Source organism: Rhineura floridana, chromosome 1, assembly GCF_030035675.1.
Source record: "Rhineura floridana isolate rRhiFlo1 chromosome 1, rRhiFlo1.hap2, whole genome shotgun sequence".
Classification (NCBI taxonomy): domain Eukaryota; kingdom Metazoa; phylum Chordata; class Lepidosauria; order Squamata; family Rhineuridae; genus Rhineura; species Rhineura floridana.
This window is the reverse complement of record NC_084480.1, coordinates 202,981,021-203,053,109: the sequence shown is the minus strand read 5'-3', so window position 1 is coordinate 203,053,109 and position 72,089 is coordinate 202,981,021.

The window sequence follows — 72,089 nt, the reverse complement described above, 5'->3', positions numbered from 1 at the left end:
TTGACACCAAGATTTCTTGCACCCCACGATTTGGTGAAATGTCCCAAGGCAGCGATGTGATACATGAAGAATTTTGCAACATTTTATGGATTTCTATGGTCACTTGGGAGAGGGATCACCTTTGCACTTCCAGATTTTTATGGCAAGTGCCAAGAAAAGAAGAACCACCGATGAACTGGCTCTTGTCCTGATTTCATCAAAAGGGCAAGAATATCCCAGAACTATAACGCATTGGAAGAGGTTCAATGGCCTTATGGATGTGACCAAAATACATACTGTCAGTCCTCCAGACTGGATAATGCCAATCCAGGAAAAGTACTGCCATTATGGACAATTTCATATTCCTTTTAAGTCAATAGGTTATGTTTCTATTATTGAGAAATATAGCACCCCAGGGTTTTATATGTTGGAAGTAGGTTTGTCATTTAAGAAAATAATAACCCTAAATCCCCTTATTGAAAAAGTAAACGAATTAAGCCATTTTAGAAGCCCTCTTGTTGGATCTCATGTGATTAAATTGAACCACCCCCAGCAATTATTGATAAAACCAGGGACTGCCCCTTCCCTGGATACCTTCCGCCGAGCATTAAAAACTTGGCTGTTTGGTCAGGCCTTTGAGACTATCGGGATGGGCTAATTATATACTCAATCCCCGCTGCTATGTATTACAATTGCTGCTATTCTGTCACTGATTATTATTTGTATTTTATTGTATTTATTGTATTTACTGTATTTTGTATTTTATTGAATTTAATATGTACGCCGCCTAGAGTGGCTTCGGCCAGATAGGCGGCCTAAAAATTAAATTATTATTATTATTAGTCTCACTTGAGAAATTAAATATTGCAAAGGAATTCCCTGTTTGTGCATCCTATTTAGAGATGAGGAATAGGGGATGGGATAATTGGGTTGAATTATGGGAGGGAGAGAATGGGAAGAAAAATAAGCAGGATTTGTCAGGGTGACTGGGAGCTGGAGCTGCTTTTTTAGATGCTACCAATATTGAAATATTAGCCAACAAATGCATTATACCACTGAAGAAATAAGTAAAATGACAGAACCTATCAACAGGGTGCTGGATAATGCTACCGAAACTCCTAAAATTTTAGCAAGCTTACTCCCAATGTGGGAACAGGGAATGGAAAAAGATAATCATGACATGGTAAACACCATGCAGTCCTTACAACAGGATATTTCCTTGGCCATTACATGCACCCAAATGCAGAATTGGGCCCATACAGTGGCTTTGGAACTTATTCACATGAGAGATAGTGGGTTTATACCCAGGGAAATTAGGTCCTTAATTCGACATCAGGTGTCCAAGGGGGAAATAAAATTGGAAGATTGGTGGAGCCTTGTCAATGCCAGATATGATAGGCAAAATCATGCATTAAGATTGTTTATTGTAATGGTAGAAGCGTCTGAAATTATTATTGTTTATCCTGTAATTCCATTGGGAATCACTGTAGATCAAGATTTAGTTCTTTATGCCCAGGAAGTTCACCAGTGGGCTATGATTAAGCATGCAAGATGGGTAACAATGAATGTGAAAGGATGTCAACACCACATGAATCTAGGATTTGTTTGTGAAGATGATAGTTTGGAATCCCATCAAGATTGCTTTTCTATCAGAATGATTAATGTATCTTATTGCTCTTTCATGCTAAGAAATGAATCAAGTTCAACTATTGTATATTCTGGACATGGGTGTGCGTGCCTTAGAACATTTTGTGATTATGTTGTTATTGATAAGTATTATATACAACCTATGCTAAGATATATCAATAGATGTTTTTGTGGTATTGAGGAAATAGTAGGATGTGATTTTTCATTTAAAGTCCCTGTATGGACCATCCAGAGAATATTAGTTAATCCAGATTTGTTTCAACACCTCAAACCCATTGCATTAGGTGACAGCCTAGCCGATCTCCAGAAGCTACTTTCTCATCCTATGTTGCAGAGACAATTAGAAGCAGTTAAACAAATGGGAGAGCAAGTTACACTCAAGATAACACATGATTGTCATGCAATCACTAATATCGCAGCTAATATTAAAAAGATAGGGGCACATAGATAGTGGGATTCTCTCTTTGGTTGGGGAGAAGGTGCCAAAGGAGGTTTAACTCTTATAATGCACCCCATTGTGGTGATTTTAATGCTTCAAATAATTCTGGTCTTTGTCTTAATGGCCCTTGTGAGATGGATCCTGTCCCAAATGGCACAGTTACACCGAATGGAAGTCAGCATTAGAGCCAGGGGGCAAGACTGTGATGTCTGAGATGTGAAAGGACATCTGTATAAGTATATATAGATGTCTTTCAACGCGGGGAGTGTTACAATTGCTTGGCTAACCCCATTTTGGTTCAAGTGGAACCCAGGAGGTGCAAGGCCAGGAACTATACTTCCACCCCCACTCTCACACACCCCCACCTAATGGTATGGCTGGTGATGCGTTCCAGAGGTTTTGTGCAAAGGGTAACAAGGACAGCTGTTGAGACACAAAAAGTAACTAACTGCATAAATGTTCTGCATAAATGTTATCTTGTTCTTTGGCAAATTTCCCTCACCCATAGTGAATCCCATTGTTTGTTAGGAGCCTTAGTTTTCAGGGTCAGTTAGAGATACACACACACATACACAACATCACCAGACTTTCATACCCTCCTTGGCAGGAGGGGGAGAGAGGAAAAAGTCTTTTAAAACCGAGGCTTGAATCTAAAGAGAGAGAGGGAAGAAAGAGAAAGGGGTGCGAGGAACATCAGAGCTCCCACACACATGTACGACGCTCTCAAGGAACGCATCAAGGACTGCAGGGACAGAACCGGAGAGACTCGGGTCTCAGTGCAAAACCTTGAGACCAAGAGATTCCTTCCTGGTTTTGGATCAGAGCTCTTCCACATAGCTTCAGCTGTATTCAACTGCCCACTCCGGGCATAGGATAGGTAATCTCTCCTACCTTTCACCTCTTATAGTAATAGGGTCCTTTGATTTCTTTAGTTTAAAGTTATGAATGGGTTAGGATATTAATGATTAATGCTGCCATGCACCCAAGTAATTCTGTAATGCTTTTCTACTCTTTCTCTCAATAAAAGAAAGCTTTGCTTTATTTTGGTTTGGACCTGCATTTCTTGGGTTAAATAGATACACCATTTAGGCACATTTCAGGGCAAAGCGCTTGTTTTATCCCTAGCAAAAGATTCCTTCCTCTCAAGGAGGTGTGTTTCATGGGACATGAGGGTGGCAAATTCACACACTCAGGTTCCCAAGAGCACGTCGTAACACTAGTTACTTCCAAGCTCTGCTTATAATTCAGACCAATTTATACCAAGATTTAAAAAGTCAGCCCAAGCTGGCTTGGGGAAACAGAATGATGGTATGAACTGCCATTATGAGAGCTTTAATGTAACACTATGTCTTGAAAAGTGGCACAATAGGCCAGTTTATACAGTCCACTGAACTGAGTGATAAAAGCTTTCCTGGAATGTTTCACTTGAGATAGCAGGTGTGTGTGGGAGGGGAACTGCCCCCCAAACTGCCTGAGATTGGAGGGCAGAGTATCAGTTTCCTTCTCACAAACTTGCTAGGTTTCTACATGTAGGGAATTTCTTGTGTGGGACCATTAAAATATTCAACCCCTTGCCCACACTAGCTTCAAACTCTACAAATCAGACAAAGTTTTACCTGCTGATTCTACAGATGGCATTAATTAGCTCAATGAGCTGCAGCCTTATGTGCCAGAGGATTCACAAGATCACAAATTTTTTCCTTCCAAAGTGAACAATCTGTTGTAACCTTGCTGTGTAAAACTTTAACAGGTAACATCAGCTATAGCCAGGGGAGGAAGGGAAGGTCTGTTCTCCTTTACCCACCTTCTGGAAGTATTTTGTTCTAATATGTTTCAAAGTCTTTTGTTTTTAAGATGTTTTCAAGAGCTTTTACTGTTTTTGTTTGCCACTCTGGGCTTCTTTTGGAAGGAAGTACGGGATATATAATAATAATAAATAAAAATAGTACTGTGGTACTATGAATAAACCCTGGGTCTAGAAGGCATGATCAGCAATGCCTAGAACGTACTCTCAATATGTGACTAGAAGTGAATCAATGGGTGATAGTCAACAAAGATTAGAACCGCTGAAATGAATGAACCTAAGTTAGTCATGTCCATTAATTTCAGTGGGTCTACTCAGAGTAGGACTAGTTTTGAATACCACCCAATATATGTTTCTCTCTCTATCAGATATGAAATGACCTCCTTTTCTTCCCACTCTGTCATGGAAGTTGGCATTGTCAAAATCTGAAAGATGGGCTACAAGTTACTATTACTACAAGTTATAGCAATAAACTATGTTGATTTACATTGATAATTTTATCTGATATTTATAATTTGTTATTCTCAATATTTACATGAAAATCATGTCAAGTTCAAGTTGTTGTAAACCACTCTGAGAGCTTAGTGATAGGGTGGAAAAAATACTTTAAACAAACAAATTGTTGTAAAGGTCTTTACAAAATGTAGGGATAGTTCACACATGCATCCATATGCATCACTTAATAATGGAATAATAATAATAATAATACCCCGCCTTATGGCCAAAAGGCCCTCAAGGCAGCTTACAAGAAAAACACAAATATAGAAATACATCAATAAAACAAAACAATTTACAAAAATTAAATAACAAATAACATTATTAAAAAACAGTGATTAACACTTCCAGTGAAAATACAGGGTGGTGCAGGCACCTGGAGCGGCAGAAACATCTCAGGCTGCCCCCAACAAAGCTGTGTTATGTGTGAGTGAGTGTGTGAGAGAATGAGTTATCACAGATCAAAGCAACTTAGGTTGGACTTTCATATTATGCCTCAAGCACCATATTATTCAGTGGGCTCCATTCACACATTCAGCTGCCAACTAGCTCACACATTCTTGATTATCACAATTTCTTATAATTTGGTTACTCGCTGCATGATTAGACTCCATTGAAAAACATTGTGTTTGAAGTGATGTGAAATTATCCAAAAGTTCTATTATTATTATTGTTATTGTTATTATTACTACTAATACTATTATTATTATTAGTTGCTTGATACCTGAAGATCCCAAAGCAACTTACACAATGTTAAAATGAAAACAAATAAAACACACTATAATAACATAACAATAAACAATAATAAAACAATAGCAATAGCACCCCCACACAGCCACAGTAAGGTTTGGCAGCATATTAAAACAAAACATAATCTATCAAATGCCTGGGAGAAAAGGTAGGTCTTTACCTGGTGCTGAAAATATAACAATGAAGGTACCAGATGGACTCCATTGGGGAGCATATTCCACAGATGGGGAGACACAACTGAAAAGGCCCTCATCACCCCTCGAGCCTCCCTCAGAGGAGGGACCTGGAGGAAGATCTAAGGGTCCGGGTAGGTTAATATTGGGAGAGGCATTCCAGAAGATATTGGGGTCCTGAGCCATAAAGAGCTTTATAGGTCAAAACCAGCACTTGGAATTGGGCTTGGAAGTGTACACGCAGCTAGTGCAATTGGAACAGGATAGATGTTATATGCTATCTGTTATATGCTCTGTTCATCTTGAACCATCAACAATCAGGCAGCTGCATTCTGCACTATCTGAAGCTTCCAAACTGTTTTCAAAGGCAGCCCCACATAAAATGCATTACAATAATCCAACCTTGAGGTTACTAGAGCACAGATTACTGTAGCCAGGTTATCCTTGTCCAGATAGGGACTCCCTCAGCAATGCTTGATACCTTTGACCATGGTATCCTTATGGATAGGCTCTCTAGGTTGGGACTGGAGGCACTACATAGAGGGCAGATACCAGAAGGTAGCATTAGGAAGATGGTAATGTTCAAAAGATTAGGTGTTTTAGGAAGGCATTTATGTTGCTGGAATAGGTTGGATATCCTGTTTTTTATCTAGTGTGCATTGCCAAGTATGCATTAATTTTAACTGTGCTTATTTGTATGCAGATATTGTGTAAACCAGTGCCTGTGACCTGAATATGCTGTGGCTCAAATATATTTAGAAAATTAAATAAATGCTGTTCTCATATAAAAAATGAGATTAAAATGCAATAAAAGAAATAAAATTGAACAGGTTTTTCCTGGTTTCTCCTTCGTAAAACCCCTGCCCCCTCCAAAAATCTACTCCTGAAAGCAGGTGTAAGAGCGAAATGCATTTGGTTCACATTTTAATGCAGACCAACCTTATCCACACTTCCCAAACCAATATGTGAATTGAAATACAACTATCTATCAACATTTGCACTTCACTGAATTTTGCAGTGCAGTTCTCCAAACAAAAATGTATATGAAGAATTATATATTAGGGGGAAAGTGCACACAATAACACATTAGTGAAAATAATGTATACAAGTGCATTGTATTATTTATTTATTTGAAATATTTCTATCCTGCCCTTCTACCCTGCAATAGGGCACTCAGGGTGGCTTACAAAAATAAAATCAAACACATACATAATAAAATTGTAAACAATATCACAAAACATTAAAATACAATTAAAATACATAAAATACTATACACACACACACACATATAGGGCATGGTACTAAAGGGGACTGCAATGATGTATCAAGTCAAGTCAAGATTTATTGCCAGGCCATAAGCCAACGCAAAATTAAAACATGCATTTTACATATAAAACATTAGTTATTTAAAACCATATTAAAATTCTCAGAGTAATAACATATGTAACCAGAAACCTAGACAAAGTCTCTAAAATTCAGAAACGTTCAGGAATTTAGCCCTCAATTCTTGCGCAACAAAACCAAAATGGGCCACCATATTAGTAGTTTGAGGATCTTTATCAGAAAGGAGAACAATAATTTGAGAGACATCCGTAGTGCCCAAATTATTAATCACAGGGTCCAGATAAATAGCTCTTGGTTGTTTATATAAGGGGCAGGCAAGTAAGTAATGTGATAAATCTTCTACCTGCCCAGAGAGGCAGATACACAAACGCTGTTCCCATGGAGTTTGTAAGTAGCGACCTGATGTTATAGCAGAGGGCATGGTTTGGAATCTAAGAGCTGTAAATGCATGTCTTAGATGTACTGATTGAAGATTTAGCAAATAATCAGCCACTTTGAGAACTTAGAGTTAAGAATGGTTATTTTATCTATCCAGTTGGAATGCTGTGTTATCTGGGCACGAATTTTGGATTTATCAAGTAAAAGGGGAGACTGTACCGTAAAATGGTAATGCTTATAAATGCTAAGGGATCTCTGTTCCCAAAATCTGGACCCCATGGACTGATTGAAACAGGCCTTCGCTAGAATCTTAGTAGCTGTGTTGCTTAAATTAGACCAGTATGTTAATAAGTTCTTATGAATATGGGCGCTAATTGGTAAACGTCCACATTCAGAGCGTAGGAAGGCTGAAGGGGAGCCAGGTGGTAAACGTAGTAATTGTTTTAGAAAGTTGTTTTGGACTGTTTCAAGAGACGGGAATGCAATAGCATCCCATCCCCAGACTGCCGCTCCATATAAAATCTGGGATAGTACTTTGTGCTGGTATATTTTCAATGCAGCGGCCGCTTGGAAGCCCCCCACCGTCCTATAAAATCTAAGTAATGCTCCCACCGCCCTATTTGCTGATTGTTTAATAGTATTAAGATGTCTTTTCCAGGAGAGGTTGTCTTGGAACCATATCCCTAGATAATTAAAATAGCGACATTGTTCTATAGGGAGATTTCCCATAGACCATTTGTGCTGTTTATATCTGTTTCCAAAAACCATGATTTTGGTTTTCTGGCAGTTAACTTGCAAATATTCCTTTTTACAATACAGGTCCAAATTTGTCAATAATCTCAGTCCAACTGGAGTAAGAGATAATAAAATCATATCATCTGCATATAAAAGAATTGTAACTTTTTTGTTTCCTATTGAAGGGGCGAAAAAGGAAGAATCTTGAAGCTCTGATACAATATCATTTAAATAAAAATTAAACAAAAAAGGAGCTAGTAGGCAGCCCTGTTTAACACCTTTATTCACCTTTATAGGATCAGTGATGGTATTCCCTGATCTTATTCTTATAGTATTATTCCAGTATAAAACCCTAATTAAATGTAAAAGGCGTTTGTCGATGTTAGTACTCGCCAGTCTGGACCATAAACGCTCTCTATCAATCGAATCAAAGGCTGTCGCCAAATCGATAAAGGCGGCATAAAGATGTTTTGTAGGTCCATTTATCGATTGTCTGGCTAGAAAATATAGGGTAAAGCAATGATCTATTGTGCTTTGTCCTTTTCTAAACCCCGCTTGTTCCGGATGGATAATCATGTTCTCAGTTTCCCAATCCTGTAATTTAAGTAAAAGAAATTTACTATAAAGCTTCGCTCCTACATCTATAAGACTAATTGGGCGGTAATTCGCAGGATCTTGTCTCCGTCCCTTTTTAAAAATGGGAACAACTATGTTCTGCCTCCAGCCCTCTGGTATTATACCTGTATTATTTATCTGGGTAAAAAGTTTAGCTAAAATCGGAGCCCATCAGTCCGGAAAATCAATAAACAGTTCAGGCGGGCTCATATCTTCCCCGGGGGCCTTGCCCTTTCTCAGAGAAGAAATTAGCATTTGGATTTGTGCTACCGTAACCAGGGACCAGCAACAGAATTTTGCCTCATTAAATACCGGTAATGTATCATCCGATACAAACGGGGAAAAATAAAGTTTATTAAAATGGGCTCGCCACACTTGGGCGGAAATGTGGTCAGTTGTGGTTTGGCTACTAGATCTATATCCACCCATAACTATTTCCCAGAACAAGCGATCATTTCCATCCCGCTGGGCTTGGATGAGCTGTTGCCATTGTTTATTCGCGAATAGAGCCTTTTTTTGTCTTAATAGCATCTTATAGGAGGAGCGTAAAAAAACTAGGTGTTCCCGGGTGTAAATAGATGGTTCCCTTATAAACCTATGTGCAAAGTATGTTAAGTTACGTTTAGCCATTTTACAGTCCCTATCAAACCACCTCTTTTCCAAAGGACAAAAAGTTTTAGAGCGACCTTTTGTTATCATGAGAGGTTTAAGATGAATAATAATATTTTGATAGGAAGCAAATATGTCAACCTCTGAGTTCATAATTTCATCTCTAAGAAAAAGCATAGGATCACTATTCAAGGATTGAGCAATGGATAAGTTTAAAGCTGTGGACCAACGTAGTCTACGTTCGACTATTTGTACATCCTCCAGATTTGTGGGATTAGCAGATGGTGAATGGTTTCGTAAACTAAGTATCACCCGGATGGGGAAATGATCACTTTCTACTCTATCAAGAATTTGGAACGTATAAACCTCTGGAAGTAAAGATCTTGAAACAAAAATATAATCTATTACAGAGGCCCCAACCAAGGAGACATATGTATAGGCACCGTTAGTCAGATCTAATGGGGAGCCATGTAGACATTCCAGTTGGTATAATTGGGTAAGTTCTGCCAATTTCCCCCCTTGTTTGTTAACAAACTGATCTTTCGAATATCTGGGAATTATAGGGAAATCAAAATCTGGGCCCTGGTTCGTGGCCTTGTCAAGGATTATTAATACCTCGGCACAGTCGTTAACCAAAATGGAGACAACAGTCAAGAAATCAGAAGAAGGCTAGGACTGGGGAGCATAGCTATGAGAGAACTAGAAAAGGTCCTCAAATGCAAAGATGTGTCACTGAACACCAAAGTCAGGATAATTCAGTCCATGGTATTCCCGATCTCTATGTATGGATGTGAAAGTTGGACAGTGAAAAAGGCGGATAAGAGAAAAATCAACTCATTTGAAATGTGGTGCTGGAGGAGAGTTTTGCGCACGGACTGCAAAAAAGACAAATAATTGGGTGTTAGAACAAATTAAACCAGAACTGTCACTAGAAGCAAAAATGATGAAACTGAGGTTATCATACTTTGGACACATAATGAGAAGAAATGATTCACTAGAAAAGACAATAATGCTGGGAAAAACAGAAGGGAGTAGAAAAAGAGGAAGGCCAAACAAGAGATGGATTGATTCCATAAAGGAAGCCACAGACCTGAACTTACAAGATCTGAACAGGGTGGTTCATGACAGATGCTCTTGGAGGTCGCTGATTCATAGGGTCGCCATAAGTCGTAATCGACTTGAAGACACATAACAACAACAACAACAACAACTAAAGGGGACTACAAGGATAAAATTTAATGTAGAAGGCATAAAATCAGTGTGACGCTCTACCTTCAGTCACTCCCAAAGGCTCTCTGGAACAAGATCATTTTCAGAAGTCTCTGGAAAACCATCAGGGAGGGAGCAGAGCTTACGTCTTGGGGTAGGGTGTTCCAAAGGTTGGGGGCCACAGCTGAAAAATCTCTCTCCCGTGTGCCTGTCAGTCTAACGTTTTTCACTCCAGGCATGCAGAGGAAACCAGAGGCAGATGATCTTAAATCCTGGGCAGGTACATATGGGTGTAAGCGGTCCCTCAGGTACATTGGTCCAAGGCAGTTTAGGGCTTTAAAGGTCAGAACCAGCACTTTGAATTGGGCCCAAAAGCAAATTGGGCGCCAGTGGAGTCGATAAAGCACAGGGGTGATATGCTCCCTGTGCTGTGCTCCAGTTAACATTCTAGCTGCTGCATTTTGAACCAACTGTAATTTCTGAACCGTTTCCAAAGACAGCCCCACATAGAGTGTGTTACAGTAATCAAGCCTACATGTCACCAATGCATGTGTCACTGTGGCCAAGTCAACTGTCTCCAGGAACAGACGCAGCTGGTAGACCAGTTTGAGTTGGCCAAAAGCACTCCTGGCTACCGCAGTCACCTGATATTCCAGCAGTAGGGCAGGATCCAGGAGGACTCCCAAACTGCGGACCTGCTCCTTCACGGGGAGTGCAACCCCATCTAGAACAGGTTGCAACCCTATCCCTAGTGCAGTTTTCCCTTGACCAGCAGTACTTCTGACTTGTCTGGATTAAGTTTCAGCCCTTCACATCCAGCCCTTCACAGCCTCCAGGCACCGGTTTAGGACGAGCACTCCCACCCTGCAATCAGGTGGTAGGTAGAGATAAAGAACACTACTTGCAAAAATGCATATATTTATGCATACTGCATGCAAAAGTGCATACAAAAATGCATATATTTATGTAAAAATGTGTATATCCACTCAGGAGTGCCAACAGGATTTCCTGGTCCCAATATGTGGATTTGGCCCTCTGCATTCCCACCCACACCTGGCAATCTACTGGCAATCTATTGACATGATATAAATATATCATGTCAATTTCACAGATCATACAGGGAAATAGGGAGAACTAAACTTGAGAGGAAAAATGAGAAAAGGAGAGAAATAAGATTTGTCCATCCCTACCTGAGGTTGGGAGACCTTTGGAACAGCATAGGGGTTGAAGCAAGAAGGAAGGTTTGGCAAAAACTGGGGGCTCCTTTTCATGAGTGGGAGTGCCTTTCCACTTGCACAGGGCCATAGGATTTCAACTTTTGTATAAAATATTGAGTTATTGTGATACTGTGCTAGGGGAATTGCATATTGGGATTGGTAGTAAAAAAGACAAAGGTGCTGGGAGGAATAGAACAGGAAGGGGTGGAGTTTCATGGGGAGTGCTGGTGGTGTGGCTGAAATAAAGAGGATTAAGTCTCTGGCGTCTCTTTTCAATTGCCTACGATGCAACAATTTGGCGACGAAGGTGGGATGGTGCTTTTGTCTTTGTCTCCCCCACTACGTTTCCTTCAAACCCCGGGTGAGCCTGTGATTCCATTTACTTCTTGGATTAGAATGTTTGATACATATGTACTAGCCATTCATGATGAGGAACTTCCAGAGGCAAGAAAGTGTGTATTACTTATTCATTGTTTGGGAGCAGAAGCTCAAAGAATCTTTTATAATCTGCCTATTGTGGATGATAAATATGAGACAGCTTTGACTGCTTTAAGGAATTTTTTTGTGCCTAGAGTCAATATTGTGGCAGAATGCTATAAATTTCGCCAATGGGGACAGAACCATGGAGAAAAGATAGATCAATATATTGCTGCTTTAAGAGAATTAGCTGTTACTTGTAATTTTGGGAATATGGCAGAGGAAATGATTCGGGATCAGTTGATAGAGAAGACAGGGATGCCTCGCATCAGGGAACGCCTCTTGCTAGAACCTGACCTTACCCTACAGAAAGCCATGACAATTGCTAGCCAGATAGAACCTGCAGTGGCAGAAGCGAAGTTAATGGGTTAAAGCATGACAGAACCTGTACAGGCTGTGCAGCCTTTGCAACTGCAGAAAACAAGAAGATATTTGGGCAATGTTAAAGATGGTGCAAATAAAAGTTTGCAACCTGCAAAATGCATCCAATGCTACCGCTGTGGATCAATCCAACATGCAGCAAATTATGCTAACTGCCCTGCAAAGGAAGCCCAATGCAGACAGTGCAAAAAGAAAGGACATTTTGCACGGGTCTGCCAGAGTACCCAGTCTTTGCAACCTACAAATGAAGTTGCTGTACCAGAAGTTACTGTTTTGAGTGTGGATGATCTTGCTCAGGCCTCTATAGTGGATAGACTGACATGCATTGTAACTGTGTCTGCCCTTGCAGAAAATAATTCTCAGGATATTGAGTTGATGTTAGACACAGGCTCTGCAGTTTCCATGCTACCCAAGTCAGTTTACATGCAATACTTTTGTAGCTCACTACTTACAGCATCTAAACTGCGTCTCATAAGTTATTCAAGGAATCCAATTGCAGTTCTTGGTTGTCTAGCAGCAAAAGTAGCATTTGAGAAAAATTCTGTAGCAGCTGAATTCTATGTGGTACCAGAGGGAACTTCCATTCTGGGCAGAGACCTGTTTGTTGCATTGCATATGCAAGTACTTAATGGGACTATCACTTCAATACCTCCCAACAGTACTATGGAGCCAGCATCACTTGCAACTATAATCACCCACAGAGAGGAGGAACCTGTGGACTGTGCGAAGGGGTTAATTCACAGAGTTAAATTAGAGATAATGTGAAGCCAGTACAACAGAGGCTGTGCCGGTTGTCATTTGCTGTGAGAGAGGCAGTATGACAGGAACTTAAAAAATTAGTGCAGAATGATATCATTGAGGCAATTGATTCTTCTGAGTGGGTTTCTCCATTTGTGGTAATACAAAAAACAACAACAGGAAGTATTCGTCTCTGTGTGGACTTGAGGGAGCCAAACAAGGCAGTGGTAATTGATAGCCACCCACTCCCTCATATAGAGGAAGTCTTTACTGAACTGAGGGGGGTCACAGTATTCTCAACTCTTGACTTACAAAGTGCTTATCACCAAGTTTTATTACATGCAGATAGTAGGGACCTCACAGCATTCATCACCCATGATGGCTTATTTTGTTTTAAGCGTGTCCCATATGGTTTAGCATTGGCCCCCAGCGCCTTTCAAAAGATGATGTCTCTCATCCTTAAGAACCAATCAGGAGTACAGTGCTATTTGGATGACATCATTGTGGTGGGATAGAAGCCAGCAAAGCATGATGAACAACTACAAACCATCTTACAATGTATAGTGGATGCAGGATTAAAGTTGAACCTTTCTAAATGCATGTTCAGACAGACTGAGCTACCTTTTCTGGGACATATCATATCACAAGATGGGTTAAAACCTGATCCAGACCATGTTAGAGCAGTTACAGAGGCCCCACCACCTAAAGATGTACAAACACTACACTCCTTCTTGGGTCTTACATCTTGGTATGGAAAATTTGTGCCTGATTATGCATATATCGTGGAACCTCTACGTCGGCTGCTCTGTGGATCTACAGCCTGGGCTTGGACATCAGTTGCATAATCCAGTTTGAAGCAGTGAAGTCATTGATTGTACATAGCCTAGCAGTAGCCTTATTTGATCCAGCATTACCTACTATTGTGACTACCGATGCCTCTCATTATGGCCTCAGGGCTGTTCTTACTCAAGTTCATGGAGACAAACAAGAAAGGACAGTTGCATTTGTATCCAGAACATTACAAGGGGCAGAAAGATCATACTCTACAGTTGAGAAAGAGGCACTTGCATGTGTCTGGGCCACAGAGAAATGGCGGATATATCTGTGGGGTCGCACATTCACATTATGCGCTGACCACAACCCTTTGACAACCTTGCCGACATCTAAAGGTTTAGGGAGAGCTGGAATGAGAATTGCTAGGTGGTCGGCTAAGCTGTTGGCTTTCACATACAAGATGGAGTACAGGCCTGGGACTGAGAATGTAACAGCAGACTGTTTATCCCGCCTACCTCTGCCATCCACAGACAGTGAGCATGAAGATGATGCAAAAGTGGTTGCTCTCATTGCACCTGCTCTGACAGCCATTTCCAAAGAGCAGTTTATAGCTGCTTGGTTGTCCTGTCGAATACATGCCAAGTTGCTGGATTTCCTCAAAGGGAAATGGCCACACCACATGCGTAATGTGGATCAGACTCTGTTGCCTTTCTTTAAAATATACGATGAGTTATCTCTACATAATGGTCTTGTAATCCGTGGTACTCATCGTCTCATTGCCCTACCAGAGTTACAGGTGAAACTGATACAATTAGCCCATGAGACACACCAAGGGATTGTACAAATGAAGCAACAGCTGGGTGATTCATATTGGTGGCCTGGTATGGATAATAATAATAATAATAATAATAATAATAATTTAATTTTTAGGCCGCCTATCTGGCCGAAGCCACTCTAGGCGGCATACATATTAAATTCAATAAAATACAATAATACAGTAAATACAATAAATACAATAAATACAATAAATACAAATAATCAACAGTGACAAAATAGCAGCAAATGTAGTACATAGCAACGGGCATTAAGTATATAATTAGCCCATCCCGATAGTCCCAAAGGCCTGACCAAACAGCCAAGTTTTTAAGGCTCGGCGGAAGGTATCCAGGGAAGGGGCATGTCGAAGATCGAACGGGAGAGAATTCCAGAGAGTGGGGGCCGCCACCGAAAAAGCCCTCTCTCTAGTCCCCACCAACCTAGCTACTTTTGTTGATGGGATTGAGAGAAGGCCCTGCGTGGCTGATCTTGTTGGGCGGCATAGTTGGTGACGCTGGAGGTGCTCCTTCAGATAAACCGGGCCGAAACCGTATAGGGATTTAAAGGTTAACACCAACACCTTGAATTGGGCCCGGAAAACTACTGGAAGCCAGTGTAGATTAAATAATACTGGTGTAATATGATCACGGCGACGGCTGTTTGTGAGTAAACGAGCCGCCGCATTCTGTACCAGTTGAAGATACTATTTAATGTTGTGTGACTTGCCAGCTTCATGACAAGACTGCAATCACACATGTGCCACCATTGCAGCCTGTCCCACTTCCTGATTCAGCTTGGGAGAAGTTGGCCATTGACATTGTGGGACCATTTGAGAGGGGACCTGCTGATTGTCGTTATGCCATTACCCTTATAGACTATCTTAGTAAGTGGCCTGAAGTGGCTTTTACTTCCCACGGTACTTCTGCTACTGTTATCACATTCCTTTCTGCAGTTTTCAGTTGAGAAGTAGATCCAAAGGAACTGATTTCTGACAATGGCACCCAGTTTACCTTGGTAGAATTTGAGACTTTCCTGTCAGAAAGAAATATCTGACACAGGCACTCATCAATTTACTATCTGCAGGCAAATGGTGAGATAGAACGTTTTAATAGGAGCTTGAAACAAAGTCTCTAAATGGCTGAACTAGAAGGTAAAGCATGGAAACCCTTTGTCACAGATTTCTTACAAGTTTATAGATCTACTCGGCATGCCACAACACAAAAGTCCCCAGCCGAATTGTTGCATGGATGGGAGATGTGCACAAAGCTGAATGTTGCTGGACTAACGATTAATGCTCCCCTTCAAGGTACTTGACAGAGTAGCGAAATACACCTATAAATTGTCAGATGGCCGCACATGGAATGCCCCCCATCTGGCCCCTATTCAGCATGACCCAACTTCATATGACCAGATCGGGCAGGCTACACATCTGGCCCCTGATTGTGGTGATCCAGCGAATAATATTACTGATAACCTAGTTCATAGTGATTACTCTAATGGATTGCCTCTTGCACAAAATTGTCAACCAGAACTCCTGCCTGATCAACAGTTGCCATGCAGCAGGAGACCACCTGTGTGGGTTAATGACTATGTTATGTAATTTCTGAAGCAAAGGTGGTTTCTAGATTGGTTATTGTTTGCTGTGTTAGATATATGTTTGGTAGGGTGGCAGGAAGTAGTTTTCTTAGATAAAGGGGATATGTGATATTGTGCTAGGGGAATTGCATATTGGGATTGGTAGTAAAAAAGACATAAAGGTGCTGGGAGGAATAGAACAGAAAGGGGTGGAGTTTCATGGGGAGTGCTGGTGGTGTGGCTGAAATAAAGAGGATTAAGTATTGGTCTCTGGCGTGTCTCTTCAATTGCCTATGATACAACACTTATCTAATTTGATTCCTACACAGCCCTCTAACATAACAAAGCAGCAAGACTTTGTGCCAGCCACTGACTTATTTGCCTCAAATCCCTCCATGTGAAATGTGAAAGAAACTGGGAAATACACACAGGTTATGTGAAAGAATGGAGAAAGTAGTTCCAATTAATTCATATATTTAAATTTCAGAACTGAAAGCGATCATAACACAAGAATTTCATTTCAGAAATCCAGGTAATCTTTAGATGAAAAAGAAGATTAACTCACATTTATCGTTTCAAACTGTAACAGAAACTGTTAGCAATATTGGTTTATAGGAAATGTACAGCTAAGTTTGCTAAGATTTTTGTATAATCTATTAAAGTTTTATAGTTCTGAATGTTTAACACCATGAAGCAGAGTATGTTTGACTGTCTTTTGTATTTTGAATATTATTTCTGCATCCAAAGCATATTACCATGTGATAATAGAAATATTTTCAGTTTTATTTGACTATTTCATCTCCAAATTTGTATTTTTCTAGGGGATTGGGGGAAGAGAAGTTAACAAAACTCTTTTTGAAAAGTTCCAGAAATGGTACAGCTCTGTTCCTAAAGCTTTTGGAACAATTAAGGCTGCACCTGTTGGCATGAGGCCTAGTAGTTTTCCATCAAGTCTGCAAAACTGTAACTAGGGGGGAGTTTTGTCTTAGCCCAGTCTGGGAACGGACTGCCAAGGCCGTTGCTATGGTAACCATCTGATAGACTGGGAAAGTTCTAACAGAGTCTGTAAGTTGTGTCTTCTGATTTATGCCTCTGATCTGTGAGGCTGGTCTTCTGATTTATGCCTCTGAACTGAGAGGTTCTCTTCTGTGTTTACCTCTGGAGAGAGAGGGGGGATGACTGAAGAAACTCTACATGTATTTACTCTTAAGCCTTAAGCCATAATGTCTTAATAAAAGACTCTTAACATGCTCTAATGCTCTGAAGAAGTTTCTTGCTCAACTTAACTCCAACGTAATGTATGCTGTTTCACGCAACAACACACACACGCCAACAGGGGTTATGGGCCCAGATCCACAGCGCATTACACGGGAGTAAGTTGCTGGTCTGAACGGCAGACGGAGTTCCAGAGAGGGCAGCTTGATTGATCGTACCAGACGGAGGTGAGCAACATGGCTGTAAACCTGTCTGGGGGAGGCTTGCCGATGGAATGGCTTAATGAAAAGAATTATGGCAGCTGGAAGCCGAGGATGCGGGCTTTGCTGATAACAGAGGATTTATGGGACATTATAGATGAACCACCCCCGGCGGTATTGACCGCGGCCTGGAAGCATCGAGACCAGAGGGCGCAGGCGTTTATAATCTTGGCTCTATCGGATTCTCAACTGATGTGTGTGAGAGATGAGCCATCGGCTAAACAGATGTGGGACGCGTTGCAGGATTTGTCCCAAGAATGGCAGCGGAGACAGGAGGCGAAAAGAGCCGAGTCGATGGAAGCTGTCAGGAGGCAAGAGGTGAAAAATGCCATGCCGAAGGATTATAAACAGGAGCAGCAACAGAGGCTGAAGGCTTGTTTTGTTTGCGGAGATCGACGGCATCTACAGCGGGAATGTCCAGTCAAGCGCAACTCCAGGGACGGAGGCTTGAAGCAAGGCAGTGTGAACTTTGTTTGTAAACAGAAGTCTCAAGATTTAGCACCTGTTAACTGGATTCTTGACAGCGGTGCAAGCCATATATTAATCAAAGACAGAAGTTTGTTTTACGTTTCAGAAGAAGTGCAGGACTTTGTGCACCTGGCAGATGGATCATGGAAATCTGTGGAAACTAAAGGTCTGGTGAAGTTTGACAAGCTTGGAATAATGTCAGAATGTTTGTTTGTTCCGGAATTGGCTCATAATATTTTATCAGTTAGAAAACTGGTGAGTTGTAATTATTCAATTTTGTTTCACAAAGACCAATGTTTTGTAATGAGGGGAGATCAAGTGTGCATGCAGGGAAGCCTGAATGATTCACAGTTTGTAATAAAGAGCAGTCAAGCAGGGTGTGCTGTGTTAAATGCTGAGGCACAGGTACATCAGGGCTGCGTCCATGAATGGCATCAAAGGCTGGGGCATGCAAACCTTGACACGATAAAGAAAACCCCTTTGCACAGTGAAAACATGCGTTTAAAGGATTGTGGACAGTTAATGGATTGTGATGCATGTAATAAAGCTAAAATGACTATTGCACCAATAAACCGGGAGGCTGAGAGAACCACAACAGCTCCCTACCAGCCAGTTCATGTTGATTTATCAGGGCCAATAAATGCTTCACGAGGAGGTGTGAAATTCTTCATGGTACTGGTAGATGATTTTTCAAGATTTTGTCATGTTTTTCTGTTAAAGCATAAAAGTGAAGCTGAGCAGAAGCTGAAACTATTCATTAAGAGAATCGAAACTCAACACGGCGTCACGGTGGGGGCTATACGCTCGGACCAAGGTGGGGAATTCACGAATAAGGCATTGAGTGACTTTCTGGAGAGTAAGGGAATAAACCAGAATTTCACTGCTCCATTTAGCCCGTTTTCCAATGGAACTACTGAGAGAAAAAATAGGGTGCTTGGGGAAGCAATGAGAGCCATGCTGATGGATTGCAGTTTAGGGAATTCTTTCTGGGCAGAAGCAATTCTTTATGCGAATTACATTCACAACAGGGTGTTACACAGTGCTATTGGAATGTCTCCTTATGAGAAACTTACTGGCAGAAAGCCTAAAATACAACACATTCAAAAATTTGGGGCAAGGTGCTGGATCCACATTCCACAGGGAAAAAGGAGGGGCAAGCTTGCGCCCAGAGCACAGCAAGGTTTTGTTTTGGGATTTCAGAATGCATATTTCAGAGTTTGGTGTCCAGAAACACAGCAGTTAATTCTGAGCAGAAGCATTAAAGTCTCAGAAAAGCCTTGGGATCAAAGGCAGACAGTTATTCTTACAGGAACAGATGACACACAAACACGAACACAATCACAGACATTTAAGCCAAACCTTGACATTAAAGTGGAAGGTACACAAATTCCTCTCAGAGATGCATTAAATGAGCTCATTTGTGGGAAACGCAGATCAAAGAAACGAAAAGCTGAGGAAATGGAAGATCCTGGGCACGCGGTGCCAAGCACAAGCACAAGTACAAGCACAAATGGGGGGGGGGCAGAGAGAGCCGAAGCCCTGGTTCCTTTAAGACGCTCTACAAGAGCAAATTTAGGCAAACCGCCTGAAAGATTTACTGTGGGATTAATAACAAGTCCTGGAATGAATAAAGTTGTAGAAATGGATCCTGAGACACTTTATTTGACATGTGTTCAACCAAAGTTTGAGTGAATAAAGTTTTGAACTGTACTGAGATGTAATTTTGAACTGTACTGAACTGAAAATGTATGATGCAATGTACTGAAATGTATTGCAAGAGGTATTGTAGAAATGTATTACTGTATGACTATGTATTGTGCAGATGTATTGTTGAGATTTTTTTTTGTAATTGACAGACATGATGGGAAAAAGGGAGGCTTGTTGGCATGAGGCCTAGTAGTTTTCCATCAAGTCTGCAAAACTGTAACTAGGGGGGAGTTTTGTCTTAGCCCAGTCTGGGAACGGACTGCCAAGGCCGTTGCTATGGTAACCATCTGATAGACTGGGAAAGTTCTAACAGAGTCTGTAAGTTGTGTCTTCTGATTTATGCCTCTGATCTGTGAGGCTGGTCTTCTGATTTATGCCTCTGAACTGAGAGGTTCTCTTCTGTGTTTACCTCTGGAGAGAGAGGGGGGATGACTGAAGAAACTCTACATGTATTTACTCTTAAGCCTTAAGCCTTAATGTCTTAATAAAAGACTCTTAACATGCTCTAATGCTCTGAAGAAGTTTCTTGCTCAACTTAACTCCAACGTAATGTATGCTGTTTCACGCAACAACGCACACATGCCAACAGCACCCTTACTTGGGCATAAGCATGATCATGGGACTTTCATCTGAACAAACTTGTAGAGACTCAGCTTTCAATTTAATGCACTTTTTTTTTAAAGCAAACTCCCTCTGCAGCTTTTTTTGAATTTTATATCCAAAGTAATTTATTTCTGGACGGCTGACAGAATTTCAGCAAATTGTTTTCCAGGGGCAAAAGGGATTCAGAACATGTTATGCCATACAAAAATAGCTTTTTGCCATACCTTTCTTTTTCTTATGTCACTATGTTGGCCTTTCCTCTAAGCTCCTGTCACTTACTGCTGCAGCTGGGTTATAGGTAGATACTTCACTCAACAACTTCCCTGGCAGAAGCCTCAGCAACCTTCTCCTTTTATCATCACACTATAGCTTTAACCCAAAAAGAAATAAATAAAATAAAATAAAATGTTTCATTTGCAAGTTAAGAGTCCATTATCTCTCAGACAGGAAGCATCATCTTAAACCTACAAGAGAATTTTTAATCTGCTGTTTTTGCCTCTTTTTCTATGAAGCATTAGACACAATGAGTATAGCAGGCCATGAGGCAAAGTATACAGAAGCCATTTATGAGGAAGATGCTGCTGATGGTACACAAGCCACTTAGATGGACAGTGAGAACAATAGGACACCATTTTATGCCAAGATGGTCAGAAATGAATAATGCATGCATGGGGATAACAGCTACCCTGATTGACTTGAAAAAGATGGAAATGGGCCGCCCCAAGAATTCTTTATGCAAGTCTGCAATCCAAGATGAAAATAACTTGTGCCACTCTGTATTAAGACTGTGATGAGAAAGCAACAGCAAACTATTGAAGTGAAAATTAAGTAGTAGTACCCAGTCAGTAAAACAGAAAATAGCTCATGCAGGCACTATAGGAGATTATGGGCCCCTCCAGAATGGTGTTTTATTGGGGGTGCATTCTGCAACATGTTCTTAACACAATAATAGTGCGTTAGTGGTAGATTTATTCTCCTTTAGTTTGCTACCACATTATTGTTGTCCAGAGGGGCTATAGCATAACAAAAATGGGACAAAAATAAACCAGAACATTTGTGGTATAAAGAGTTAAGGGATTTCACCAGGAAGTTATGGGATATAAGTTATGGAAGTGAAGCAATGTGACCACCCCAAAACGTTTGCAGGCAGAAACAGTATTGAAAGTAGGATCATGTGTGACTGCCCCAATAGCATCAAGAACACAAATCATCATCAATGTGCAATAAAAAGGATGTATGGAGCCTCCCCCCATGCAACAGAGACAGGTTGTCTTTACCACCAATAATTGTGTTGATAAGGGAAAATCAGCAGATACAATTTATCTACCCCCTTCCTGAGATGCTGCACAGTTAAGAATTCATGATAACAATGTACCTACCTGCACAGAGTAACACAACTTGAATCTGAAACAAATATGTACTTCTTTCTGTTGCTACAATTTCTTTTAAGTTCCATTATCGTCCAGCTACCCTACTTCACTAAATGTAGCATTTCAGTTGAACAGCTGTACAAAATATTGTTAATTAAGCAATGCTGTCTCAGAAATCTCTCCTTAACAGCAACAGGGATGGAACTAAATTTATTATGTTCTCTTCAGGCACTGAAAGCTAAAACAAACCAAAAACAGAATCAAACTTTATTTCAGCTAGGCTTCCTCTTGCATTTTTGCAACTGGCACACGATCATGTAAAGCACTGTACACAGTTTTAAAATATGCAACCTCTCATCCCACTCCCCCAAATGTATTAGGTTGTAATCCTTATAATTCTAAACAAGACGTCTGATTGAAGTTTGCTTGTCACTTCCACTAGGTCACCTAGTGAGGTAGATTCTGTTACTTTGCATTTCACAGCACTGCTTTCCCTTTGAAATGTATGTTATTAGCACACTGGGGGCCTGTTATTTGTATGTCACGAACCTAACTTTGACATCTCTTCCTAACAACTGCTTTTGGGATGTCATGTGGCTAGAACAATTGTCAAACTTGTTGAATGGGGGAAAATAAGGAAAATTCAGAAACAGAACAAACTAAGAATTTAAAGTGATTTCATTTGCAAAAGCTTTCTCCCTTCTTTTTACTCAGGAGCTGAGAAGAAGAAGAGGAGGAAGAAGAAAGCTTTAAAGGAAAAAGCTACCCTTGTCATCACACTTTTTAATAGCGCTTGTATGCCAATCTAAAAAGAATTGCAGCCTCAGCAATTTCTTAAATAACCTGTTCCTTTCTTCATAATCATCCAATATGTTTTCTTCCCCTTTTGACTATTTAAGGCTTTTAAATAAAGTAAAATACTTGAATTTTGCCAGAATTATATTTTAGAAAGTTTCTCAGAAATATATTATCCTTACTTTAAAAAAAAATTGAATTAATGTGGATTTCTCATTTGTTGGGGGGGGGGGAAAGGAGGGAAGAAGTCAACCTGTACCCTACCTTCCAGACACACTTTTCTTCTATTCACATTTTCAAATTAATCTTATAGTAACCTTTATCAGTAACAGCAGAATAATTCAGATAGTTATAAATCACATATAAAAGCATTGCAGTAATCTATGGAGTTAAAAACACGAAAAAGATTCTACCCTCTTCTCACCAGTTCACAGTTTGTGCTCATCTCTCCAGTTTTGGCTTTCACCTGATAGCTTTTATTCTTTTCTTTTTAAGGTTCTCCTCTCTCTCTCTCTCTCCCCCATTATTTGAACTGGCTGGTTCTTTAGCCAATATGTCGATACATGCCTGACTACACTTGTAGAAAGGCAGCTTCTCCTTTTGTTTGGGTCCTGTATGGGTGAGCGTCCTTCCACACCAATAGGCAATGGCTTTCCTCACAGTGGGAATTTTCCAATAATTGCCAGAACAAATTAAACTGGAGCTTAACTGTTCCCTTCCCCTTTCAGCTGAAAAATGGAGGACACTGCAGAACAAGCCCAATTTTAACTGGTAACAATATAGTGTAGAAATAGATTGGATACAGCTAGTGCAGAATCATTTTGTGGACAAGCTGTTTTTCATGGATGAAATGGTATCGCATCATGAATACTTTGAAACAATCTTTCCAGTCTACAGTCTCTCCAATCTAATGAAGAATGTCTTTTTTTTTTTTTCAATAATTTTTATTCAGATTTTCATAAAACATACAAGACAAAATCATAAAACATTCAAAGACAAAAAACAAAATCAAAAATAGTTAAACAAAAAGAAAAAAAGAAAAGAAGAAAAAAAAAAAACAAAAATAAAAAATAAAGAGTAAAATATTGACTTCCCATTTGTCAAAGATCAAATCAGTTATAAGTCTATAATATATAGCAATCCTGTCTCTTAAGTCATATTATAAAATCACTTTCCTCCAGTAGTTATCTTACTTAATCATCAAATCTCATAAACATTACTTTATTCTTTCCACAAAAAGTCAAAGAGAGGTTTCAATTCTTTAAGAAATATATCTATCAATTTTTTTTTTCCAGATAAGCATATCGATTAATCCATCTCATTACTAATTATGATAATCTTATTGTCATAACCATAGTCAAAATAAACATTTCAATTAATCCATCACATCAGAATCTGTTAGGTTCAGTAATTTCAGTAGCCATTGTTCTATTATCTCTATTAGTTCCATTTTCCATCTTCCATCTTCAGTAGTCTTGTTAAGTCCAGTAATTTCAATATCCAATCTTCCATTATCAGTATTCCATAATAATCTTGCTGTCAAAGCCATAGTCATATAATAAGAGTCTGATGGGAATTACCTCTATCCCAAATATTTTCTTGCCATCCATTCTGAATAAGTTGCTGAAATACTGCTGTAAAATCATATCTCTGTTCTTTTTTTCAAAATACACTGGGTCATCTCTTAAAAGTTTTTCCATTGTCACATGGCTGCAGTTAATTCCATAGATTTTCTCTATATTGGGCTCCATCACATCATTCCAGTCCAGAAGATAATCCATGCCATTGATAACTTTATCTCTAGAATCTTCATTAATTTCTTCAGAGATAACATTGAGTTCCAAACAATAGATTTTATTTCTAAAGTCCATAGACTCCAAATCTTGTTCCTGTTCCACGTTTGTTCCAATCTCCGGGATCTCCTCTCTCACAGGGACCCCTATTCCAGTCTCCAGGGTCTCCTCTCTCACAGGGACCCCTATTCCAATCTCCGGGGTCTCCTCTCTCACAGGGACCCCTTCCAGGGTCACCTCTCTCACAGGGACCCTTATATCTTTAATCTCCTGCTTCATTTTACTCAATTCAATTTTCGTTATCTCAATCTCATTCATTATTCTCTGAAACATAGTTATTTCCAGATTCTCAGCCACTTTCTTAATTGCCATTTTAAAAGAAAAATATAGGAAAACCACTTCTTATTTCAGCAACAATTGGGTTAATACTCCAAACTTGGTGACATCACAGTATAAACAGAGCAGACAGCCTTATCTCTCCAATAGTTAAGTAAACAAAATGCAGTTCCCAGGATCGAAGCAATTAATGGCAATCGTCAAGAAACAGATTCGTCAAAATAAAATAGACCAAAAAGAGAGTAGTCTCAAAACAGTATAATATTTTTCAAAATAAAAATCTGGAATAGAAATCCCTCTTCTGTGTGTATCTTTAGAATGCAAATCCAGGACAGCTTTTTGCAACAAAAACAGAGATAAGCTATTAATTAGTGCGTAGCAGAGAGAAGTTACGGCTCCCCAGTGAGATGTCAAAAACCGATCAATCTGGCAAATCTCTTTTAAACAGCAACAATTTAAGTCAAGTAAAAGAAAAATATAGAAAGAAGGGTGCTTGCCTGTTAGTGCGTTCTCTCTTAGAAGATAAGATGAACGTTCGCTTTAACAGATAGAGCTTGCTGTTGAAAATCCGTCCCACCTTCGTCGGCTGGACCTCGTCCCATAAATTAATGAGATCTGGTCGTCCCAACAAAAATAGGCTTTGAGGTTAATCTCTTCGTTTCTCCCTACCCGGGAGAAGTTTAATCAGTCAAAAAAAAAAGAAAAAACTGACTGATATATCTGAATAAGCTTCTTTTGAGGCAGGAGCCCGTCTCAAAAGCAGGCACAGGCTAAGTCACCCTTCCCGGAAGTCTCAATCTAATGAAGAATGTCAAAGTGTTCTTGTAGGTTAACCAGGAATCCACCCATGCAAAATTGTCTGAGGCAGCCACAAAAGATTTATTCTGAATAACATGTGACAGCAATCAGCACACGTAAGGGCTTAGCATGTGCAATTTTTTTCTTTGGGAGAATTGCAGCTTGAAGACCACAAAGGGACAGATTCTAGCACTATAATTTATGCTAATATTAGAACATGGGCTACAGTCATGAGGAGCATTAAGGATTCGTATTGGCATTTCTGTGTGACATGGAAAAGCAACACTACTTGATTTTAAAGGAAGCAAAAGCTGAGAGTAACCATATGCGTACCCTGGATATCAGGAAAGCCGATTTTAATAAACTCAGAACAATGATAAGTAAGGTTTCATGGCAGGCAACCCTAATGAGAAAAGGAGCCCAAGATGGGTGACAGTTTCTAAAAAAGTAATGGTGCAATTAGAAACAATTCCAATGAGAAAAAAAGCCATGTGGCTTGAAAACAAAAGGACACATATAGGAAGTGGAAGGAAGGCCAGGCCACAAAGGAAGAGTACAGACAGGTAGCACACAACTGCAGGGATGGTGTCAGGAAGGCTAAAGCTGAGAATGAGCTCAGGCTAGCGAGGGATGCTAAAAGTAACAAAAAAGCTTTCTTCAGGTACATGCATAGTAAAAGACAGAGAAAAGAAATGGCGGTTCAGCTACTCAATGAGGATGGCAAAATAATAACAGATGACAAAGAAAAGGCAGAAGTGCTCAATTCCAACTTTGGCTCAGTCTTCTCCCAAAAGAGGGTTTACGACCCTCCTGGCAAATGGGAAGGACAAGTTGAAGGGGCAGGATTGCAGTTTGAGATTGACAGATAAATGGTCAAGGAATACCTAATCACTTTGAATGAGTTCAATCTTCAGGGCCCAGTGAACTGCACCCTAGAATATTGGAGGCAGCTGTACAGCCACCTGTTGGGTATGCTTTAAGTTGTATTCCTGCACTGAGTAGAGGGTTGGACCCGATGGCCTTATAGGCCCCTTCCAACTCTACCATTTTATGATTTGACTATATTTCTATGGGAAAAAAGCATTTGGTATTTCTGTAGGTGTTACTGATGAGTTCTTTATTTCTCTTTGCTGTTCACACTCACTTTAACAAACACACACACACACACACACACACAAACTATTTCTTCCCAAAGAGAACCAATAGCCTCATTTGCATGTCATAGGAAGCCATAGTTACAAATAAACTATGGCTTACTGTGAACGAATAGCATGCTAGTTTACCCTGCTTAAATTGCTCCTTCCCCACTCCTCCTGTTTGGCAAGAGGAGAGGAAACAAGCAGCAATGGTAGTTAACATTATGGAAGCCAAGGCTTCTTCCTGTGATTTGTTTGGAGAGAACAAACTATGAGTGTTGGTTCACACATAATGCTAAGCCAACACTGTAGTTAGTTTCCCCCCACTCAGCAAAGGGAGGAACAGGACGGATGCAATTTGAGCATCCTGCACTAAATATTCTGCTTGTTCATGGTAAGCCATGGTTTGTTTGTAACTACGGGTTATTGTTACATGCAAATAGAACTAATGACATCATATGGAAGTTATCTCAGAGTTCTCTCCTGGTGATTCCTATAATTTCCTGCCAGCCAGGAAGCAGCATTTACTTATTTCTTGATGATGGCACTTTTTGATCCCATGAGTTTAAGCACTCTATTGGCAGCACAATCAATGCCATGACTGAATATTTTCCTGCTCAACAACATTCAATTCTACATTACTACCCTCTCATAATGGCCCATATTGTTGCCTGCTTTTCCTTAGACACTGGAAGTGATGGTTATGAGATGAATAAAGGTACCTCAGGAAGCAAGGCCGGCTCCAGGCATGCGGGGGCCCTTGGGCTTCAGCTTGCCCTGGCCCCCAGTGGGTGGGTGTGCATGTGTGTGTTACCATTGCCCTTAATGAAGATGGCAGCCGTAGTTTCCCTAAGGGGAATGAAGCCTCTGCCACCATCTTTGTTGATGGCACACGTAGCGCGCACATCTCTGCCATCATCTAAGATGGCAGCAGCGGCTTCAGTACCTTAGGGAAGCTGCAGCTGTCATCTTCATTACGGGCAATGCTAAAAAGCCAGCTGATGGGTAAGTGGGGGGTGTGGGGGGACGGATTGCAGAAGGGGAGTGGAGGGCCCCTCAGGGGCTCCTATAGCTCTGGGGCGCTCAGGCCAGTGCCCAACCTGGCCGCCCTTTAGAACCGGCCCTGTCAGGAAGTCATGAACAGTTGCTTACACTGGTAATAATTGTGTAGTTTTGGACTTGGCAAATATATCCTTCTTTAAGGAGAAATACATGTTTTTTCTTGCAGTTTGTGCTATTATCATATCACCTGTCAAGTCAGTCCCCTTATTAAAGTAATAGCCCTGGTCAAGTCTGTTAAGCATCCTATCTGCATGACTTGAAGAGTTGGCCATGTTGTCATAGGAACACCTGGCAAGTGATGCTGTTTCAGGAGGAGGTAGGCCTCCTCCCTCTCACCTAGCTGGAGGTCATCTTGTAGATAGCAGGGGTTTAATCATCTAGGATCATGGAAGGGTCACAGAACCCTTACTTTTGGGGGTTCAGAGTCCCAGTCAGGTCCCTATACTGTATATGAGGCAAGCAACATGAAAAAGGAGCCACTGTGAACAGTCGTCACCTTTTTGTGCTGACTGGAGCCAATCAGAGTGAAAAAAGGTGAGTCAGCTACTGAGAAGACTCTTCTCAGTAGCTAACACATAGCCTCCTCTTTCATGCTGATTGACTCTTAGGGACATCTGTTGTAGTGTAATGTGGACTCAGCAAAATGACAGGGAGAGCAAAGGAGATAAGGGAAAGTGGAAATGGGGTGTAGCTGTGAAGGGCTTTGGTGTGATTATCATGAAGGCACCCTGCAATCCTGAATTTGCCACCCTACTAATGGCAGGTTTGGCTAGTCTGGTCTGGAGGTGGGAGCTTGAAAGACACAGAGGCTTGACTTTCCTTAGTGCTGAATCCAAAGCTATGGCTTTGTGAAGCCTCCCTGAAACCTATTGGGGGAAGCATAATCTTCTGGAGTGTGAATGCTGTGAGCCCTTCCATCTTATGCTCAGGTTGAATATATGTGTAAATAAAACCATAAGTTCTAAAGATGCCACAGTCTCCATTGACCTTCATTCCAAGGAAACTGAATCTTGGGTAAGCACTGTAATGCCTGAAGTCTCTCGCTGCTCAGAGACTGGGCTGCACGCAACAATATTTTTCCAAGAAATGCAGTGAGTTAGATGAGTTAGATGTAACTTTATATGAAATTGGAATTGGAAGTGGGATGGGTGGGGAACAAGTCCAGACATAACTCACGATTTGTTACATTTCTGCATACTGGAATTCCTATCAGCATTAATCTGCCTTTGATTTAAAAAAACAACACCACAAAGATTAGAAATGGAAGAAGTAATATTTTTATTGAGCCAAACATAATTAATTAAAACCTATTGAAGTGCTCTTGGAATCTTTTACAGAAAATAACAGAACACATGCTGTGCTGCGTTTCCCATGCTTTTCCAAGCAATATTTTTTGATCCAAGAAGTATAGAATACTAAGGCTTAGGTCCAGAGAAAGTTAATTGTACTTATGTTCCATTCACCTTCCTGTATGCCTTCTGTTGGGTACTGATCTATCATAAAAAGTAACTCATCATTACACTGAAATACATTCTAGTCAGAGATCTGGAAGTTGTGATGTTTCACTTTACATTTTTTGAACAGTTAAACAGGTAATGTTTGGGAATGAGTTTGTGTTAGAGTAAATATGGTATGGAGAGAGGGGGAGGGTTGTGAGTGAGTTAGAATGTTGAGGAGTGCTGTGTGCTGATTGGCTGAGCGAATGGTGAATGGTGTGTTTGTGTGTGAGTTGTCACTTAAATAGGGCAGAGATCATGAGGGAGAGAAGGTTGGATTTTGAGGGAGGTGGTAAGGATAGGTAGAATTGTATTGTTATTCGCTAAGGAGATTTTGACAAGTGTAACATAGATGGAACCAGTTAACATCATCTTATAACTGCACACTGTAATGTTCCTCCCCCTGGCACCACCTGTCAGGCTCCCACCCGTGACTACCACCAGGGAGAAACGTAGTTTTAATTTTTTTCTTTAGCTCACCCTAGCACAGATCTCACAGTATTCCACTGCTAGGCAGCACCACCAGTCACTCCCTGTAAACAATACTGCTAGAGACTTCGCCTTAGTCTCCCTATGGCTTGTTACTTTGTGTCTGGGTGCCCTTGCTGTCCACAACCCCCTTGTATTTTTGTCTATAAAGCATACATTCCTGGGCAAGGTCCTAGAACGAGTGGTTGCCAACCAGCTCCAGACACTCTTGGATGACACCGATTATCTGGATCCATTTCAGTCGGGTTTTAGACCTGGGTTCGGCACGGAGACAGCCTTGGTCACCCTGTATGATGACCTTTGTCGGGAGGCAGACAGGGGGAGTGCAACCCTGCTGATTCTCCTTGACCTCTCAGCGGCTTTTGATACCATCGACCATGGTATCCTTCTGGGACGACTCACTGATTTGGGAGTGGGCGGTACTGCGTGGCAGTGGTTCCGCTCCTATTTGGTGGGTCGTCTCCAGAGGGTAGTGCTTGGGGAGCATTGCTCGGCACCCTGGGACCTCCAATATGGAGTCCCACAGGGGTCATTTCTGTCCCCCATGCTTTTTAATATCTATATGAAGCCGTTGGGTGCGGTCATCAGGAGCTTTGGAGTGTGCTGCCATCAGTATGCTGATGACACGCAGCTCTACTTCTCCTTTTCATCTTCTTCAGGTGAGCCTGTCGGCATGCTGAACCGATGTCTAGCTGCGACAATGGACTGGATGAGAGCTAACAAACTGAGACTTAATCCAGATAAGACTGAGATGCTGCTGGTGGGTGGTTCTCCTGACAGGATGGGGGATGTTCGACCTGTTCTGGATGGGGTTGCACTCCCCCTGAAGGAACGGGTTCATAGCTTGGAAGTTCTTTTAGATCCATCCTTGTCACTTGAGGCTCAGATAGCCTCTGTGGCACGGGGTGCTTTCTACCAGCTTCGGCTGGTGGCCCAGCTGTGCCCCTATCTGGACAGAGAGAACCTCGCTTCAGTAGTTCATGCGCTGGTAACCTCAAAATTAGATTACTGCAATGCGCTCTACGTGGGGCTGCCTCTGAAGATGGTTCGGAAACTGCAGCTTGTGCAGAATGCAGCGGCCAGATTGTTAATGGGGACCAGACGGTCCGACCATATAACACCGACTCTGGCCCGCTTGCACTGGCTGCCTATTTGTTTCCGGGCCCGGTTCAAAGTGCTGGTTTTGACCTATAAAGCCTTACATGGCATAGGACCACAATACCTGTTGGAACGCCTCCCCCGTTATGAACCTGCCCGTACACTACGTTCATCATCAAAGACCCTCCTCCGAGTTCCTACTCATAGGGAAGCTCGGAGGATGGCAATGCGGAAAAGGGCCTTTTCTGTGGTGGCCCCCGAACTGTGGAATGATCTCCTGGAGGAAATACGCCTGGCGCCATCATTAATATCTTTTCGGCGCCAGGTCAAAACTTTTCTTTTCACCCAGGCTTTTTAATTAATTATGTTTAGTATACGCTGACATTGTTTTAATTTTTAATAATTTTTAACTTTTTATATGTTTTATATTGATACATGTCTTGTACTTTGCTATTTCTTGTCTTGTGAACCGCCCAGAGAGCTTCGGCTATGGGGCGGTCTATAAGTTTAATGAAATAAAATAAATAAATAAATAAATAAATACAATCCTGGGTTGCTCTGGATACTTGATGATGTTACAATATCTCCCTTCACCGCTGCCACCATTTATTTGATACAGTTTCCCTCCAGCCTTGGTAATTACCCTGCCCTCCCTTCTGGTCTGTGTATCCCCAGCCAAGGATCAGCCTTTTGGTAAACCAATAAAAGTATTTATTTGATAACACCAGGAAATAACAAGATTACTTTAGGAATGTTCAACAAGCGTATGGTTTCATATAGTGTCACTCTTTATGTTTCCAGTCATATATATATTCTGCTTAAATACCAGCCAAATATAATCCAACCCACAACCAACTCCAATCCACACTCCACAACCAACCGCCAACACCTCCCCCACAAAACAGAACCCTGAACCAACTGTCATCCTCTCATTTATACCTTCAGCCACTCAAATGCTCAGCCAATCATCATACAGCATTCTCCAGTATTCCAGGCCATGTACTCCCCCCTCTCACTCAGTCACTTACCATATATCACTTAATAAACCCGTACTTACCATATTTACAGTCATCAAAATACAGGGGCATCACACACACTTTCAGTACCTAAATATTGAGCAAACTTGTTTCTATTTATTAAATCTGTTAACTAAATAAAATCCATTTGTTCAACACATACCTGATTCTTGGCCTAGTTACCACATAGAACAAGTCTTATTGTAGTTGGTGACAAAGCTATCACAGTCAGTTGGCATAAGGTAAATAAGGGCAGATACAGTTATTCATGGCGGCAGCAAAATACCCAGTAGAGACAAACAGTTGCTGGTATCAAATGAACAACCCATAGCTGAGAAATTTAGAAGCTATAAAGTATCCAGAGGGGTTGAGCTTACTGTTGCCAGGGTGGTTTGTGAGCATAGGGTGGTGGAAAAAAACAAGGTCCCTAGAAACTGCTTCGCTTTACTCTTAGTGTATGATAAAAATATCTCTACCTCCACAAGACAGAGTGTGGATGGGGGAGATACGACAGAAGTCACCAATTCAAATCTCACCTCAGCCTTGAGCTCACTAGCTGGCCTTAGCCTTGGGTGAATTTTGCTCTCACCCTTATCTGCACAATGGGCATAAACAATATTGGTCCAAGTGTCTCATCAGGAAAAGCCAGAGAGGACTTCTGCTACCCCTCATCTTTAGCATCTACCATCCCTGAGGTGGACACCTCACTTTGCCTAATGCTAGGACCAGTTCTGCTTAGCCAACATTATACTTTCAGCTTCAACTTCCTACCACAATCTGCACTATGGGCACAAATACAATTGAACCAACAGCCTTAAATGGCTATTGGAAAGATGAATGAGATAGTATATATGAAGCATTTTGAACACTTGAAATATGCTATATAATATAATAATATAATTACAGCACAACCATGTGCATTGTGAGTAAATATTATTACAGCACAACTGTATGCAATATGAGTTATTGTAAATATTTATAGCCTGCCTTTCTATTACAACAATATCCAAAGTGGCTTATGAGCAATATGAACAACAATCTATAAAATAGCAGCAACAAGGGCAATCAGTACATAAAAAGTTGAACAGAAGAGAAGTAAAGCTCAGATAAAATCAAAAGTAAAACAACAATAGAAACTCTAAAACAGCAAGCAAGCAAGCAAATAAAAACAAACACAAAACACTAAATACCTCAGTGAACAGAAAGGCATTAAATATGTCTTCCTCCTGTAGAGGAAGGCCACTCCACATATGGAGTTCCACGCCAAGAAGGCTGTTCCCCCGTTGCTACCTACTCAACCTCAGCTTGCAGGAGTACTGGAAGGAAGGATTCTCAGTATCAGACAGGTTCAAATGGGAGAAGATGGTCCGTTAAGTATCCTGGTCCCAAGTCAATTAGGGATTTAAAGGTTTAAAGTAGCACCTTAAATTAGGGTTGCCAGGTCAGAAGCATCCCAAACCCTGAGATTTTGGGGGCGGGTCCAAGTGACATCATGGGGTGGGTCCAAGTGATGTCATTAAGCATGATACATTAAGCATCAACCACAGTTACTTGGCACATACAATTCATACAAAAGCATTAATCTGATTGGAAATTAAGATAGAAATCTTAGCTAAAAGATGGAGCCTGGGTAGGGAACATTTAATCTAGTGTCCTGCCCTGAGTGCAAGACACAAATCGGAGGTGAGACTGCGAGTAATTCTTGCTTTATTAAAGTAACGGTTACATCAAAAGCAGTGCGCTTCATAGACCTAACTATGCTGACTCACTGATGACCCTAACTAGGCTAACTAGACATTCTCTGGAGTGTATGGAGTAAGTTGACTCAGCACCCCAATTGGGGGTGCCGCCTTAAATAGGGAAGGTCTTAGCCCATAATCTCTGACTTCTGTGAAGGACCACCTTCTGACCGTCCCACTTCTTGTGTCATCTCGTGCGGGGCGAAAGGGGGCGAGCCTCTGTCAGCTCATCTGACAGCAAAGTCTCACTAGGTGCCGGCTCAAGCTCGGGGGGCAGGTTGGCGGGGAACCGTTTGAAGTGCCAGGCAGGGAATCCTGAGGGGATGGAGTTGGTGCACACCAGATTGCTTGCCAATGGCTCTGTTGGAGTGCTTGCAGTTGGAGCAGGAGCCGCGTTGACAGCAGGGCTGTCTGTGGGAACTTGCTGGCTGTCAGCATCTCCCCCTCCCTCAATGTCCTCGAAAACCTCTTTGTCCTCCTCCGATGCCTCCCTGATACACCTGGGGGAACTGGGGCTCAACATCTAGCCAATTTGCTTCTGGCACAAAGGGTTCAAGTGCCCGCAGGCAAGGCCAGGCCAGTCACCAGAAGAAAGGAGCCTAGTGTTGTGGAGATGTTAGATGGGAACACTCAGGAGTAAAGATGAATGCCCCCGAAGAGCTGCAATTCTAAACACACTTACGAAGCCCCATAGAACTCAATAGGACTTACTTCTCAGAAGATATGGTTTGGATTGTGTTGTTGGTAAAGCTTGACTAGGGATCCTCTGCAAAGATATCCATAACCAAGTAGGGTTGGCAACCCCCTGCCTGGAATGCCCTGCCCCTACCTTTTAACATCCAAATTTCTTTACAGATTTGACCTTTCACTTCAGAAAGAGGTCTGAATAATGAGTAAGAAGATTCTCTACCCTTTTCTGACTCCCCTGTGGGCTGCTATAAACTCACTTTATCAGCCAACCCAATTCCAGTGAATATAATTGACAGAGACAAAGCACACATGATTTGGCCTACCTTCATAGACAGCAGCTTGGGAACAACAACAATTGCAGCCATGCTGCCCAGTATGTGAATTCTCTTTTACCACTATTGGGCAAGAAACAAACAAGGTGCATCATCAGTGGGTTTAAGAAGGTTGAGCGGAGCGCATGGAATCACTGTTGTTGCTTCTATGGATGAAAGGGAGTAAGGATAAAGGTAAATGAAATGCAAATAGAAAAAGAAGAACAAAGGACAGTGATGATTTCTTAAATGCAATACCATACCAACCACAACAAGATCCCTATGAGTAAGGCAGAAAACTAAGCATCTCACAAGTCAGAATTCCTAACCAAAAACCAAAAATATGAAAAATGAAGAAATATTTGTATAAGCACAACTATCAAATATATTTAATATTTACACAACCTGTAAAGATATTTATAGCGCAATCCTATGTTTATAATATTCAAAAGCAAGTCCCAATGTATTCAGTGTACTCAAACAGGGACAGAACTGCAACCTCAAGTGATAAGCAACTTCATTCACGCAACCCAAAATTCAGAATCATGACAGTTTAAGCTGTTTTGCAACTGTTTATACTTATTTTTATGGTTATTGAATTTTAAAGGGATTTATTTCTTATTGTGAGCTGCCTTGGGTTCCAGACTGCAACCCTACGTCACAGGATTGTTGGGAAGACTCCATATATGCACACACACTGGAGATGTAAAAATACATAGACCCCATATAATAGTTTATTGTCAAAACCAGTTGGTCATTGCAGAACATTTTTTTTAAAAAAATCAGTATTAGTTTCCTACATAATAAAAACAGTGATACCTAAGTAAACCCTGCCTAATTGCTTTAAAAATAGGATTGGAGGGGGAGAGAAAGATATACAATACAAACACAATTCTTTCCTATGTTCACTCAAAAGTCCCATCATTTACAGCACAATCCTAACCATGTCTACTCAGAAGGAAGTTGTATTGAATTCAGTGGGGTTTACTCTGGGTATGTTTACTCTGGAAAGCAAGTACTGGATTAAAGCTTCAATTTGGGAAGTTTACAAAGCACTGTCCTCTTCAAAATTTAAACCTGTCTGACTCCTACACACAAGAGAGAAAAAGAGAAACAAAGTTGGGTGCCATCAATATACTGATGACACTTCATCCATAATTCTGGATACCTCCCTCACTTCTCATCTCATACAGATATTGAATAGCATAGGGGACAGTAGAGAATCTGTTGAACATGATAGTAAAAGCCAAACTAATGTCGGCAAGTCCACCTTCTGGAACCCGCCCATCAAGTAGAGATGGAGCTATCATAAAATAGTGCCATCTATCCCCTTTCTCAACAGGTGATGCAGAAGGATACCATGACCAAATGGTATTGAAAGCCATAGAGAAATCCAACACTACCAAAAGAACTGCACACCTCTCCCCTTCCCTATGCTCTCCCTTTTCAGGTCATTCACTGGGCAACCAAAATAATTTTAGTACCAAACTTAGGCTAGAAACTAAATCAAAATGGATCTAGATCTATTTCATCCAAAACTATATGGAGTTTTGTAGAGCTGGCACCAGATGTGACTGGGCCCTTGGGCACCAGCCTGGCCCGGGCCCCCTGCTCCCAGCCCCCCCAACAGACTGCATGGGCCCGCTCCACCTACTTCTTCTCTCTTTCTGTGAATGACCTGCACTCTGGGTGTGCAGGTCACTGCCCTCAACCAAGATGGCGGCAAAGGCTTCTGTAAGGGGCTGATACCTCTGCTGCCATCTTTGTTGATGGCACACATGCATGGTATACTGCATGCGCACACATGCCTGTCATCAATCAAGATGGCAGTAGGGGCATCAGCCCCTTAGAGAAGCCTCTGCCGCCATAGTGGTTGATGGGAGCTGTGTTCACAGCACGCAGAGCATTCACAGAAAGGGAGGAGAGGTAGGTGGAGTGGGCAGGTGCCACGGGCCCGCACAGTCTGTGTGTGGGGGCTGGGGACTCTGTGCAATCTGCAGCAGGGTCAGGAGTGAACCCTGCTGAGGATCGTGGAAGGACAGCACTACCCCTACATCCTAAGGAGGGCCCCTTCAGGGGCCCCTCTGGGCTGCAGAGGCCCTTGGCCAGGGCCTGACCTGGCCACCCTTTGGTGCTGGCCCTGTTGTTTTGTACCCTGCCCAATTTGAAATCAACTGCCATTGTAATCATCTGCATCAAAATCAGGCTTTAAAAGGAGTGCACACATTACAAACCTTAAGCATGTTGATATTTTTACTGTGAAATCACTTCATCATGTTTTATGAGGAGCAATTCATAAAAATATTTTTTTAAAAAAAGACTCCTTACAGTGAGGCATTAATAATCTTTGGAACTCAGCTAATTATCTCTTCTCAGTTACATGAAATCAACCAAAAATGGAAAGAGTAATGTGGACAAGTGGCAGGCTGCACTTCAGGGGTGGAACAGTAAATTCTGAGTTGCAGCCACTCTTCATGTCACCCCCCATATCACATTCCCATAGCCATGACCCTTCTAAGACTATACAACAAAAATGTATTTTGGCCAATGCAAACATTATGGCTTCAATACTAACTTTTTCTCTCCTCCGCCCCCCCATCCACTTAGCTTAACCAGCTTGATGAAGAATTCTGTTGGACTCAAATGCTTGATTACTATTGTGTAACATTTTGGTTGGTCATACTAAAGTGACTTTGGAATTTTTCAAAACCCTTAGCCATGCTAACAGAAACTCCCTGAGAATTTTCTAAAGACCAACTGGATCTGTAGGCATCGGCTAACTAAAAAGGAAATCACTGAGAAAAAAATAACATTTTTTAAAAAAATTCCAGTTATAACTTTTGTTTTGCCCACTTCAAGCAACTGAATATCAGATGAGACTGAATGAGATGGCAGAAATGTACTGTATTACTATAGATAGTATGGGGGGAGATAGCACTTCTGAATATTTCTCCTCACACAAAACTCCCTGCAAACAGGAAAATGGGGCAACAGAGAGAAAGGTTCTAGCCCAGCCTTTTACCTGCTGTGCTCTATTTGCAGATATCTTTTAATATAAAGGAAGATTCAAACATGGCAATCCTCAAAGAACTGTAGTCCATTCTAGTGTCTCAGCATACATATGGATATACCATGATCATGATGTGTAGAAAGTAGCACGGCTGGGACTTGCACTTCACCACTTCAAACTCACATGAGGAAAAGTTATCATCATGAAAAACAAATAAATAAGAATTCCTACACATAAAAGGCAGCATGTCAGGAAGAAGGCTAGGGTAGAATCCTCCCTGACGTCTAGTTTTCAATGTGTATGATTTGTATGTGTGTGTGTTTTAAATTCATAGACAGTGTTCATTCATGTGAACCCCCCCCCCCGGCAGTCTGAAATGGTACAGTTCAAGCACAGATTTATGACCTCATATGCTGTTTGTGAGAACAAGCCTTCAGTGAGTGTAATGAATCAAAGATTTTTGTCAGGACTCCAAGGGGAAGATCACTACCTCCTCAGCTTATCATACTGAGAAAGTTCTTGCAGATGGCAGAGTGTCTGAGGACTGCTTTTTAAGTGCCATTTTGTAGTTGATTGTTGATACCAAGTGTAACATACATGTATATCTGACATGTCAGATAAGAAAAGTATATGTATGTATAAATCATTGGCTTTCCATTTAAAATACATTTTTCCAGCTGCATGAAAAGGTCTCTTGCCTTAGGTGTTTATATCGTATTGCTTTTAAACCTATTTTCAGTTTTTGTTTTTGTACTGTTTTTAAAATATTTTTGCTGTTTTTATGGTATGACAGTAAATTGCCTTGAGACATATATATATAAAAGGTGATTCATAAATCAATGAATAATATTAGCAGACAGAGTAGTGAACAGGAGCATGTGCTTGAACAGAGTTAAAGGGAACATTTCCCATTTATACAAATCAGTGCCATCAAACCTGATGTGATATGCACTTTGGATGTATTTTGTACATTAGCTACCAAGTACAAGAAAAATATACAATAGTTATTCAAAAGCTGAGTACAAAAATGAAAAAAGCAGAAGTTAAATATAGAGATTTAAAATTTAAAAAGTAAGTGGGAAGGTGAACCCTATGAAGAAAAATGTTGCATCAAGCAGTGAAAAGAACAGACACTAGGAACAGTGATGACTTCTACTAACAACTAAAAATTGTACTTTGAAGATTTCAGACAGGAATGTTATATAAAGCTGCTTTGCACTGATCTGGATGTTTAGATGGAGCACTGCCTTCACTGACTGGCAGTAGCTCTTTAGGGTTTCAGATGGAGGTCTTTCCAGGTTTACTGGGAGATGCTGTAGATTGAATCCAGGGTCTTTTGCATACATCCGCTGAGGTATGTCCCTTTCCCTTAGTTAACAACACTCACTTTGATCCTCCAGATGTTGCTGAATTACAGCATTGGCTATGCTTGCTGGGGCTGATGGAAGTAGTAGTTCAGCAGTGTCCAGAGGACCAAAGGTCCTCACACCTACTCTATTTGCTTCCATATGTTGCAGTAATGGTCACCAACTCTGACAACTTTAAAAGGGGATTGGTTATGACTTCTTTTTTTCTACTTTTCTTGGCAGCAAATTCGAATATGAGATTACCAAAAGTAATTTCTATCAGAAGATCCCAGCATATAATGTCAACATTGTTTTAACATTTTGGGTGTTTGTTGCCCGGGGATCCTTTGGAAGACTGGAATAGAAATTTAATAATAATAATAAAAAAATCTACAGCAGGGATTGGGAACCTGTGGCCTCCAGATGTTATGTACTCCAACTGACATCAGCCCCAGCCAGCATGGCCAGTAGTCAGGGTTGATGGGATCTGAAGTCCATCAACATCCTGAGGGTCACAGGTTCCTCATTCCTACTATACAGAGCAGATAACCATGACAGTCTTTACTGCACCATTGTTGACTGCAATTTATTTTTAATAAAAGATAATTTGGAGACCATTTTGTCAATGCTGTGTCTTCTTCACAACTTGACATGCACAGAATTAGATAGACAGAAAACTATGGTAGTATTTGGAAAAGTTTCACTTATTTCTTTCAAAATACTACTGGAATAAGGTTGCCAGCTCAGAAGCATCCCAAACCCTGAGATTTCAGGGGAGGGTCCTAGTGATGTCACGGGGACTGGTTGTAGTGATGTCATGGGGATGGGCCCTAGTGATGTCATGGGGTGGGCCCAAGTGATGCCACAGGGGCGAGCCTTAGTGATGTCACAGGAGCAGGCCCTAGTGATGTCATTAAGCATGATACATTAAGCAAGAGCATACAATTCAAACAAAAACATTTCTCTGATTGGATAGAAATATTACCAAAAAGAGCCTGGGTAGGGAACATTTAATCTAGCCTACTTACTTCTGGCAAGAAGGGTTTAAGTGCCCTCAGGCCAGCCCAGTCACCAGAAGGCCATAGTAGGAAGAAATGAATCCAGTGTTGTGGAGATGTTAGATAGGAGCACTCAGGAGTAACGATGGATGCCTCTGAAGGCTGCAATTCTAAACACCCATAGAACTCAATAGGATTTACATCTGAGTAGATATTGTTTGGATTGTGTTGTTGGTAAAGCTTAACTAGGTATCCTATTATTATTATTATTATTATTATTATCCATATCCAAGCAGGGTTGGCAACCCCCTGCCTGGAATGCCCGACTCGTACCTTTTAACATGGCTGATTTACAGATTTGACTCTTCACTTCAGAAAGAGGTTTGAGAAATGAATAACAGTAAGAAAATCCTGTACCCTTTTCTGTCTACCTTGTGGGCTGCTGTAAACTCACTTTGATAGCCAACCCAATTCCAGTGAATAATAATTGGCAGAGAGAAAACACAAATGGTTTGATCTACCTTCACAGACATCAGCTTGGGAACAACCATTGCGGCCACACTTCCCAGTATGTGAATTCTCTTTTACTGCTATTGGGCAAGAAACAAATCATCATGCAAACAACAAAGTGCATCATCAGTGGGTTTAAGGGGGGTCGAGCTGAGCGCATGGAACCACTGTTGTTGCTTCTTTTTTTTAATAATTTTTATTCAAATTTTTCAAAAGACAAACAAAACAAAGTCAAAAAACATAACAATACAACAAAAAAAATAAAAATAAAATAGTTGACTTCCAATTTGTCACAGATCAGCTATAAGTATATAATATACATCAAACCTGTCCCTTAATATATACATACATGATCACTTTTCTCCATAGGCTATCTTAGTTAATCGTCAAATCCCAATATCATCATTTTATTTTGATCTTTCAACAAAAAGTCTAAGAGAGGCTTCCATTCCTTAAGAAATGTGTCTGTCGATTTTTCTCTAAGTAGACATGTCAATTTATCCATCTCTACTAAGTTCATTAATTTCAATAGCCATTCTTCCGTTGTTGGTGTTGATTCCATTTTCCACTTTTGTGCATATAATAATCTTGCTGCCGTAATCATATATAATATTATTCTTCCATATTTCTTTTCTATTTGTTTATCCATAAAACCCAATAAAAAAAATTCTGGTTTTGACTGAATATTTATCTTTAGAATTTTAGAAAAAAATTTCTAAGGAACCACTGTTATTGCTTCTATGGCTGTAAGGGAGTGAGGTTAAAGGTAAATGAAGTGCAAACAGAAAAAGAAAAAGAAAAGACAGTGATGATTTCCTAAATGCAATAGCATACCAACCACAAGAAGATTCCTGAGTAAGGCAGAAAACTCAGCATCCCACAACTAGTCAGGATTCCTAACCAAAAACCAAAACCAAAAAAATCCTGGCAGCCAGTCAGCCAAGGTCACAGAAATCCCCACGCAGCACCACCTGACCCGGGGGTTGCAGTTAGTGCAGAATGCTATGGAACAATTGCTGAAATGAGTGAGATCCTATCAGCACATAATACCTCTGCTCTGAAATCTGCACTGGTTACCCATTTGCTACCAGGCTAAGTTCAAGGTGTGCTTTCCATGCTACAGGTGCCATATAGTACTTGTTCTGCTCTTGTAAGGAATCAGTCCTTTAGTGTGGCAGCACCTATGCTTTGGAACTCCCTGCCTATTGACATTAGGCAGACACCTTCATTGTACTCTTTTCAGCACCTGCTAAAAACTTTTTTGTTTAGGCCAGCCTACCCAGGCATGTAGAAGCTATTGTGTTTTTTATCTGTTTTAACTCATTGGTTTTATTATTTTTAATGATTTTTAAAAAATACTGGTAACTGTTTTTGCCAATAATTTTATTGTTTTGATTCTTTCTGTAAACCCCTTTGAGGTTTTTTTTACAATAAAGTGATATATAAATGTTGTAAATAAAATATATAAATAATTTTTGAAGTCACTGGGGCCCTTGGGTCTCTTTCCACTTTTAGGAACAAAGGAATCTACTTTATTCTGACTTGGGCCATTTGATACCATCTAACTCAGTACTGATAACATGGACTAGCATTGGCTCTCCAGAATTCCAGGCAATAGTCTTTTCCAGAAATTGAATTTTGTACCTTTGCATGCAAAGCGTATGCCCTGCCACTGAGCTACAGCCCTTCCCCTGTTCAAAAAGGTATCTTTTAAATTTGTTATTTTTAATTCACTAATGAATGAACAGCATACCTAGGGCAGATCCACATCATTCATTTAAAGCACATTAAACACACATTTGAAGGACATGAATCCCACCACAGAATCATGGGAACTGTAGTTTGTTAAGGGTGGTGAGAACTGTAACTGTGAGGGGGAAAAACACTGACCAGGATTCTTTAGGGGAAGCCATGTACTTTAAATGTGAGTTGGATGTGCTTTAAATGTATTGTGTGGATCTACTTAATAAACTTTGCCTGCATGCAAATTGTTTTAATATTTTTTTAAAAAAGAAATGAGCTATAAAGTTTACTGGGTGACCATGGGCTACTCACCATCTCTCAGCCTAATCTGCCCCTCCGAGTGAAAACAACAGAGGGGAACCATGACCATGCTAAGGATGAAGGGCACACTTAAAATGTAGAGGAAGTAATAATATACAACCATAGTGTGAAATCAAATATTATAGGGACCTAGTATGAAAAAATATTTATATAAGCATTACTGTCAATTATGTTTATTATTTACACAACCTATTGACATTGATATTTGTAGTGCAATCCTATGAATGCTTACACAGAAGCAAGTCCCAATGTATTGAATGGGGTTTACTCAAACAGGGAAGTGTGCACAGAACTGCAGCCTCAAGTGATAAGGAACACTCACTCAACCCAAAATTGAGAATCATGCCACTTTAAGCTGTTTTGCAACTGTTTATACTTTTTATGGTTATTGGATTTTAAAGGGATTTATTTCTTCTTGTGAGCTGCCTTGGTTTCCATTCAGCATTCCTACCTCACAGGGTTGTTGGGAAGACTCCATATACACATACACACTGGAGATGTAAAAATACATAGACCCCATATAATAGTTTATTGTCAAAACCAGTTGGCCATTGCAGAACATTTTTAGAAAAATAAAAAATAAAACCAGTATTAGTTTCCTACATAATAAAAGCCTATGTAAGCCCTGCCTAATTGCTTTAAAAATAGGATAGGAGGGAAAGAGAAAGATTTAAAACACAAACACAATTCTTTGCTGTGTTCACTCAAAAGTCCCATTAGTTTACAGCACAATCCTAACCATGTCTACTCAAAAGTAAATCCTATTGAATTCAGTGGTGTTTACTCCAGGTATGTGGGATTAGCATTGCAGCTTTACTCCCAGAAAAGCGAGTATTTGATTAAAGCTTCATATTGGGAAGGGTTTTAAAACACTGCCCTCTTCAACAGCCCAGGAAATTTTAAACTTGTTTGACTCCTGCACACAAGAGAAAAAAACCCTTTTTGTACTGCTGAAAGCTATATACTTACTCAATTTATGAGATTTTTAGATAAACAGGTTTTCTACCTTTGCAATGGAGTCTAGGTACTGCCTGGAGGCCCAGAAATTCCTTGTCAATCACAACCCTGACTTCACTATTGGCTACAAACCTGAAAGGGAGGGGTTAGAGCAGCCATCTTAGAGATCATTTCACAGAAGTTGTGGGGGGAGCTAACTATTTGGTGTATATGTAGGGAACCAGACTATCTAGAAAATTGATTTTTGTTTTTAAATGAAAAGTGAGAGTCCGGTGATTAAGCTGAGTCACCTGGAGACCTGGAGAGGACCCTAAAACTCTGGAGTCTCCAGGCAAAAACCAGACACCTGGCAAACCTATACTGGAATAGTCTCAAATCCATAACATCCCAAGTAATCCAGGTGTCAAAGGGGATTAACCTGGAATTTTGGTTGCCAAACATGTTTTCTTTGTTTTTATATCTCTGTGTGCAGATGTTAAAACCAGATCATGCCACTCTGTAATGTTTGGGCAATTTGAGGTAGTTGGCTCCAATGGTTCAGTAACCAAGAAAGCCAAACATGCTTATATACAGTAGGGGGCAACTCATACAGCATGTTACCTTCCGGACCCCCGCTGTAAAGCGAAAACCACTGTAAAGCGGAACCCATTGATTAACGTTGACCAAAATGGCGCCTGATGGCAAAAAAACACAGTAAAAGTGGAAAAAGCGCTGTAAGAGTGGGGCCTTTCTGCAATTGACAACCGCTGCATTAGTGGAACTCTGTAAAACGAAGCGCTGTAAAGCGGGGCCCTACTGTATATGGAATACATAACAACTCTGCTACAATCTTTCTGGAAGCAGGTTACAGAATTTTTATTTGCCCAAGGATCATGTGGCCTTTGTTCTGTTTCAATAGTTTTGTATTTATTTATTTTTGCCTCTCATTTTTTTTGTTTGAAGGATATGCAGCATTTGGGGCTGTGTAAAATATGTGTAGCATGGAGAAAGAGGACAGAGAAAAGTTTTTCTTCCTCTCTCATAACACTAGAACACGTGGACATTCAATAAAGCTGAATGTTGGAAGATTCGGGACAGCCAAAAGGAAGCACTTCTTCACACAGCACACAGTTAAACTAAGAAGTTCGCTCCCACAAGAGGCAATGATGGCCACCAATTTGGATGGGTTTAAAAGAGGATTAGACAGATTCATGGAAGATAAGGCTATCAATGGCTACTAGCCATGATGGCTATGCTCTGTTTCTATAGTCAGAGGCGATATGCTTTCGAATGCCACTTGCTGGAGGCTACAGGAGGAGAAAGTGCTCTTGTGCTTAGGTCCTGGTTGTGGGCTTTCCATAGACATCTGGTTGGCCACTGTGAGAACAGGATGCTGGACTAGATGGGCCACTGGCCTGATCCAGGAGGCTCTTGTCTTATTTTATATAATAATAATAATAATAATAAAATTTTATTTGTGAGTCGCCTATCTGGCCGAGTTAACGGCCACTCTAGGTGACGTACAGTAACATAATAGGTACAACATATAAATCAAACAATAATTAATAATTAATCTAAAACCAATTTTCCAGTCCATAACATCCTAAAACTAGTCCACCCCAGAAATCTTATAGGCCTGCCTGAATAGCCAGGTCTTCAGGGCCTGGCGGATGACCATCAGGGAGGGGGCATGTCGAATGTCAAGAGGAAGGGAATTCCAGAGGGGGGGGCACAATCGAAAATGCCCTCTCTCTTGTCCGTACCAACCTAGCTGTTTTTATTGGAGGGACCAAGAGAAGGTCCTGTGTGGCTGATCTGGTCAGGCGGCATAATTGGTGATGCTGGAGGCGCTCCGTCAGATAAACTGGGCCAGAACCGTATAGGGCTTTATAGGTCAACACCAACACCTTGAATTGGGCTCAGTAAACAACTGGTAACCAGTGTAGATCTCTTAACACTGGGGTGATATGATCACGGTGACGGCTGTTCTTAATCAAGCACGCCACCACATTCTGTATCAGCTGTAATTTCCGGACCGTCTTCAAGGGTAACCCCACATAGAGCACATTACAGTAGTCTAAGCGAGAGGAGACCAGGGCATGTATTACCCGTGGGAGCAGATGGACAGGAAGGTAGGGTTGCAGCCTCCGTATCAGATGTAATTGATACCAAGCCAGCTGGCTCACTGCTGAAACCTGAGCCTCCATGGACAGCTAGGAGTCAAGAATGACCCCAAGGCTGCGGACCTGGTCTTTCAGGGGCAATTTTACTCCATCAAACACCAGGTCTGTATCTCCCAACCTTCTCTTATCCCCCATGAGCAGCACCTCGGTCTTGTCAGGATTTAGCTTCAGCCTATTCCTTCTCATCCATTCACTTACGGAATCCAGGCACTTGGACACGGTCTCCACAGCCAACTCTGGTGCGGACTTAAACGAGAGATAGAGCTGAGTGTCATCCGCATACTGGTGACACTGCAGCCCAAATCTCCTGATGATGGCTCCCAGCAGCTTTACATAGATGTTGAATAGCATGGGTGAGAGGATAGATCCCTGTGGCACTCCACAATTGAGAGGCCAAGGGTCTGAAACCTCATCCCCCAATGCCACCCGTTGATGTCTATCTGAGAGATAGGAATGGAGCCACTGTAAAATAGTGCCCCCTATTCCCAGTCCTCCCAGGCAATCTAAAAGGATACCGTGGTCAAGCCGCTGAGAGATCCAGGAGGACGAGGAAGGTATATTCCCCTCTATCCAACGCCCTCCTCAAATCATTCACCAGAGCGACCAAGGCTATTTCAGTTCCATGTCCAGTCCTGAAGCCCGATTGGAATGGATCTAGATAATCTGCTTCATCCAAGTATGACTGTAACTGTTTGGCCACCACACGTTCAATCACCTTGCTCAAGAATGGCAAATTGGAGACTTGTTTTCTTACATTTTATTTTTATGATTGGACACTGCACTGGAATCCACTGGATGAGGGGTGGTCTAGAGTATTTTTAAAGTAAACAAAAATAAATAAAACTAAATGGCTTAATCCATTGAAAGCTATAAAAAAACCAATATTAAGAGGCTCAATGCCCATTGCTGAACAAAGTTGCTAAGTAACAGTGACATGCCCTTATTGTGACACATGCTCCTGATGGATGACTTGCCAGAGGTCTTTGCTATGAGCTTGAGGAGACTTACAGATGGGGTGAGTGAGTTAGAGAGTTATTGTGTTAGGTACATTGTTAGTTACAGTGTCATTTTATTTTCTAGAGAGTTATAGTGTTAGTTAGAGAGTTGTAGCATTAGTAAGAGAAAGGGAAAAGCAATATAGAAAACCACTGAACCCAGGGCCAGCGCCAGAGGGTGGCCAGGTTGGGCCCTGCCAAGGGCCCCTGTGGCCCAGAGGGGCTCCTCCTCAGGGTGGAAGGGTAGCACTCCTATTCTGTGATCTGCAGCAGTTTTGACTCCTGACCCTGCCACAGATCGCAGAGAAGGAGCTCCCAGCTCCCTCATACAGAATGTGCAGGCCAGCAACGTCCGTCCGCATGCCCCACTTACCTCTCCTGTTGCTGTGAATGCTGTGCACACTTCTCTAGGGGGCTGATGCCCCTGCTGCCATCTTGGTTGATGGCAGGAATGTGCAAGCACGTAGCATAGCACACGTGTGCCATCAACCAAGATGGCGGTGGGGACATCAGCCGCTTAGGGAAGCCCCCCCCACCATCTTGATTGATGGCACACATACATGTGCAAAGCACAGGGCATCCTTCCTAAGGACCAACGAAAAGGTAGGTGGGTGTGCGGGTGCTATGGGCCCAGGCTGGTGCCCAAGGGCTCAGTCATGCCTGGTGCCAGCCCTGATTGAACCTTTTAAAATGTAAGTAGAATTTCTTAGTGGTTTTTGTATTTTGGTTTTATCACTATTCCGGAAGATTGAGAATCATAGGGGACCATCACTCCCCAGTCATGGCTGGATTATTTTCAAAATATTATCCTCAGAACCAATTTAAATGTTTCAAGTGAAACAGCTTTCCTTTTGCGGGGGGCATATTCAGAAGGAGGCCATACCCAAGTTTTTGACAAACTGTGCTACACTCTCTACAAGTTGCTCATGAGAGCAAAGTCATGTTAAGCCTGGAAGTGTCAGGTGCCTTAAATTCAGTGCAGTGATATACAGCCCCCCCTCTGCTGAAATTGAAAGAAACATTCTATTTCAGCCAAGAGAATAAGTTGCAGTGGTTGCTTGGCTGCAGTGTGGTGTACTGCCCACAGCAATTTCACCCATGTGCAAATGTGCCCATAGATCCAAAAAGGTTGGCAACCCCTGAGTTAGAGTGTTGGACTAGGACTGGGAGACCAGAGTTCAAAACACTAGTCATCCATGAAACAGTGGATGATCTTGGGCAGTTACTGTCTCTTAGCCTAATGCAGTCTTTCCCAACCAGTGTGCCTCCAGATGTTGTTGGACCACAACTCCATCAGCCTCAGCCAGCATTGCCAATGGTGAGGAAAGATGGGGATTGTGGTCCAACAACATCTGGAGGCACACTGGTTGGGAAAGGCTGGCCTAATGTATCTCACAGGATTGTCAAGAGGATAAAATGAGGAGTGGGAATAACTATGTATGCCACTTTGAACGTCTTGGAGGAAAGGTGGGAGATGTGTAATTATAAACACACAAATAATAAAAAAATATTAACTGTCACTTAATTATGCCATAGCTCAGTGGTACAGCATTTGTTTGTATGTAGAAGGTCTCAGGTTCAATCCCCAACATCTTTAGGTAGGTATGGCTGGGAGACACTTCTGCTTGAAATCCTGGAGAACCGCTGACAGTCACTGTAGGCAATACTGAGCTAGATGGACCAATGGTCAGTAAGGCAGCTTCTTGTATTCTTTTATCTTCAGTCCAGATGATCTTAAAATTGAGGATCTGTAGGAAGCAGAGAAACATCCCACTATAACATCAATGCAGGAGCGTGAAGAGACTGCCAGGGAGAGCAGTGCAAGAAGATGGCGATGAGCTTAAAATTCAGAGGATATCCTAAGCCTGACTTTGGCATCACCAAATCATGATGTCCACATAGTGGGAGATACTGGGGAAGAAAGATACATACCCCACTATAATGTTTGCTGTTACGGTATTGAACAAAAAGCCTACTAGAATGTGGGGCCACCTGCAAAGTGCTGCTATTGACCTGGGCTAGATGTTGTCATCTGCTGTGCTCCTGGATCTGATCTGAGACGTAAGGTGCTTCTGGGGAGGGTCATACAGCCAGAACCACCACCGGCATCGACAAGGGCGGAGGATAAGTCCATCAAGCCCTCTCCTGTAAGGATGTTCACCACCACTGAGTCTCACACTGTGTGGCAGAAGTTGCCCTGTCTCCCTGGTCTGAACATTTTCACCTGCTCTTCCACCTGATTGGGAAGGAAAAATTCTTCAGGTGGGGAGACACTCTTTTTCATGGGCAACTCACTTAGAACTGCCACTGACATGGGTGAGGAGTTGCTGCTTTTAATTTTGTTATAAGAACTGTAAGAATGTCCATTAATTTAAATGGGTCTAATCTAAATATAACCAGAGCTTGGAAGTAACTCGTTAGAAATAACGAGTTACTTGTAATTTGTTACTATTTTGCATAACGAGTGGGTAACTTCGTTACATTTTGTATGTAACAGAACGAGTGGTAATTTCATTACTTTTGAGCTGCAAATGTAACTTTTTTGTGTTACATTTGGATGTTACTGGGGGGTAAAGCAGGGGAAATCATCTGCTGCTGTGATTGGTGGAATGGTGGAGGAAAGATATGTGCCTCAAACTGGGTTTCTGCACTGTTTAGCTCTTCCCTCGTGCTCTATGGAGGCACGAGGGAGGAAGTGGAGAGTCAGACAGTGCTGGAGGGCAAGGAGGAGTAGAAGGCAGAAGCAGCAGAATGGAAGTGAAGAGCTGTGGAGATGAGTGTATGTGTTACCCTTTCCAGCCTACTCTCCCTGCCCCCCCGCTTGTCCTGCCTCCCTCAGCCTGCTCGCCCACCCCCTCTGCTCTTCCTGGCACCCCTGCTTGTCCTCGCATCTCCTCTGCTTGTCCTTGCACCCCTCCGCTTGTCCTTGCACCCTCTTTGCATCCCCTCCGCTTGTCCTTGCACCCTCTCTGCATCCCCTCCGCTTGTCCTTGCACCCTCTTTGCATCCCCTCTGCTTGTCCTTGCACCCTCTTTGCATCCCCTCAGCTTGTCCTTGCACCCTCTTTGTCCTTGCACCCCTCCAGAGAGGGTGAAAATTGGGAACTGGCAAGAGACTAGGAGGTAGGTGCAGTCTCATACTTCTGTTTGTGTGTTTTGCTTCAGTTATGTGCCTCTCATAGAGCAACTCTCACTAGGCAGCAAGAGATAACTACCACAAGCAACTAATTTGGGGCACCATGAAACAAATTATTAGCTATTTTAATTTTTGGTTGTTGTATATTTACTGTCAGGAAGAGGTACTTGTGAGATTTTCTGCCTCAAATGCCAACATAACTTTTCAAGCTGTGGTACTATGACCTTGACTTGGGGGCAGGGCACCATTTGCTCTTCTGCTTCAAGTAGCAAAATGTCTTGGGCTGCACCTGCTTGCAGTCATTTCACATACTGGACAACTAACATGGCTTTTTGGTGAAGGGCAAGAGAGAATAAGACTGTTATCTCAAAAACAGTTGTGCTTGAGGAAAAGATGGTAAACATATGTAGAACTGAACTTTTCTGCAATAATATAGACATTTGCATAGGGTATTTTTTTCTACTCATGGAATATTAAATCTTTAAGTCCTAAATCCTTTGTCATCCCCTCCCCCTTGTGCACACCCTTTACATTGTCTTTCTCCCTATGCATGTAGGTCAAAATGACAACTGGTATAGTTTGGGAATTAACAGAATGAGAGCTGAATTACAACTCAAAAAAGAACTTCCCTGCTGGTGTCTGCTACTGATGTGGGGGGGCATTTTGTTAGGGGGAAGTGATGAGAGGGGGTAATTTGCTGCTGAAACTTTTTATCTGCAACCCCTTCCCTGGCCACTTTCCCCTAGCTGATGGAGGTCAATAAGGAAAAATATGGGGCATTGCACTGATAAAGTGGCAGGCATGGAAAACAGCCCCTTCCATCTATCTCCTGCTTCACCTACCCAAATGCACCCCAGCAAATGCTTTGCACATTGACAGCACACATTTAGTTGGTTTTCTGGTATTTGCTGCTGAAAGTGTAGTTCCATGCTGGGTGCAGCTGGGATGTTCTGAGTTCATATCTTACCACAGCCATGAACTCGCTGGATGACCTTCTGGCCACACCCACACCAGACATTTATGCCACTTTAAACAGTCATGACTTCCCCCAAAGAATCCTGGCAAGTGTAGTTTGTGACGGGTGCTGAGTGTTATTAGGAGACTCCTATTCTCCCGACAGAGCTCCAATGTCCAGAGTGGTTTAACAGTCAGCCCCTCTTCTCAGACAATTCTGTGACTGGAGTTCTGTGGGGGGAATTGGGGTCTCCTAACAACTCTCAGGACCCTTCACAAATTACACTTCCCAGGATTCTGAGATCATGACTGTTTAAAGTGGAATAAATGTCTGGTGTGGATGTAGCCTTAGTGAGTCATTTTTCTTTCCAGCCTGCCCATCAATCATATGGACATTAAAAAAATCTGGACTATTATAAAAGTTAGAATTTTATTTGAAACACCTTTCAACACTCAAAAAAGGACTGTCAGTCATTAGAGCAGCATGACAATGGAACCAATTACCTAGGGAAGTGGTGGGCTCTCCAACATTGGAAGCATTCAAGAGGCAGCTGGACAGCCACCTGTCAGGTGTGCTTTAACTTGGATTCCTGCATTGAGCAGGGGTGTGGACTCGATCACCTTAAAGGTTCCTTCCAACTCTACTGTTCTATATTTTTTGTTAGCTAAGACATCTCTCTCTCTCTCTCTCTCTCTCTCTCTCTCTCTCTCTCTCTCTCTCTCTCTCTCTCACTCTCACTCTCTCTCACTCACTCCCTCCCTCCCTCACTCACACAGCCACTGAGCATTCCATAACAGAGCATGCTCAGTACTCATTTGGGCTGTTTTGGGAGTCATCCCCTTTCTGTTTTCTCTCTCACTTTTTTGTATTCTGCAACACTTGGGGTTCCCTCTTGCCCACTAATACTCATTATGTGTGGTATGGATGGTGATACCATGGCTACATAAGCAACAACACTTCCAGCCTGAGCTTCAGAAATAGAGGGAATGACACTCTGACCAGTTTAAGTGGTTAGTATTTAAATCTGATTGGAAACTGTTCAATTTGATACAAGGTGGCTATTAAGCATGACCTAAAAGCTGCAATTCCAAGCATACTTACTTGGAAGTAATTCCCATAGCAGTAAATAGGATTTACTTCTGGGAGTATAGAATCAATCCATAAGAGTCTCCCAGTAGACACCATACATGTAAGCACATGGCTTTTCCCCAAGAATCTTGGGGACTGTAGTTTACTCCTCACAGAGCTACAATTCCCAGCACCCGTAACAAACTACAGTTCCCAGGATTCTTTTTTGGGGTGGTGGTGGAAATGTGCTTTAAATCTGTCATGTGTATGCAACTTTGGTGAGATAATAGCTGAAGGTAATCAGCCCAAAATGATAACAAATAATCAGTAGGCATTTCCAAAAGACATTCAAACAGTGGGTAAAAAAAAGTGAGGATTACAGAGGCAAACACAGAACGCAGTTAAGCAATAAAGTAATCCAAGAGAGAGGAGACACCTTTGTCTCTGCTCTCTCCCTCCTGAGCCATGAGGGCAACTCCCAAACCTGAGTGTTGCGCCTCCAAGTTAGTTAGAACTAGGTATGCCTTTCCTATCTACTATGTATTTCTATAAATAAAATAGCTTTTCTTATTTTACTAAGTCTTAAGTCTCAGTGATCTCAGTGCAGGGTAAAAGCCTGCCACTTAGGTAAACGCACACATTGGCACACACACATCTCAGACTGTTGACAATCTCTGCTAATATCTATACAAATTTACATAACATGCATCACCTGAACTCACATGATCTAGAGTTACCTTAGATCTTGCAACATTTGCAAATGAGAAGCAATAGGGTTTTATATTAGTTCTGATTGTCTATTGGGCTATCATAGGGTATGTGTTTTTTGCCTTTTCTATGGCAAAAACTCCAACTTCAGTGGAATTTATGTGATGTGTTCTAATCATTTGAATTTGGCTAATGAATGCTTTATTCTTTCATCAGAACTTTAGCAATAGTACTAAAATACTAATAAAAAGGGAAAGAGAAAAATACTTTACATACATCATTCAGCTGTATTGTTAATTATAGATATAGATATAAAGGATAAACGGCATTTTGTCAAAAGTATTTTTGCCTACATTTTATACCTCCTCCTTGGTTTTCCAAGCTTGGCATGGAATGCTTGTTATACAGAATTAATTTGAAATGCTGCATTATCATAATCATCATCTTCAAAACAAAAAAATAAATGTACTGCCTTCAAGTTGATTCCGACTTATGGTGACCCTATGAATAGGGTTTTCATGAGAGGCAGTGACTGGCCCAAGGTCACCCAGTGAGCTTCATGGCTATGTGGGGATTCGAACCCTTCTACTACCCCCTGTGTGTGTGTGTTTAGTTTTAATATTGTTTTAGGCTACTTAGAAGTGAAGCAGCCAAGGCCAGCACCTTGTAGGCATTTTTTTAAAAAAGTAACTGAAATGTAATTGTAGTGATTACTTTTGAGAAAAAGTAAAGTAATCAGTTACTTTCAGAGCAATTGTAATTGTAACTGTAATTACTACTTTTTTTGGCCAAGTAATTGTAACTGTAATTTATTACTTTTTAAAAGTAATCTTCCAAGCTCTGAGTATAACTAATGCTGGATACACACTTGTCACAACATAAACCTTGTTCAGAAGAGGATGAAGAAGATGAGATTATTTAGTGAACTACTTTAATATGCATAAATTGAAATAAAAATGTTGATTTCCTTGTTGTCCTAGTCATTTACCATGAATTCTAACTATTTTTGCCTAATGAGGTTTTTTTTAGCAGGAACACTTGTACAAACATTTTCAGGTTTCTTGGTTTCTAAAACATTGGAGCCAAATATCTCAGTCTGTCCTAAGTTTATAGAGTGGCATTGTGAAGTTTGGCATCTGCACATAAAATGGAAATGGACTGCCTTCAAGTTGATTCTGACTTATGGCGACCCTGTGAATAGGGTTTTCATGGTAAGCGGTATTCAGAGGTGGTTTACCATTGCCTTCCTCTGAGGCCAAGAGGCAGTGACTGGCCCAAGGTCACCCAGTGAGCTTCATGGCTATGTGGGGATTCGAACCTTGGTCTCCCAGGTTGTAGTCCAACACTCTAACCACTATGCCATACTGGCTCTCTATCTGCACATAAAGAAGATATAAAAAAAATGTCTGTACACGTAAGTTCCAGGTTGACCCAAATTATAGCATTTAGCACGTGGACTAAAGTGCCAAGTTACTATTCTGCTGTGTGTCCCAGGCCCCCAAGCTGGATGCAGATTGATGAGTCATAGACTCAAGAGGCTGTGACTGCTGCCAACAAAGAATAACCCAAACATGATCAGAACCAGTCAGAAGCAATCAATGCCAGAGTTGATTTGGAACTATGTTTCTCGGACAGTCTATCAGCCTAGCTAATTGACTTCTCCTAGAAAGGGCAGAAAGAGATACCAGGACAATTGTTATTTTTCTTAATGAGGTGTGTGAGTAGCTGACTCCACTTCTAAAACATTAAGACTGCAGTATTGTATGCACTGACCTGAAAGTAAGTCCCAATGACCTCAATGAGGCTTACTTCTGAATAGACATACATAAGATTGCACTGTAAGTCTAATTGGTGATATGTTAGCTATATTTTGTGTAGTGCATAACAAAAAGATGTGACCCCCCCCCCACACAGTGGAGTTTGTTTTATGGTTCCCCTCCCCAATGAGGCTTATGGAGCATACTGTAAGTTAGTGGGATGTGGGGGTGGGGTAAGTTGGCAACAAAGCAGCAATGCCTATTGTCATAGGCTGTTCCCATTATTTTTCATGGCATTACCCCCACGAGCCCTCATATGTAAAGATAAATACTATTGAGTATTATGTATAATTATTAGAATGCTGTCTAGTGGTAAAACACTTGGGCATTTTCTTCCCTTTCGGTCTGAAGCTGAATTCTGGGCAGTCTGCCAGCCTGCTTGCTTTTAGGTAAATAAAGCAACATATGACTCCATACTGTCTGGGAGCCTCTGGGAGGAACATCCTTATATGGAGACTCAGGAAATGAAGTCTTTACCAACTGAGTTACTTGGTTAGTTGGTTGGTTCTCTCTTGCTGTCTCTCGCAGAAAGCAGATGAGATGCCATCTCCTGGAGAAGGCATTTGGGCTGATGACCCTGATAAGCAGGGTTGTGTCACTGATAATAAAGTCTATAAAAGGAGGGGAGATTGCACAGCAAGCTACCAGTGCTTATTAGACTGTTCAAAAATGCTGCAGCTGCTGTCAACAGTCTAAGGTTTGACTCTCACATTTGGTGAGATAATTGTTCATTTATTTTCTGGATAAGAATTATAGGTACTGATAAAGGTACCTAGAATAGAAGCCTTCGGATATATTGCAATGTAACTTGTTTGATTCTGACTAATTGGCTAAGGCCAACTCTATGCATTTATGTAAAATGTTAATTGTTAAGATCTTTAAGAAGTGTTCAAATGTTGAAGAAATAAATGCTACAAAGATGAACTCCCATTTATTTTTCTGATATCTCCCAAGTCCCAAGAATTTTTTTTTTGGGGGGGGGAGTCTCCTGTTGGTAAACATGCAAGCTCAGGTGAACATAATGTCTGACATGTAAAGCTTTTAAAAAAAATGTTTTTAGCGTTGTTTTGTTTTAATGTATTTTGAGGTATTTTTATTATGTTCTAAGTGTTTTTAGTGTTTCTGTTTGCCGCCCTGGGCTCCTGCTGGGAGGACGGGTGGGATATAAATCAAATAATAAATAAATAAATAAATGTAAGGAATCAATAGCCTCCAGGCAAAGGGGAGAACGTTAAGAACCCTCGATCCCGCGCATCCACATGACAGTCTGTCCTGCTGGTTTCACTATCATGGTTGATTACCATAGTTGATGTGACCTTTATCTGCAAGCAGGGCTGGCTCCAGAGGGTGGCGAGGTTGGGCCCTGGCTGAGGGCCTCTGGGTCACAAGGGACCCCTGAAGGGCCCCTCCTTAGGGTGGGTGGGTAGCACTGCCTTCCATGACCCGTGGCAGCATTGACTCTCGCCCCTGCCATGGATCATGGAGAGGGAGCTCCCAGACACACCCTACTGTCGCACAGGTCCCACCTACTTCTCCCTTGACGTAAATAGTGTGTGTGCTGCGGGCGCAAGCCTGCCATCAACAAAGATGGCGGTGGAGGCATAAGTCCCTTAGGGATGCCTCAGAACAGAAGGCATAACTGTCAATTAGCAAATGTGTGGATGCATTTTAATAAATAAATGGCCCTCCAATCCAGCTTAGCATTGCAATAAAGATAAAGGGTTAAATACCCCCTACTTCCACTACCACACAAGGGTCCCAATCCAGTACAGATCCCCCACAGTTACAACTTGCTTTAAAAAAACACTATTAATGCAATTGCTAATTGTGTGAATGGGTCTGTGGTTTCTTTGACCCTTTATCTGGATCTTCTACCAGACGGAAATAAACAGGCAAGAGTTGCCCACTCATAAGGAACACTGAAACCTTTGTCCAGGTTATCAACTCCCTTACATCTAGGAACACCAGGGTTATGGTCTGATCCGTTCCTTTGTTCTCCAATGCCTACATTTTAATGTTCTCTTCCGGGCACCGAACGTACCAGGTATTGACAATGGTGTTGCTGATGCTCTGTCATGGAATCAGATGGAGAGGTTTCGATAGCTGGTGCCACTGGCCGGGCTCAGCCGGATGCCTTGCCATCTGAGCTTTGGGAAATTGGAGAGCGGAGTCAGAGAGGGCCATAAGCCTATCCATTGCCCCCAGCACGCTCACCAGCTATCAGAGAGCAGACATAGAGCTCCATGAGTTCAGGGCCAGCAGGAGCTATGCATCAGTGTGGCCTATCCCTGTGGATCACCTGCTGGAATTCCTGGTGGAGGGCAGGACGAAGGGCCTATCTGTCAGGACACTGCGAGGTAAGCTGGCTGGGCTTTCCTTTATGGCCAAGGCAGGGGGCTTTCAGGACCATTTGGAGAACTTTAGAGTCCATTGTGTACTGGCCAGCTGGGCTAAGGAACATCCAGCTGCCCCGGATCCCTGCTGCCCTTTTTCGCCTGACCTGCTTATGGGACTGTTAAGTCAGTAGGTCACCATTTGCTCTTCCCCATATGAGGTTCAGCTGTTTCATGCAGCGGCCCTCACACCATTTTGGGGGGCCTTCTAGATTGGGGAGGTGGTTGCTGGGTCCAAGTTGGACTCGTCTCTATGCACCCTCCTTTAGTCCAATGTTAGTTTTGAGGGGGGCTGTGCCAATGTTAGGTTGCAATGGTCCAAGAGGGACCAGCAGCATTAGGGGTGCACCATTGTGCTATCGCCTTCCCCAGCACTGGACATATGTCCAGTGAGGGCTTTACAATGCTTCTTAGAGGCAAGGGGCTCAGAGCTGGGTTATTTATTTATTTATGAGGGGTTCTCCCCTCACAAAGTTTCAGTTTGGAGTGATTACCAAGCTAGTGCTTCAAAGCCTAGGAGTGGACCCTGCGGGGTTTGGGACCCACTCTTTCAGCACTGGAGCTGCCTCCACAGCAGTGGGTCTTGGATTTTCGCAGATGCACGTACAGGCCATCAGAAGGTGGAAATCTGGTGCATACAAGAGTTATATTAGTCCCTCTAGTGAGCCTGGAAGTCCGGGAGCCTAACTGTTTGTACTTATTTTTGTTTTTGGCAGGTTGCTGGATGGGGACTGAGCGGATGCTCATTCTACTTTGTGGCCATAGCATGATTTTCCGGGTGGGCCATAGGGGTGTGAAGTCATGTTTTGGTTTGCAGGTGGGCCTTAGTCAGTGGGCGATAGGCTCACGTTATTCCATGTTATTCCCATGTTATTCCAGCAAGGTTTGGTACAGACAGTTCTGCAGGTTGTGGTCATTCACCTAGGGGGGAATGATCTTGGATTACTTAAGGGCAAGGCCCTCAGTTTGCAGTCATGCCAGGACCTGCAGGTTCTGAGGCAACCTTGGCCTCTGGTTCGTCTGATACGGTCAGACATACTTCCTTGCAGAGTCTGGCGTTGTTTGTGGGACCCGAGGGGGATAGATAGGGCATGCAAGAAGGTCAACTAGCAGCTTTGGTTGGCTTTTCTGGCACATGGAGGGGTTGGTTTTACATCACCCTGATATATGGTACTCTTGGGCTGAACTTTACAGGGCTGAAGGAGTTCACCTGACAGATGCAGGGAACGACACCTTTCTAGCTGACCTGCAGAGGTGTCTGTGAGACGTGGTTCTCGACAGTGGGGTAAAGGGGGATTAAATAGAGATTTATCCCCCTTTTGTGGTGGCAAGGTGTGGGAAGGGAAGTAGGTAAGTACAGCTAAATGGCTCCCTTAGGCACCTTTGGAGGTGATTGGTGGCTACGGAGGCCTGCTAAGGGCTTTAGGGCTTGGGGGCAGGATATGGGTTGCTTTTGGGGCCAACTTACCTCATTTGCCTAGAATTGTAGGGCCCTGGGGGGTGACATGGGAAGGCCCCCCTGCTCATCTATAGGGTGTGGCGGGGGTAAGGGGTAAGTAGAATGGTTTGCCCTTGCCCCAGCAGGGGCTGGTCGCCCGATAGCTGTATTGCAACAGCTTGCTTACAGACAGTTCCCGCACCTATGTTTCCCCTCTGCAGGTTCAGTTTAAGGGGGTTGTTTGAAGTTTAATAAAGTGGCCCTTTGTTCAACCCAGCTTGCAGTGTCCGTGTATTATTTCAGCCCACGGCCGCAACACCACTTACCATTGGCCATGCTGGCTGGGGCTGATGGGAATCAACAATATATAGTGCTTCTGTATCCCTCGTATAAATGTATATCTTTACGCCTAGCTCTTTTTTCAGAATAGTATACTTGTTATCATTAAAGGTCTGGAGCAAAGCGCTTTTGCAGATTTTGCCAGACAACTATCTTTAAAGAATACTTTCAGCTTAACTACAGTAAATTCTTACTAGCTTTCCAATGGCATTTTTTTCTAATGATATTTCCTGCCACAAGTTACACATGTTTGTTTCCAGGTGAAGTTCAGCAATAATTCTTTTATTCAAAATGTGATTGGAGTTAAGTGGCAAGCAAGCTGATCCTCTTATATTTACCCTTGGGAATTCCTAAACATGAGCACTGCATCACTGGTAGATGCAAACTTACTATGAATCAGCACTGTTATTGCAACAATAAGTTTTTCTAGTTTGGTCTGTACAAATCTCACTAATACGCAAACTCATTTAAAAAAGTATTTCTCCATTTTACTTATAACAGCAAGGAGTGAACGTACAACCTGGTGTCAGTCTAGGAGGCTATTTTTAGTACAACATTCTTCACTGCTCTGTAATGATTTGGGAGATGAGAAATGAACTGACTTCTCACAAATCAGCTGCAGATCAGACCAATACGGCTTCTGGAGGTCTTTGCATGAGATTGACTGAAACTGTTAAAAGCCACCCGATATAGCACAGTCTAAGTGGAAGAAGGATTTTCACTGATTCTATACATCTTAATTGAAAATTCACAGTTACTACAAAGCCTGTTAGGGTTGATTAGCTAATTAGCAATAATTACATTATTGAATGGCTTATTTTTTATATATTTATAATATATATATATATTTATAATATTATATATTTTTAGTGATCTGAAGTGTCTGTTTACTCCAAATCCCAACATGTGAGCAGAACTACCCAGTGCTATCAAGTACTCACAAGAACATGTTATGAATCTATTAGAGGAAGCTGTGCATTTGCAAGTTCTTATATTTTTAAAAGTGCCTTGATATTCTTTAAAAAAACTAAATTGCTTAGAGTCATGGAACACATTGAAATTGGTAATCCATACCCTTGGTAAAGAAGTAGCAAATTGCTACAAATAAGCACCATTATTTTACACATTACTATCTGGAAAAATACTGTTACTAAATAATTTTAATTTTTAAAAAGACTGTTTGCTAGCATATTATTAAAAATAAATGAACTGAAATTCTGGAAATGAATTTTTGTTACTGGCCTTTTCTTAAGGTAAGTAAACACAGAGGATAGTTATGTCAACTATGGTCATTGAGGCATTAAAAGCCTCAAAGACGCCTATTAGAATGAGTGATGGGGAATTTTGTAGTTTGTTCGACTGGGGGTCCTTGAGGGAATTGAAGACACAGGCTTGCAGCAAAAAGGTTGCCCTTTATTGCATGATGAGTGTATGCTTGGTCAGTCTCCCTCTGAGTGGAGAACTGCCCCATGGCACTTGTTGCCTGGGTTTTTTTATACATTTCAGTACAAAGACTTTAGCATCTACCAGTCAGGAGATTACACATCAGTATGACATAGGCATTACAGTATTGCACAGGCATTGCATAGGTACTGTACTTTCTGCATCAAGTTCTGGGAAATTTGGCAGTGTTCAGTACTTCACATAAAAGTACATTTTCACCATGAGCTGAGTACTCCAGCTAAGGAGCTAAGCAATTTAGGTAAGCATTTTAGCTACTGCAATTTTTCCTACTTTTTGGAGAGTTTGGTTTCTATTCAGTGTTATCTTGTTTAGAGTACAAGCTGTTCCAAACAAACCAGCACAGTCAAGGAAGACAGCTCCAAGAAGAAAAAGGGTTCTGGCTGGCTACTAAACTTATTAAATGTTAAACTAAACTATTAAAATGTTATAAACCTTTATAAACCTTTACAGCTTTATAAAAGAATATATTTTGCTTATTGTTTGTGTATTTAAAATTTCCCCAACATGAGCAGGGTTACACTCACCTTTTTCTCCCAAAATAAGTCAATAATCTGAATGATCCAGTTAGTTTGTGTGTCAGAACCAGGCCTGATAATCAGTCTGCTGTCTCAGAGCTGGACAGCAACCATCTGCTTTTCAGCTTTACCCAAAAGGGAATGTTTGTGATCAGCTGTTATAATCCTCGGGGTCCAAAGAGGGTTTCCTTAAATGTAGTCCTCTTTGGCAATTGGTTACCTCCTAGAGTCAGTCCCTTCTGCTAAACATTATTAGCCAGGAGGTCAAGCAAGAACATAGCGAACCACATTCTTGCAAGAACCTTTTCCATGTCAGCAACCTTATCCTGTGGAAACCTTACCCTGAACTGCCAGCAGTTCTGAAGTTGTCAAGGGATGTGCAGGAGTATTAGCAAGGTTGGTGCTATGTGGTTGCACCAGCAAAGCCAATCTGCTGCTCCTGCTGGTGTGCCTGTGTAGCCCTGACCTCACCGCTGCTCTTCCCTCCTACCGTCCAGGAAAGCAGCAGTGATGCTGGTTTCGGCAGGGCAGCTCCACAGCATCACCCCACCATGCCTCCTCCCGCTACTGCTGCTGCACATCCCTTGAATAAACTGCAAAGCTGTTGCTAGCCCAGGATAAGGTTGCTGCTTTGCTTAAGAGCTGGATAAATCATTAAAGTGGAAACAGGATGGGCAGAGAGAAAGTGGATGGTATCATAGACTCTGGCAGGATCCTTAAATTCTAGCTTTTCCTTATTTACTCACCAATTTATATGAGGGGAGGCTGGAGTTCATCTAAGTGGGATTCATAGAGGAACTTTAAAACTTCCTGTGGAACATGTAGGCAACAAAAAGTCTAGTTTCATCTAAAAGAGGACAATTATATTTTCAAATTTTTAGTAAAGCCCGAATTTTATCCCTTTTGCTCTTAATCCACATCTGTAATCTTTCATAGCAAAATAGGCATATGGAGCCTGAAGAGGGCTTCTCTGTGTAGATGCAATAGGTGCATGCAAATAATACATAATAAGCAGCAGTTCTCATACAGAGGCATATGAGCTATGCTACCATTTCTCTTTATTTATAACTCCATCAAACCAGATATCCCTTTGTGGTTTCTGGTTATGACCTTTTAGTGGTGACAGCTCTAAAAGACATTTTGAATAATTATCCATGAGGAATAATCTTTTAATATAATTTTATAGGCATCCTACAGTGAGGTGATCTTTCACAGAATCTTCATTTCCGTTATAAAAATAATTAATGATTCTCTTAAGTTTGAGCTCAAAAATAATGTACAACTTTAAATGCATGCCAGCCATTTCTTATAGGTGTTGGGCCCTGTCTCAACACTCAAATTATTTCAGCGATATGAGTGCTGAAAATCCTTGAAGTATGTAAGCATAGAAGGATAACTTCCAAAGATGCTGGATAGGTCAGATTAAATAAGTTACAAGCAAACCAACTAAAGGACCCCTTATCACATTTTGTTACTTGTGGTAATAGCTCCACGTTGTTATCCTATGAATACCAAAGATTGAAAATGAATGTGATGCATTCACATGGACAGCTGATGTATCAGATCATGATGTGACTCATCATCATCATCAAAGTTTATTTGCCGGGCCATAGGCCATCACAAAGTCATGCAACATTTAAAATTTAAAATCAATACATTTAAAACATAACCATAAACTCTGACATATAAAAATCCTAAAACCTATGAGTTCGGACTTATTAAAATCCTAAAATCCTAAAATGAGACCATGGGGTTGAGGCACCTTCAGCCTCTATTGTTCCATGGACCCCAGATCTATTAAATACTTTGCTCTCAACTTTTGGGCTGCAAGGGCGAAAAGAGCCACTCTGGTGGTGACCCTAGAGTCATTATCTGCTAAAAGATAGGATACTATTTGCTCCTCCCGACTAGGATCCAAGTGCTTGATCAAAATGTCAAGAAATTTATTTCTTGGGTGGGCATAAAGAGGGCAATCAAGCAGATAATGGGGTAAATCTTCCACCTTTCCCGCTTGGCAAATACATAGGCGTTGGACCCATGGTATCTGAAGGAATCGGCCAGACATAATAGCACTAGGCATTGTCTGGAACCTAAGTGCCGTAAATGCATGTCTTAGGTGTACAGAAAAGGGGTAAGATAGATAATTTGCCCTAAGATGGTCATTTTTAATTAAACCGTACCACCGTGAAAACTTAGAATTGGCAATAGCCAATTTATCCAGGCAGAAATCAAATTAAGTAGTTGAGAAGAAATTATTACATAATCAATTACACTGCTTCCACGGGTGGAGATGTAAGTGTATTCCGCACTGTCATCTAGGTGTTCAAGTCCATTAAAAATAATCAGGTTATGATTGCCCACAAGACGTGAGAGACATATTCCCCCGTAATTGATTTTGCTGTCCTTCGGAAGTCTGTTGAGATTCAGGATAAGGTGGTCACAATTTTCTCCCCTCCATAACCTTGACGAGAAAAGGGCATTATTATTAGGTCCAATCCTTGTATTAAAGTCCCCCATGATAACCAAATATGCTCTAGGATATTTCATCTCCAAATCTAACAAATCATTATAAAACTCATCCCAGATCAAATCCATGTTGGTACGAGTATGATTGGAAGGCATATAAACATTGATACATAGGACAGATAAAACATTAAATTCCAGGAGCACTGCCATAGCCATAGATTTCAAAGGTTGAAGATCTCTGACTTGGATGACCAAATCAGTGGAGAATAATATTGCCAGACCCCCTTCTGCTCTACCTCTCCTGGGGCCCGCAAATGTGGCTGGCAAGTGTCTAGAGGAGAAGCCATTCAAAATAGGTTTACAAGTTGCCCAGGTCTCTTGGAGAAATATTACATCAAAGTTGTTAAAATAGGAGATCAGCTCTGGATCGCTTTGTTTGCTTTTCCAGCCAGCTATTTTCCAAGAAAGAAAATGCAGGGCAGCGGGAGGTACATGTCAGTTGGATTCTGAGATTCTATTTAAAACTCCCATGTCATCCTGAAAAACTCCGCCACTTTTGCAACAATTGGATTTAACAATACTAGGAATCATTTCTTCTGTTGGAGTCGGACTTTGCCTAATAGGGGTTCCTGTATTAGTGGTACAAAGGTTCCTCCAGCATCATTTAAAGGAGCGGGTGAAGCTATTGATGTCTCATTACAGTCTGCAGCTCTGAGTCGTTGAATCAGAAGATGCAACTTAGTGACAAGTGCCAATCTCTCTGACTCTGGAAGTTGGACATAAAGCTCCATAAGTTGTAGCTCCTCTGGTTCTAATTCCTGTAAAAGAGCAGGCATCAGTGATGTCATGACTGTAGAGGAGTATTGCAAATTCGACGGATCAGGGTCTGGCTGGTCGGGGTTCTTGTAATTATTAGTCCTTGAAGATGCTTCAGATACAACCGTGCTAATAGACAGATTTTGCGTGTGAAGACTGGCTAATGGCATTGGAGCTACAGTGTTGGTATAATATCTTTGTACGGATATCCCCCTTCTATTTAGACCATCCCTTGCTCTTAGAATTTGGTTAGCTACCTTACTGGAGTGACAGGTAATAATCAAACGCCAGTCACGTGGATTGTTAGAAATATTAATCATTGATCTGATATAATTTGTTCGCCACGGGGAGTGCATGGACTGACGAAAGCAGTTGTCCAAGAACGAAATGCTCAGAAATGAGGGGCACCACTCCCCGGCGTTGTGTTTATAGGAAATGACCAACTTATTCAATTGCAATGTTAAGTTCCATCTCATTGGATGCCTTTCAATTGTCACAGTCCTTTGTTCTAAGTAGTTCCTCAGAGTGCGCACACTCTCTGCCATGTCCTCATCAGGAACAGAACTCTGAGAGTCTGAAAAAGACTCCGTAAGCAGCGAGGAGGATCCTCCCTGCTCAACCTGACAGTAGACTCCTGGAGGGTTCTTCTTCATTGGAACCTCCAACTGTCTAAACAAAGGCTCAAAGTTCATCTTTTTTGGTTTGTTGAGCTTACTGTTCTTGATATTTTTTGATTTCTTGGGTTGGTTAATGTTTGGGGCTATTGAAGATTTTTTCTTCCTCCTTCTGTCTCTGTTCTTACCCATGGCTGTAGTCTCGATGCAAGGCAGTTCAGAGCTGTGTGTAGAATTTTCTACTCCTATTTTTTCAGCTCTTGGAGTCACTAGCTCTTCCACCAGCGTGGTAAGTAATTTGTTTGTTTCTGAGATGTATGCCTTGATCAGTTTCATTTCCTCGAACAGAAGGAGGTGCCAGTCTTGATCAGAATCTGATAAAGAGGGTTCTTCCTTCTCCTTTTTGCTCTCAAGTAAAGTCATTGATTGTCTTTTAAGAGGGCAGTAAGAGTCAATGGTAAGGATTTCTGAAGGCAACTCGTCATTTGTTACGCTCAAGGAAAAGTTTAAATTAATTTCTGAAGACAGCTCGTCGTTTGTTACTCTCGAGGGGGGACTTCTGGTTCAGCCTCCATCAGGGTAAGAAGTGCTCAAACTCTCTCTTGTCTTTACCTTCCCTTTTCGTCTTTCACGAACCTCTTGTTGAGTACTTACTATCTTTGGGACTTACGAAAGACTTACAGAAGACTGTCAGCTCATATTTCAACTCTCACTGCTTCTGAACCCCCACCCTTATCCCTGTTGGTCTCACGGATCGGATTACTGCAGAAGCCGGAACTGGCCTTCCTACTGATCTGTTACAAGGGTCAATGTCAGGATTTATGTCAGTTTGCCAAGCTTTCTGCTTCACAAAGCAAATCTTAGTTAATAAAACTCCCTGCCGGGCTGAGCCACTTGTGTGAGGCAGTGCTCGAAATGGTCATCACACGGCAGAAATGTAGAGAAATGGGCGTGTTAGAAGGGGCTGAGACGCCTCATCAACTCACAATCACCCATTTCCCCCCTCCAAATCCAACCTAAACTCCCAGCCAGAAAATCCGCCTGACTGGTCTTTAGATCGACAACTTTTCAGCCATTTGGAGAAAGACCACACACACCCTAAAAGTTTGGCTGAGGAGTTACAAGATGTAGGTTTCCATTATTCACCCGGGGGAGATCCTTCCACTGAGTTGATAACTATAGACTCTCTTCATGAATCCCAGGAATTCATTACTCCATCTTTAATGAGACAATCTCCCCCCGAAATACACTCCCTAATGACCCCTGCTGACTCATGCCCTCTACCTAGGGCCGGAGATGTTACAGTGTTGGAAGAACTAGCTTTGATTAAAGCGTATATCACGGAGACTAACAGTCTACTGACAACACTGGTACAGGCTACGGGACAATTATTAAGCAATAAATCCAGTGTTACTAACCAGCTCCCTACTCCGCCCTCCGGTAATCACTCAGCCCAAATGGCCCCCAAGAACGGCTCTAAGGCTAACAAGTCACGCAAGGCAGCCCCCCAAGGAACAAAAAAATCCAAGAACATCAAGAATGTAAAATTCAACCCAGGCAAGAAAATGAACTTCAAACCTCTATTCGATCTCCTGGGTTCCCCTTCCAGCTCCCTTTTGAAGACTACACATCACCATCCTGTCAGCTCCCATAAAAATCCCACCCAGCAGCGGTCTACACGCAAGTCCATCTGCTTACCTGACCGACAACGTACAAATCCCAGGGACAGTCGTGCTGAGAAGTGCTCATCATCATTACCTTCATTACCATTATTTCCCAGCCTCGTGAGACATCCCCCTGAACCCGAAGAGCCCAGAGGGAATCCCCTACAACCTATTAAGATCTCATCGTCTTCACTCTCAGTCAACAATGGAACGGAGAAATCTGTATCTACTTTTAGCACCAAAATGAAACTCTTCTCATCCATACCATCTTGCGCACCTCTGGACTCCCTTCCGTGGAATTTAGCGCTACAACCGCGTAAACTTGCTGCCACCGGCCTATACCAGGACTCTGATTCTCGGTATTTGCCCCCGAGTATTCCTTTTCTGGACTTATGTTTTAGCCAGGCCCGCTTGGACAGCCGACAAATGAGTTACATTAATTATACGACCAACTTATCTACTCATTCATGCTCATGGAGACTTGTTATAACTTTTCACTCGGTCCAACTAACAAACCGGATTTATGAAGTAAGAGACAAGCTTCAAGAGCAAGGCATCTCGCTCCACCGATATTTTTTAAATAACTCCCCCCCTGGTCCATTAATTTCTTCCCACTCCACTATTCCAGCTGCTCTCAGAGCTACCCCTCCTAGCCTTTTGCTTTCTCCTCTTCACCAGAGCCGACCTAAAGGAGCACTGAGGTTAGAACCCAGGACCACCAATAATCCTACTCCCCCAGACAAGTCACCGACTGCCCCTCATTTAGAATTAGAGATCTCTTCCTTCCCCCCAAGCCAACCGAGCTTACTAGATGACTAGATGACTCCCTAGCTAACTCTTCTTCTCTAAGTATGTTTGAAGGTTTCCTCAATAGGGATGAGGCTTCGGCCTCCCGCTCCTTTGCTACGCTCCCTCCTCAACACCAATTAGATATCTTGCTCAGATTAGAATGCTCTAAGGGCCATCTACTAAATATCTTTAAAGAGGGTGAGACTGACAAAGTCCGACAAACTTTAGAGTCAGACACTGCCCCTATCGAACTCTACGAGTCTAGAGAAACAAATCACCACCCCTCGCCTTCTCTATCTTCCCTATCTGATTTTCCTAATCTCAACATCCCAGAGCCCCTGCATTGACAACTTAACTCCTGCTTCCCTTTCCAACCTGATCCTCCTCTCTTCCCCCATCCCAGTTCTGACAGGTTCCTCCCCTTTCACAGACTCCTATCCTGGAACATAGCAGGCTGGGCATCTAAATCCAATACACCTGACCTTCTATCCTTTCTGTACAATTTTGATGTGATATCTTTACTGCGAGTCGAACCTCCTGACCATTAACTATTCTAAAACAAAGATCATGGTCTTCTCCCCTCGGCGCTCTACCCCAGTCTGGAGAATTAATGGCCAGAAAATTTCCCAGGTCAGGGAATACAAATACTTAGGAATAGTGTTTCACTCCTCACTTTCCTCGACCCCTCATATCCGTTCCTCTGTGGCCACGGCCAGGGCTACGGCCAAAGTGCTACTCCGCTACTTCTTTTCAAAAGGTGGTCAATTTATACCTGCTGCCATTAGAGTTTTCCTCGCTAAAATCATGTCACAGCTCCTCTATGGTAGCCCGTTATGGGTTAGCCACTTCTGCTCCACAGTGGAAGCAGTCCTTTCTAACTTTCTCCGCTCTATTTTCGGCATCCCCCGCTGCGTCTCCAGTGCAGCCCTAAGGCTAGAGGCAGGGCTAACGTCTCTGGAATGCCGGTCCTGGTCCCGTACTCTATGCTTTTGGTCCAAGCTGGCCTCTCCCAATTTCAAGCCAGACTACCTCACCTATATCCAACAGGACTTTTTTACTAGCTCTTGGGCCAAAGCAGTACAATACAAATTCTCTTCCATTGGCCTCTCACTGGTGTCCCTAATTGTCTCAGACCCAACTGTAATCAAGGCCTCTATCAACAGAAGACTCAAGGATATTGATCTCCAAATGGACACAGCCAAGGCCTCCACCACCTGCTCCCCCATTCATTTTGGTCTGAGGTTCTCATTTCCTTCTCCCTCCCCGTACCTGGCTTTTTTAGACCTTCCATGGTACAGACTAGCCTTCTCAAGGGCTAGGTTTAACTGCCTAAACTCAGCCCTTCTTGAAGGCCGCTTTAGAGGTATCCCATATGCCAAGCACTTTTGCCCCTGTTGCCCCAAGGAAATTGAATCTCTTCCGCATGTCCTTTTCATTTGCCCTCTATACCACATGCCTCGAGTCAAGTTTTTAAACCCCTTGATCGCTAAATTGCCTCATACAAGTTCCCCTATAACCAAACTACGGTTCCTTTTAAAGGGGACGGATAAGTATATATCCCAAGGGGCTGCTAAGTTTCTTTATACAGCTCAATCCCTTCGTTGCCAACTTTTTAACCCTTCTATGTTTTAGTTCCTGTTTTTACTGTTTGTAGTTCGGGTCTTTGACCGCATAATAAAAAATTGATTTGTTACTCTCGAGAAGTTTAAACCTGCGTCCCGCAGCTCATCAGCAAGGTTTTTGGCAGCTGGGAAGATCGTATGCAGTTTGGCAGAGAGAGGGTGTGCTACGTTCCATTCATTTCCCAGCTGTGTGTTCACAGAATTAATTAAAGGTTCTTGGGCCCTCGAAGGAGGTGGGTCATGAATGGGAAGAAAGTATTTCGTGATTTTATTCTGGGCTTTGCTTGGCATTTCAATATCTTCCACTGTTAGACCTAATTCCTGATAGTTGCTTCTAGTCATTACCATCTTGACACCGTATACTGTGTAACAAATAAATCAGTAAGGGCCGGTGTTTGACTCCCCCGAGCCAGTTCAAAATAGGGTATACTTAGCTGCTGTAGCAAGATAAGCATTTGTTTCTGCAGCCCTCATAAATTTGGGCTCAGGTTCCTAATTCCTCCAACAAACAGCAAAGTTGACAAGTAAATCCTCTTAAAATTTATGGCGGATCCTCCTATGCTTCAGTGTCCGCGGACCGGCATTTCCGCACACAGTCAAAGAGGCTGGAATGTGGATATATGCCAAGACACCCTCTCTCCCTTCCTTACTTCTTACTCCTTAAACATTAGCTACTGATAGCAGTCCTTTAATAATAATATTAAATTTCTCTTTGGAGATGAAGTAAATACGTCTTACCGGAAGTTAAACTCAACCGGAAGCCATTTTTTATTGTAATATCATTATATTATTTTATTCCAGATATATTTCAGTTGTGGAAGATTTCATTGTGGTTTTGGTGGTTTCATGTTATTTTTGAATTTGAACTTTTTTTTAAAAAAAGTGACAAATAAATCTATAAAAAATAGGGCTGCAATCCTATATGCAGTTATCTGGAATAATTTCCATGGAACTCAATTGGGCTTGCTTTTGAGCAGCAGAATAGGATGCAATGCAAATCTTTCTCTCTGTGCCATGCCAGTCAACTGCACCTCAGCTTGAGTCTGTGGCTTCCTTCCTTCCCTTTGAACCCTCCCAGAAAGGCTTGTCACACTCTTCCTGATTGGTTACTGCTTACCTACCTGATGCTTGAATTAACTATTTACTTTCTCTTGAAGAGGGGCACATGCAAGCGAACAGGAGAGTAGCAGGATAATTCTTGAGCTCTGTTCCCTCCCTCCTGGTTAATCCCTTCTGTATGATTTAAAGAGACTACAAAACACCTACTTAGTAGATGATAGGTTGCTGTGATATGCTCCCAGGCTCTCTGGAGGGGAAAAGAACACATAATAACTGCTTTTTCAAGCCTGTTGCTGATTGAGCCCACTGTGAGGGCCTCAAGCTGGACACATTTAACATGGCAGTGAAGGCCTCTAATTCTAAAAATACCAGTCTTCCCTCTCAGAGGCTATGTTAGACTCCATGGATTCTCAAATTGTTGTTCTACAGGAGAACTTAGTGAAGAAATTGGATGGAAGCTTTAAGTTGTTGGAGGAAAGAATTGCAAACCTCACTAGTAAAGTGGTTGAAACAGCCAAGACTAAAGCTGAGGCCCTTGACATTGGAATTTAACACATGGATACTCTCAAATATCTAATTGGAAGCCAAAGAGATCTCCAAAACCATCTGGACAACCAGGAGAATTGTTTGCACCGAAGGAATCTCCGCATCTGTGGTCTGAAAGCATAGAATGAGTAGGTGGATGTTATCCAATTTTTGCTGGATTGGTGGAAGGGCCTAGTCCCAGAAGTGGAACCAGAGCATTCAGATATTGAGCGGGCTCACTGCAGCTTAGGCCAAAGGGCAATGCTCTTCTAAGTGATGTTATAGTTGCATTCTATAATTTTGGTAAGAAAGCTCTCACCAAATCTCTTTGTGCTAAAAGTCCAGTGGATTTTGAGAGTCAACAGATATTATTTTTATAAGACTTTAGTACAGAGATGCTGAGGTGGTACAAAATTTTTAAACCAGCAACAGATTTCTTATGGAAAGTGGGCGTTAGATGAAGGTGGGGCTTCCCTTTCCCCTTAATTGCTGAAGTTGACAGCATTCAACATAAAGCTATTAGTGCCATAAGCCCTGTGGAATGAGACCGACCGGGATTTGGGGGAGGGCCTTAGTGTCTCCCCGTCACAGACTGTTGAAGCTGAAGGCCACAGCTCTGTTGATACTGACAGCTCTGCCCCCATAGCTCCAGCTCCAGCTGACAAGACATCTGAGACTGCCCTTTCACCTCCCTTTCATCTGCTTCCCTGTCCACTCCACCTCTACCATGCCACACACCTCCTCCTGAGGAGGATGATCTCGCAGATGTAACTCCTCTGCCTTTGCCTCAGACCAGGAGGTAAATGCACCAGCAGGTTCAAAGGCTTCCCACAGTCCCATTAAGGAGGAGCACTTGCATGCACATGCACTCCCATTCAATGACACCTTCTTCACATAAGTAGATGAACCCATCCACACTTACTTAAGGGTTGTAAGGAGGCATGTCTAATTGCTGTGACAATGTCTTAGCTCTGTCTAATTGTGCCTACTTATGCTGAGTAGAGTTGCAGCATCCTGTGTAACCTATAAGATGATCTATGATGTTTTTTTAATTGAAATTTTCCATTAAACCTATTAAAGAAAAGTACACTTCCGAGTCTGACTTCAACAAGCCTAGGGCTGGACAATTACTAAGAAAGAAGTGGTCAGTCTTCTGGTCCTGTTCAATCTTGTTTCTTCATAGGAAGAGGAGCATTTGGAATCAGATGACCTTATTAATATGATCCTTGCAGGAGACGATTGGAAAACCTATCCACAGGCATCAAAATGTCAGCACTGGCCAAAGATAGATTCAGTACCTCCAGCACCTTTACCACAGAGGAACATATGCTCTATCGTGTTGAAGAAGAGATGACTAGAATTGTTTTTGGTTTTTAAATTAGGAATAGAACTGTTTGGTATTTTTGACATTTATACAACCTAATCTTGGATATTCTCATTTGTTAATCTCAGAACTTAAATTATTATTGTTTCAAGGGCTGATTTTGATATGCAAAAGCTATGACGGAATAATGTTCTTTTAATGGAGGGGGAGGGAGGAGGTACTGGGGATTGAATGCTGCTGGAATGTATGAATTTATAAGTATCCATAGTTCTTAGTAGACATGGTGGCATGTGTTATGCCCCTTTACATTCACCCCCACTATCTGTGAGGGTACCTTTGGTCTTTCTCAAAAACATGGGATTTCTTCCCAGTCTCTATTAGTTGGGCATGTTTGGTCTGAGGATGGGAGGGACAGGAGTGGGGATGGGCAGAATTCTGGAGCTGTGGATTAGACACTACATTCCACAAGTGAAGCTGTGTGAAGCTGTGTTGGATCTGAATTGCTTGGCAAAAAAGAAGCCTTTTACTGGATGCAGGTTTACTAAAATTTCTTCCAATGTCAGATCTTCGTATTTTAACATTTAATGTGAGAGGGCTGGGAGATGTGATCAAGCACATTCGTGCTCGGGGGTGCTCTGTTGTCTTTCTACAGGAGGTTTACAAAGCAGGCATCAATGGTCACATTTTTACATATCCCTGCTTTGGGGCACAATTTGTTGCCCCAAGTTCCAACCACTCTAGAGAGGTAGGCACGGTGCTCATTAAATTGGTGGACTTCAAACCCCACAAAACAAAAATT